General features: G+C 40.3%; 1 protein-coding gene across 1 annotated transcript; it reads left to right on the top strand.

Moving 5' to 3' along the window:
• Positions 1-31,083: 31,083 nt before the first annotated feature.
• LOC142378982 (vasorin-like) lies at positions 31,084-57,879 on the top strand. The gene is made up of 2 exons (XM_075464015.1): positions 31,084-31,316; positions 53,346-57,879. Exon 2 carries the CDS (start codon positions 53,367-53,369, stop codon positions 55,488-55,490), a length of 2,124 nt encoding a protein of 707 aa, XP_075320130.1. The 5' UTR covers positions 31,084-31,316; positions 53,346-53,366; the 3' UTR covers positions 55,491-57,879.
• Positions 57,880-72,089: the final 14,210 nt, after the last annotated feature.

The following is a 72,089-nucleotide window of genomic DNA, read 5'->3' as shown; positions in this document are numbered from 1 at the left end:
ATTTGTTGAGAGGGAAATGTACAATCATCTAAGGGGACATTTAAGAAAGAAGGAAACTGTGCCATGTCCATTTGAGGCCTGTGAGTTTAAAACAAATGTTTACTCCACATACAATGCACACAAATGCAGAGAACATCAGAATGCATCAGAGTATGATGTAGCAGTTGTAGTGAAAAACGTTCCAGATGTTTCCCAGGAAAGTGACATTGAACATGACTCAGTGGAGCTATCACATGAGGATGAAACTGCCCCAGTAGCAGGCACTAGCACTGAGGAATTAGCAGAGCAGTTACAGTACAATCTGGCTGCTTTCTTTCTGAAAATGCAAACTATTCTCCATGTATCACAGAGGGCAATACAGGAAATTATTGAACACATTGATCAGTTGTTTTCACTGTCTGAACCTTTTGTCAGAGAATCTGTTATCAATATACTGAAAAAACATGACTGTTCCTTCGCTGACACACTTGTAAGTGAGATTGTCAAGGCGGTTTCAGAGAGTAATGTTTTGCATAAGTCTGTTACCTCTGAGGGACCACTCTCAACAGCTAAGAGGAGAAAATCTTATTTTGAGGAGAAGTTTCCATATGTTAAGCCTGTGGAATACTTAATTGAGTCATCACAACGCACCTACATGTATGTGCCTATTCTCACATCTTTACAACAGTTGTTGCTAAAACCTGATGTACTTGAGAAAGTCAAAGAACCAACATCACATATGCCTGGACAGTATTTATCATATCGCGATGGCTCCTACTATCAGGAAAATTTGCTTCTTTCTGATGAGGGTGAGAAATTATCAATAATTCTTTATGTTGATGATTTTGAAATTGCAAATCCTCTAGGGACATCGAGAAAAATTCACAAAGTATGTGGAGTGTACTGGACATTAGCTAACATACCAGTTAAGTATCGCTCAGTCCTCCACTCTGCCCAGTTGGCCCTTTTATGCAACGCAAATGATGTACGACAGTTTGGATATGAGAAGGTTTTTGCACCTCTCTTGGCTGATCTTAAAATACTTGAAGAAGTTGGTGTCTACATTGAAACATTTGGTGAGTGTCTCAAAGGCACAGTCTACTCTGTTGTGGCAGATAACCTCGCAGCCCATGGGCTCGCTGGTTTCAGTGAGAGTTTCAGGGCTACATATTTCTGCAGATTCTGCCTTGCCACCCAGACAGAAATGCAGAAATCAGATGCTGTGACCGGTGGTTTTGAAATGAGAAAAAAAGATTCACATGATACCCTAGTTCAGGAGATACAGACAAATGAAACTGTGGAGAATTATGGTGTAAAACAGAGTTGTGCTCTATCTGATCATCTCTCCTATTTCCATCCCATTACAGGATTCCCGCCGGATGTCCTCCACGACCTGTTTGAGGGAGTGGTCCCTGTGGAGCTGGCACACTGTTTGAAAGGTTTGATATCAAAAAAATATTTCACGTTGGAGGAGCTGAATAAAGCAATCCTGTGTTTTCCCTACCAGCATTCTGACAAGGTTGACCGCCCTCACTCAGTTCCTCAAAACTTTTCTAGTCGAGGAACAATTGGTGGGAATGGGCACGAAAACCACACTCTTCTGAGACTGCTACCTCTTTTCATCGGGTCCAGAGTGCCCGAGGGGGACAAAATATGGGAGATCCTAATGGAATTGAAGGATATAGTTGAGCTTGCAGTTTCTCATAGTTTTACAGATAGTACCATTCAGTACATGGCGAGCAAGATTTTAGATCACAGGCAACTCCTTCAGGAAGTCTTCCCCAACTTAAGACTGCGACCAAAGCATCACTATATAGAACACTATCCGTTTCTCATCAAGTGCTTTGGTCCTCTGGTGCATCTCTGGACAATGAGATTTGAGGGGAAGCACAAGGTTTTTAAGAAGATTGTTCGTGACACTCACAACTACAAAAATGTATTGAAAACATTGGCCGAGAGACACCAAAACATGATGGCATTCTATCTGTCGTCACAAAGATTTTTCAAGCCACCAGTACAGACTTCAACTGTGGAGTCTGTCTTTGTTGAAACATTGCCTGTTGATACACATCCAGTAGTGTCAAGCATCACAAACAGCAGCAGTGTATATGGCACAAAACAGGCAACCATTCAAGGCACAACTTTTGCGGTAGGCATGTTTGTATGTACTGGGACACGTGCTGCCTTGCCTGAGTTTCAAGAGATCAGAAACATATTGCTCATTGGAAGAGATATCTTTTTTCTGTTAAAAGACTATGAGACCTGGTATCTTGAGCATTTGCGGTCATATGAGCTAACAGAACATACAAGCAAGAGCCATTCTGTGAAATCTCTGAGTCAACTAACTGACCAAATGCCACAGATTGCCTACAAAGTTTCAGGCAGGCTATTCTGACAACTAAACATTTCATTTCAGTGTCTGAATAAAGGATTGTTTAGTAAGCATCCTAATGTCTGAAAACTATTACCTGGACTACATGTGTGTTGAACCTGCTGCACACCAATAAAAAATAAAAATGTACATGTGAATATATTGAGTATATTGTGTTTAGAAGGAAAGGAGTTCATTGACGTGTTTCTTTCTGTCTTTCTCTTTTTGTATGTTTCAGGCTTCCCCAACACAACAGTAATGGCAACTGATGTCCTCAAATTAAGAGTCATCCTCGATGACATCAATGCAGAGAGGGTCATTCTGCCCTCTCGTCCTGAGACTGTGCAAGCCCTCATAACCAAAATGAAAGATAAGTTAAATCTGACATATGACTTCCGGCTTCAATTTGAAGACCCCGAGTTTAACAATGCCCTCAACAACTTGGTCAACATGGAAGACCTACCAGCTAAGGCAACCATTAAGGTAGTCAGAGTTATTGAGTCAGATCTCAGTTCCACAAGCACAGATGACACTGTGTTATTATCAGACAACACAGAGTCACCGGAACGATTGTGCCGATGGACAGCCATCTTTGTCATTCCGACGTTCTCATACGAGGTGGAGTATATGCTAAGAGAGAGCAACTCTGCCCTGGGAGAGGGAAAAACTGTCAGGTTGACCAGGGATCAAAAGCATAACATTTTAGATGTTATGGCTGCTGAAATATATAAGCACAAAGCATATCCAAGTACCAAACAGATTGGCTTAGCTGCAGAGGCTCTTGTGAGCAAGCACCCTTGTCTTAAAGAAAATGGATCCAAAAAAGGATATGAGGGCTGGCAGAACAGTTTGCGCTTCAAGATGGGCAACTACAGGACCAAACTTAGCAAGGCTGGCATTAAAGATGTGGCTGTTAATGCGGGAAAGCGTAGCAGGACCAATCCAGAGGGTGCAGCATCCAGAGCCAGCATCAAAAGACCCAGAAGAGGAGAAATTAATTTCCTTCCCAACTACCCTCATGGTGAAACAAGGCAGACACTGGAGATGCAGAGGCTTGCAATGGTCGAGCAGTTCAAGAGGACATCAATGGAAAGAGACATGATATCCATCCATCAACATATGCAACGTACCTTTGCACTCAGACGTGAAGAAATTGTGGATTTAGCCCCTCCAGTCGTTGAACTGAAGGACAGATGGCCTGCACTCTTTTGTGAAGCCCAGGTGAGTAAAAACTACAAATAATATTTAAAAATACTGTATGCATCCCTTGTGGCTGGTGCTGTACTCCACACTGTCTAAAATGTTCAAAAAGCTCTATGAATAATAATATATAAAAAAAAAAACAGAATGAAAATTCCGTTATGTATGTATCACCAAATTAATTTTGAGTGGTTTTATTTGTTATGTCTTATGTCTGAAAAGCCCACTTTCACAATAATATCACATTACTTAGGTTGTTTTTGTTTTTTTTCTTGTCTGTACACAACATCTATGGGCTCTATGCACAGCTTCACTACTTCTGAATTTAAGGCAGTTCTTTATTTCCTGTCTTACATTATTGGACAAATTGATTAATCCAGGTGTGTCTGAGTAGTCATTATGGTCAGACACACCTGGATTAATCAGTTAGTCCAATAATGTAAGACAGGAAATGAAGAAGTGCCTTAAATTCAGGAAGTAGTGAAGCTGTGCATAGAGCCCATTGAACATCTGTCTGTCCTGTGTGAAGGATCCCTCCTCTGTCTCACCCTGATGTTTCTCCTGTTTTTTCTTGTTTTTCCTCAGTAGATGGGTCAAAGGGCAGAGGATGAGACAAATTGTTTTTAAAGGAGCTACTAAACTTTCTTTTCTTTTGTCTTTTTCTCCCCATGCAGCTCTACAGTGAATTCCACAGGATCACAAATCTGAATCTGTCATCAACATTCTATGCTTCACTCGACAAGTACACACCTCGGCTGCTACAGCTCTACAAAAAGAGGAAGACGGGCCCTTTTGGACAGACGCTTGAAGCGATTATGATGGCATTTGAGGAACAGGTAATCTTTTATTTTTATTTCATGTGTTACATCATGAATGTGAACAGTGAACACTAACATCCCTTGCATATGCTCTTTGTGCAACAGGACAAAAATGATATCTGTGCAGCTCGAACAGCAGCCCTGGCCGGCCTACCACACTACTTGAAGGAGGATTCATCAGAAGTCTTCAGAACATGCAAGGTATTTGTGGGTTCTGCTTCTCAGTGCAATTAACATCTGAGCATGAGAGGATCACTTTTCTTTTTTAACATGTGGTTCAAATTAGGTCTCATCATGCACATGAAGATTAATTGAACAGATTATCTGCTTCCATATCTGGAAAAGAATTTTAGCGACTGCTAGTTTCACTTTCTTGGTGCTAAATTCTGATTTATTGCTCATCAAAATGTGAACATTATATTTTTAACCCTCACACCGGATTACAAAACAACTTAATGTCACCAATGTCATGCCCTCCACTTGGAGGCTTACATTCTGCTCCTTGGGCTGCTGATTCAGGCCATCTACAGAATCCATAATGTTATTGGTGTTCATCATCAGACAAATAAGCTTGATTTGTAGAATTATACTTAGACGTTCCTTTCTCTTTATTTTTTTTAGGATGACTCAGAAGCCGGCCAGGAGGGAATAGTGGCTCTGGTGGCAGTGGTGAATGAGGAGGAGGTGCTTCAGGTTCCCTTCGAAACACAGCATGTGTCCATTGTTCTTGAAGATATGGTTGTCATGTCACATAGATCATGGACTGATTCGCTGGTGATTTTGTTTGCATTGGTGTATGCACTGCATTTGAAGTACCCAGAAAAGCTCAGTGGCTTCTTCGAGTTCATTCAGGTTATCCTCCTTGACCTGGATGATGGGAGGAAGCAGCTTAGACCTAAACTACAGGCCTTAAAAAATGAGCTGGAGTAAAGTTCTAACATAAACTTGCATTTGTTGTCAGCAGTTTCTAAACAAAATACCATGTGGCTGGCCAGTTGATTTATTGAAAGTGTTAAGTGTAGTTATGGTTAATCATTTTACTGTACATATTTGTATGGTGTCACCAGTTCTATTGGGATGATACTGTACCGTGAGCCCCAGAGAGGCTTAATAATTTTATGCGTCACCATTTTCCACTGTTAAGATAAGGTGATTGATCTGAGCCCCAGAGGCATGTCTGTTTTTATTGTATTTTGGGTGTTAAGCATTCAATTTAATAAAACTTTTAAGTTACACATTTTGAGTTTGTTTTATGTTAATAGAACTCAGATTATTCAAGGCAATCGGTTTCCTCAAATGAAATGAGTTGTCAGAACTAGAATGTAGTAATACATGTAGTGAGTAGTTTCAACTTAAAGGGTAACATTTAATAAAAAAGAGCCATTTAAGTTACTAGTATTTAATTCTGATCAATTCAATTAACACATTTTAAATTACTTTGTAGAACTGTTACATATAAGTGAAATATAATAATTAGTTTTAAGTTCATTGAACTGAGTAAACTGGTAATTATAACTTAATTTACCCAAGGTAAAGTAACAATAAATACTTGAGTTACTTGAACTTAAAAAATTCAACTACAGAAAAATATTTCATTTAAGTTTGCCAACTTAAATGGTTCAAGGCAATCGGTTTCCTCAAATGGTTTGAGTTCAACTAACTCATCGGGTTTTACAGTGCATGTCCCATGCACACACGGATGTCACACAGATTCTCTAAATTGTCTTTAAATCGTCTTTAAATCTTTTGATGATACTGTGTACTATAGATGATGGAATAATTAATATTTTAACAATATATAATATAAAATATTACATTTTATGTAGAGGAACATTCTGATCATTGCTCCAGAATTTGTAGGTGCAGTTTTGTGGCAGATTGCTAAACCTTTGCCCATCTTTTTTTCTGAGAGACTCTACCTCTGCATGTTCCTCCTTTTAAACCAATCATATTGCTGACCTGTTGCCAATAAATTTAACTAGTTGCAACATGTCCCTCCAGCTTTTTCTCCCATCCCAACTTTTTTGAGACATGATGCTGCCATCAAATTCAAGGTGCACTTATAGTTTTCATGAAATAGAAAACATATGTTGAAAGTGAGGCTTTTAAACTGTGTTCTGTTGTACAAAAAACATTGGTTAGTGAGAATTGCAAATTTTTTTGTTTGTTTGTTTCACACAACGTTCCCACCTTTTTGGAATTGGGGGTGTAAAACTCGTCAAAGCTGCTTGAGAAAAATGACAAGAGCATGGCTCTTCATGGTTTTCGCTTCACACATCAGTCACAAAAATTCAGTTAATCACCAGGGTGAGATATGGCACAACTAATGAGGCTACACAGGAAAATCAGCCACTACAAATGCAGGTTGATTTTTCTCTGCAAACTGTGGTGATATGTGCAGTAATTATAGTAGCCTACTGTGACCTGGTTGAGAAATGCCTTCAAAAAAAAAAAAAAACGAGGGAAATGTTCCTTTTCAGTGTGAGTCCTGACCTTACAAACGTCAAGTCAAGTTTATTTGTATAGCACATTTCATGTAAAAAACAGTTCAAAGTGCTTTACATAAAATAAAAGCATTGCAGCGGGGAGTGTAAGTAGCATTAAAAATACATAAAAGAATATAAAGAGAAACAAATAAAATAATAAAATAATTTAAATTATTTAAAAACAAGCAACAGTCCAGATAAATTCAAAGATATTGTGCAGATTTCATGCATAGACACGTGTTGGCAGCATAACAGCTAAATGCTGCTTCTCCGTGTTTAGTCCGAACTCTGGACTGGACCAGCTGACCTGAGTCCTTGGACCTAAGAGCTCTGCTGGGTTTATATTCTCTGAACATATCACAGATGTATTTTGGGCCTAAACCGTTCTGGGATTTATAAGACATATTTATAGACACAGATTAGTTTTCTTGTTTGTCTGCGTTGTGTGAATGTTTTGTCTAATTGTTTTGATTTTTTTGGCTAAAAAAGTTGGCAAATTTGTTGCATTTCTCAGTGGAGAGGAGTATTTGTGAGTTTTTTCGATCATAGCAAACAGAGTTGGAGAGTTGTTGAGATTCTTATTAATCATTTCAGATAAATGCAGCTGTCTGGCCTTGCACAGCTCATTGTTATAACTACGCAGGCTTTCTTTGTATAGCTCATAGTGAATCTGAAGCTTTGTTTTCCTCCATTTACGTTCAGCTTTCCTGTATTCTCTTTTCAGGTTTTTGACCGTAGTGGTGTTTCTCCATGGTGAAACATGCTGTTTGCTCAAGGTGCTCTTGAATCTTATTACACAACAGCTTCCATTACATTCAAAATTTACAAGTTAAAATGATCCAGCAGTCCTTCAACCGACTCTGCGCTCATTGTTGGTAACATAGTTATGACCTCCCTAAATTGAGCACTTGTTTTCTCATTAATGTACCTCTTCTTAACTGAGAAGCTGGTTGTTTAAACATTCTGAGTGATCAATAAATCAAATAAAATACAAAAATGGTCAGACAAGGCCAAATCAATAACCACAACAGAAGAAATATCAACACCTTTTGTTAACATCTAGTCCACTCTAGGGTTTATAAAGGTACCAATGTGCGAGTTGCATCAGTTAATAAAGGTTAATAACAAAATGAAGGGGAGCTGTTTGGATACTGAGTTTGAGTATAGCTACAGAAGTGAATACTTCTCATTAAAGTAACACTAATGAATTTGCCCAATTTCTTTGCTCTTTGGCTCCCCTGTCAGTTGATGAATGTGACACAAAACAAAGCTCCACGTGAGCTCAGCAAAAATACAACCATACACATGAATATCTTAACTAGGCTCAAGGAAAAACAAATCAAGCGACTGCAAAGCAAAGTGGTGTGTTATGGGGCTGGAAACAAAGTTGGGAACTGCAGTATCTCAGCCCCCGGGTGCTCCTGGACAGTTTTAGGTAATAAGCATAAAAAAGCTCTATGTGCTTCAACACATAGCTTTAGGGTTCACAAACTTCTCTGGTGTTGCTTTAAATATTTTGTTTAAGTCCTCTCAACGACACGTTATAGTCTAGTGTGTATTTCATGGATATTTTGGAGTTTTGTGTCTTGTTCTTGTTGTATATAGTACCTGTCGTATGAAAGTATGTAATTTCCCATTCACTCTTTGCCCATTAGACCATTTTAATGGATGTGGATCAATAACTGTCTCTCACAGAGCCCTCACAGAGACGACTAGACGGACTTTCTCATTTGTGCACACACAACAGAGGAAATTGCTCATCTTGTCCCCTTCCTTTGATGCTTTTAGCCGGGATTGAGTTAATCCATTCCACTGTAACTCTTTGTGTGTGTGGCTTGTTAGGGTTGGGATATTATTCATTTTCTTTTCTATATGCTAACATAAAGACCTTTTTCACTTTTTTTTTTCCTTTGGCACAAGAAGATGAGATGTATGGATTAAAAGTCAGCGGCTGAAGTTAATGTTGGAAAATAAGACAATTATTTGTGTTATTTTTAAACTGGCAACTTCTTTTGCAAATAGAAATAGATTTTAAAATCAGTGCAAAGACACACACACACGCATACAAGATATTCTTGTTTCATTGTGTGACATTTCAGAGGTTTCTCTCTGTAATTCCATCAACCTTTACCTTGATTATAACCATGGCTCACATTAAAAACCAGGGATTAAACTTAATTTCAAGGACCAGCCAAAGTCACTTATAGGTTAATTTTCACACTTGCTCTAAAGCGTTTCAAAGCAGAAGACCTACACAGATATTACACAGTTTTGCTCACAAACCTAGGGCCTGGGGGGTGGACTACGAGGTGAGATTAGGGGCTTACTGAGCTCTGTTGAGCTCAGAGGTCTTTTAGGCTGAACTCCTAACCTGCTCCAGAGCACACTGAGTTTGCGTATTGAGATCTATCTTTAGCTCTTAAAACAGTGTTGTTACCATGGGAACCATGCATTCAGTTGATGAATCACAATGGGTCACACATGTTTCTATATCATGGCCTGATTTGCCAACAGATCCATTCTATAGCATATTCCAAATGTAATCAGACACTAGAAAATAAATTATCAGGGTCAAAGCTAAATTTACTTCTGATCAAGTTAAAAGTTTAAAAGCTTGCTGTCATGATATAAATGTCAGGCATATGTACATGCTAATTTGCACAACTAACAGTTTATACCTTCTTTTCCACACTTGTATATTCATACAACCCACTCCTCTCATAAATGAAGTGTCAGGTGGTTTTTTTTGGGCTTTTTTATGCAGAGAAATCATCAACCGATTTCATGCGCACAGATCCTGAAAAGTAAAGCCCAAGTTAATAAGGAAAGTTCATAACAACGTAGTCCCCACTATCTACCGAGAGGAGATAAAGAAAGGAAGAAATCCTCTAGAGGGCGGTATATATTGAGTCATTGTCGGCCGCGGGTTTGAGAAACATGGCGTCAATTGAGGAAGTTGCACACAAAGAAACCGGTGTTTAGGAAACATTAACTTGTGCGTTTTTTTTTTTTTTTACACCCTTTCCTTTCGTACACGGTTGTGGTAAATCTCCTACTCTTCGTTCTTCTTCTTCCTCCATAACTTCCGGAGCCAACACGCTCCTGACTCTCTACTGCCCCCACGAATTCCTCTGGTATTGCTCCGTTTCGCCCGGAGCTCACCGGATTGCTAAGCTCCTGACCTACGGACAAACTGACGGATGAAACGACCTCCGGAACCGGGTGAAAGCGTCCGTTTCCGTATTTACCGTAGGGCATAAATGGGCCTTTACCCTGCTGAGATTAATTACGCCTTCAGGAACTTTTACTCTCGATTGTACTCCTCTGAATTTGACGGAGATGAGTCTAGGATTAGCACCTTTCTCAACCCACTACACATCCCATCTATTCCGCCTGACCTAATTAAGAAACTAGAGGCTCCTATAACTCAAAGAGAGTACCTGGCGAGCACTCTGCAACGCTTCCTCGAGGAGCGAGGGTCTCCACGTGACTTGTGCTCCTCAGACAGGTTGGGTTGAGCTTGGGTGGTGAGGCCTGATCCACCTCTGTCACCATTGGAGAAACCCCTCCTCGACGTAGCGGGGTGACTGCTATTCGTGGGCGGCTGTGGCTCAGTGGTTAGACAGTCGTCCAATAACCGAAAGGTTGGCGGTTCGATTCCCACTCTCGCCACTCAAAAAAGATAGCTGGAGGGATGTTAGTCCACCTCCTTGTCACGGGTGAGGTGCCCTTGAGCAAAGCACTGTACCCCCATGCTCCCCGGGCGCTTCATGGCTGCCCACCGCTCCAGGTTGACATCTGTGTGTCATGGGTTAAAAGCGGAGGACAAATTTCGTGTGTATGCATGACCAATTAATCGGATCGGATCTCTGATCTCAAACAGAGGTAGCCCAAGCCATTTCCTCAATGCAGTCTGGGAAGACGCCGGGGCCAGACGGATTTCCGACTGAATTCTTCAAGCAGGTTTTTAAGCCCCTTTCATCACAATTTGCAGCTGTCCTACTCGAATCACACCAACGTGGCTCACTTCCACCATCGTTGACGGAGGCAGTGATAATGTTTATAGTGAAGAAAGGAAAAGACACAGTTGACTGTGCCTCCAATCGTGCTATCTCGCTGCTTAATACAGATGCTAAAATCTTAGCAAAAGTCCTAGCCCTCAGACTGGACGAGGCCATTCGTCATATAATATCCACTGATCAAACAGGTTTTATCAAAAAACGTCATTCGTTCTTTAATATCCGACGCCTTCTCGATGTGCTATACATGCCTTCTCACGACCAAATTCCAGAGTGTATGGCTATAGAGCCGCTTGCAATCGCGCTCAGAGACAACACTGGCATTGAAGGCATCCTTAGGGGTGGCATAAAACATAAGGGCTGTGTTCGAAACTGCATACTTCTCCTACTACTCCTACTAACTTTAACTTTTTTAAGTTCCCGGATGTATACTAGATGCATACTAGATTCGCCGAAATGTTATGTTGAGTATTCATCATGAGGTTACTTGTCATACTCAAACTACCCAAGATGCAACGTAACTTGACGTCGCCGATCGTCATTTCCTGTCAAAACGGCAGTTTCAAGCTAGCTACAATGAGGGTAGGTTCACTTCCTGTTTTCAAAACAAAAGCACCAATTGTATCGTAATGGCTTTCCCTATGATAAAAGGCAACGGGTTTATTGCCCGAGCCGAAATCAGCATTGTGTGTAAACGCTCTGCATACTGTCTGATCGATGAGTATGCCGTTTGCAAGTATTTAGTATGTAGTAGGCGGTTTCGAACACAGCCCTGGTCTCTCTCTACGCTGACGATATCTTGCTGTATGTCTCGGATCCAACAAATTCTTTACCTGCGGCGCTGTCTTTGTTTGGCATATTCGGACCCTTGTCAGGCTAAAAAATTTTACTTACACAAGACAAAGCTATTCCCGATAAACGCTGAGATAGATGCTGATTATAGTAACATCCCATTTATGATTGAGAGACGACAGTTCACCTACTTAGGAATCGAGATCATCCCTAAATTAAAAAAAATTTTCAAAGAAAACTTTACACCTCTGCAAAACCAGGTTATAACGTCTTTACAACAGTGGTCACCCCTCACACTGACTTTAGCTGGCCGTATAAACTCCGTAAAAATGAATGTACTGCCAAAGTTTACTTACTTATTTCAATGTTTGCCTGTATTTGTTCCCAAGTCCTTTTTCGTTTCCTTAGACTCGACTATTTCCACATAAATATGGCAGAACAAGAGACCCCGAATAAACAAAACGATACTCCAGCGCTCAAAGAAAGACGGAGGTATGGGACTCCCCAATAAGCGTTACTACTATTGGGCAGCGAACATCCGCTCTCTCACCTTCTGGCACCGGTACAATTTTCGATCTGATGGCCCGGAATGGACAACTGTGGAGCTGAATTCAGTACAAAACATGTCACTTTCTGCACTCCTCGGTTCCCCACTCAACCATCCGATACCCCAACAAATAAAAAACCCAGTCATACGTTCAACTCTGAGGGTGTGGACCCAATTTAGGAGAACATTTGGTTATACAGAATTTTCCATTCTCAGTCCTGTTGCCTCATACCATTTCTTTGCCTCGTCTCAATACGATACTTCCTTCATAGACTGGCATAAAAAAGGCATAATTTCATTCTCAGACCTATTCAAAGGTAGCAGTTTTTCCTCCTTTGAGGAACTTTCAAAGAAATTTAACTTGCCCAAAACTCAGTTTTTCCGTTACTTACAGGTCAGGAATGTCATGCGGCATGTTCTGCCAGGTGTCCCCAATAAACCTAGCCCCAATCCAATGGATAATTTTTTCTCATTTAATCCTGTGTCAAAGGGCGCCCTCTCAACATTGTGCCATAACATCACCATGCTGCAGACACTGGTGAAAAATAAAAATAACTTCCACTAATGGTCCACTGAGCGCCACGTGATCTCTTTTTCCTTGCTTCTGGCCAGGCGGGCCATTCTGCTTAGATGGAAGGGGACAGCCTCATTGACCCGACCCCCTCCAGGTCGGGTTCTACCTCAAGATTTCTGTAAATATTTTTTCTTCTTATATGTAAATGTTGTACTTTTACAAAACTTTGATACCATTTAGAATAACACGAGCCCAACCTTGGTTTTTTTTTGTGGAGGGTATTTTTGTTATTGTTGAGATACTCATCTTCAATGTATCATTGTTACTTGTATATTCATTGTGGAAATAATAATAAAAAAGATTTGAAACCAAAAACACTGCTGCCTGACTAATCAATTCTCTTAGAAAATGAAAACATAAAACATGACTTAACATCATTCTGAGACTTTGTCAGAAATCGACTCCACTGTTTGACTTTCACTCACAAGCATCATTATTAGAGACGTATTAGCAGAACTGAATGTTTTGTCGCCTAAAACAGAGACTGATTACTCTGAAGCTTGTTCATACTAACTTTGAACAATTTGAAACTTACATTAATTACTGAACTATAGAAGATTTTCTGCCATTTTATTCCACAATATATAAGTGTGCAGTGTATCACATTAGCAAAATTTCAACAATGTCTGTATTTTCATATCTTATGAAGTGTTTAACAAAAAATTAAATTTATTAATTAATAATCCCCAGACAACTAAAAACGTTTTTGCTCCGCATTTTGGAGCCTTGATGACAGAAAATTAGGGCTGTGCAACGATTAAAATTTTTAATCTAATTAATCACATGATTTCCCGGATTAATCGCGATTAATCGCATTTGTACGCAAAATCCAAAAATGAATTCAAAAGTAGTGAATAGCTTTTAGCATTTAGTTTATTTTAAATGTGCTGCCATATGAATGAAAGTGCCATAACATTTGTTGTGCAAACACATTTTTAACATCAGCATCTTTATGTAGTTTTTATGTAGAAGCCTTGCTACACTGTCTGTTTCCTTGAATGACTTGCTGGTATCATTTGTGTGTTTTGCCTTTAAGTGATATTTTAGACTGGAACTACTACGCTGAGAAGACAATTCAACTTGGCAGTGTTTACAGATGACTTTGGTTCTGTCGACTCCGTCGTCTGGAAGAACTTTAAAATGAAAATGGCCGAGTAAAAGTTCCGTACCCATCTCCATGTTTGGTGGATCCGCCAATTACTTTCTTTTTTGGTTCTGCAGCAGACAGCAACAGACTTTTCCAATAATAAAATAAAAAATAATCTTTTTTAATTATTATTATTATTTTTTAAAAACTGCGCTAATGTCCGATAAAATATTTATCAGCGTTAAATAATTAGCGAATTAACGTGATAATAACGAGTTAACTCGCCCAGCCCTACAGAAAATTACTTTTTTTTTTTTTTTCCCTTGTCCTGTCCAGCATTATGGCAGCAGAATTGTAATCTGAATACTGTTTACGCTAAAAACATTTGCTATGCCAAGGGAAGCTTTATGAATGTAAAGCTCCCCTTGATGCCCATCAACTCCTCATTTTTATTTATTTATTTTTGTTACAATATTTAACATGATATGATAATAACAGAAAATTAATTTAAACATTTATCATTAAGTCCTCTGACTTTTTTAATGGCTTTTGCTTGTTTGTTTGTTTGTTTTGGTGCAGAGAGCGTTTAAAACTGACATTCTTGCATCTGCCAGGATAAAACATTTTCACATACTTTAGGAATACACTTGCTGTACATTCATGTAGTAAAATTCACAATCAGAAATCAATCAGATCATCTCTTGTTTTAAAGGCGGGGTAGGGGATCTTTTTCTGGAACATTTTTTTACATATTGCTTGAAATACAATTCACACCCTCATTGCAACCAATTAATTAAAAGTTTTGACACAAATATGAAAAGTTTTAGTGGCCTCTAGAACGTACAATCTAGGAAAAACAGTATCCAATCATTGTGAACGGACCGTTCACAATGATTGGATACTGATGCCGTCTATCAAACTGCAATCTGCTCCTCCCTCCCCCTCCCCCTCCCCCTCCCCCTCCTTCCCCCTGTGCGCGTACCCTGCTCCGTGAACGAAGCTTGGCAGGAAGCTAAACAAGAGCCAGCTTGGCTAGCACCTAGCATTATTAAACGTATAGTTAGCATATACTAAATACTAAATACGGCAACGATCAATGCTTGCTGTCAGAACAGCGCTCATGCACCTTCATGCTCGTGCGCGTTCATGTACTCTAGAGGCGTGCCTTCGGGGGAAAAGTGAAGAAAAGGGTTGGGACTTTTTACCTGTGTATTTTCAAAATGCAGCTTCGCTGGACTCAAAATCCAGGATCTCCTACCCTACCTTTAATGAAATGGCAGTGAAATAGATCTGACTGTTAATTTAAACCTTCAAATTGTCGGGCCCCGTCACCCTGAATTGGATTGAGCGGGTGTGGAAAACGGATGGATGAATGTTGTTAGACTATGTGAAAAAGAATGCCAACTGCTATCATGCTGCGTTGCTTTTCAATCTGCTTGTTCAGACATCTAATGCCACCTGCCCCAGAGTCCTAAGATCTGGGTTGACTGTCTGAGTTGACGACTAGCATCTTAGCACAATCTCCCTTGTTAGGAATAGTTATACCAGAGCACCTGAAAATAACCTGGATATGCAGTTTTCATTGTTTCATTGTACAAGGCCCAGGTGTTAATGTAATGTAACTCCCATTCTTCTGCCCCCTGCAGATGGGCTGGCTTCTCTTTCACCCTGAGAAAACAGATTACACGGCAGGGCCGTAAACTGAAGCTGGTCCTCAGGAACACACAAACACACACACACAGACACATTTCACCTCATTTCAAAGACCCATTCTCATATGCTGTCTGTTGACAGGAACAACAGTCTTCTGCTGCATGATTTTATTTGGTTAAAATACCAGCACCATCATTACAACTACTCTATCGGCTGATGTTGTGTCCATGTCCATGTTGTGTTTACATGTGTTTGCAGGGCCACCATATGACTAAAATGATAACGTTTTACTTCAGATTGTACAGTTACATATTGATTTACATAAATGTGTTATAAGTTATTTCAAATATAAAGCATTTTGACTTTGACCAAAGTCGGCTGCACACCCAAGCAACAACTATGCTCTCTATGAAATCTCTCCAACAGAAACCTGGATCATGACGAAACAAGACTGAATCAAACTAAAACAGATTTATCAGACTTGATTAAGAAAATATCAAGTTTAGAGTCTTAATTGTGTTGCAAATCTGTGGTAAACCATGTTGAAAGTCTAAATGTAGGGTTTAAAAGCCACACTGTAAAATGGTCACATTGAGCCATAGCACAAAATGTAGCAGTTTTGCAGTGTAGGTTAAAAAATGTGTCAATTTAATTCCCTTTCTGGCCTGAGAAATCATTGAATGTCTACATCTGCCTTTCAAAGCTGTAATAAGCCCACCTTTTGCAATATGTGAAACTGCCACACATGCTCAATGATCGCACAATGACTGCATTTCCAAGGCTCCCCAGCATTACATGACTTTCTTTACCTTTGCACATTGACACATGTTCATCTTTTGCAATCAATTATATTGTCTCATGTGGGCAAACATATTTATCTCTCATTTTCATGTGAGGCGGGGGTGTTTAAAAGATGCAGAAATTATGTTTTATTTCCTCCGTCAGCATCTGTCACACACCGTTTTTGTCTCTCTCTGTCTCTCTCACTCACTCACTCACTCACTCACTCACACACACGCACAAACATCATGAACACCATGAAAGTAAGCCAGACTCAGGGGTGATTTACGGGTAGCAGACAGTGGGAGGGTAGAGGCCAAGCTCTGGGTCTCATCCTGTCTCTCTCCATTCACCAGCCTATAAATAATCACACAGACACTGACACTATAAGGAAGCTGCGGTTTGAAAAGCATGGGAGGAAGAAGGCAGAGAGGAGATGATGTTTTGTGATAAACAGAGAAAAAGAGCACCCCATAGAAGGAAGGCAGGTGTGGAAACTTAAGAGAAATTCAGGCGTCCTGCTGCTTCTTGTCCGGGGTCAGACAGAGAGGAGGGACGGGGAGCAATCGGATAGTTCAAAATCTTTGACTGAAAATATTGTCATAGTCAATTTCCTTTAGTTAATAGCTGAGTTGCATCATCGTTTTCATACACACAATCATTCAAAATCCAAAAACTATCCACGGTCACAAAGTTAATAAGGGACGTGTCAAGAAATGTGTTCATATTAGCTTCAGTAGCTTCGTCAAATATAATATATTCAATGAACGCAGCTGTTTTTCTTCTCTTTCCATTTTGTCAAATTCCTCTTCACCACGAGGACCCCTGCCACTCAGGTTCTCACGATCCCTGTCAGAGAGTCACTCTGTGGGCTGTGAGAACCGACGGCTGCCCCGGCTGCCGGAGGCCCCACGCTGTGAGCCGCTCCCCAAGTCCACGCACACAGACAAAAACAAAAACACACACAAGCATACCAGAAGTCAGTTTATGTTGTATATATACAGATCAAATATATGCTATATAAATGCACTCATCGCGTCGTTCTCCTGATTTTTCTCCAGCATCCTTTTTCCTCTTTCATTCATGGAACTATGTCCCATATATTGTCATTTACCATAACTCTGTTCAGGTTTCTCAGTTGATTTAAAAGGAAACGTAGGAGTAGTGATGAATCACTTGTAAAAAAAAAAAGTGGTGATAATGTTGTATTTAAAGCAAAAGCACAGAAAAAGAGATGACCAGAACAAGTACAAGGTTTAGTTTGGTTGCAATTGGAAGGAGCATCAGTAGTTAAGAAAATGGTGTATTCAAGCTTGCGCTTACTGGTGATCCCTGCATTAGCACTTCCAGTGTATGAGTTGATTAAGAGCTTGTTTAGAATAAGAAAACTTGCCTCTTGTGAACACTGCTTTTGAGAAGAGTTTTTTTTTTTTTTTAAATCGTGCTGCTAAAATGCAAAAGACTACGGAGTCTTCGTCAAGGGTCTCCTTCAATGTTCAGCATAGCTACAACAGCTACATTGTACGCTAAACGTAAAAAGAAAATGCACTAGAAAATCCAAAAATCGCAAGTCACATGACATAGACTTAAATCCATTCAGTGACACCAGTTTCTTAAATTATAATTTATTTTTGGAGCAGTTTTGAGGCTAATTCCAGATCCACATCTTGGATCAAATAGCAAGACTAAATCTTGTGTTTAAAGACAATAACTTCCCAAGATTCTTTGAAAAATATAAGTCTGATAGAGGAAGCAGACCAAGATTGGCTTTGTAAATAAGAACATACCAGTGACTGTGTCATGATTCTGGCCCGTCTGCCTGCTGTCTCCCTTTCTTTCTCACCATGTCTGCAATCAAGTTCATCTGCTTCACCTGTCCCCTGCTACTCCACACTCAATCAGCGTCATGCCACTCACCTGTTTCTCTGTCCTCAGTGGTTCCTGACCTTGCTGCTGGAGATTCCTGTCCAGAACTCTGTTTTATAATAAACTGATTAACACTTCGACTGTTGTCTGGCAGAAATTCTGGGTCCTCCGTCCCGATCATTACAGAAAAATCTGGCCAAAAATGGACCCCTCGCCAGCACAACAGTGGCGCAGCAGCGTTGATAATTCTATTGCCCGATTGAACTCTGGAATGAGTGAGATTATTTCCATGCTTCGTACCATGACACCTGTTCCTGCGTCAGCGTCATCACAGCCGGTTGTTCCCAGTTCTCCAGTTGCTCCCATAATCTTAAAGGAACCTTGCTTAACTCCACCAGAGTTTTTTAGTGGGGATTCTGATCAGTGCCGGGCCTTTTTGACTCAGTGTGAAATTCACTTTGAATTGCAGCCTTCGTCTTTTCTGTCTGAACAATCACGAGTGGCATTTGTAATCTCTCTTCTGTTGGGCAAAGCCAAACAGTGGGGCAAGATTTCTATGGAAGACCGTTCCCATCGAAAACAGTTTAGACTGTGTTTTTACTGTGGAGGCAAGGCTCACATTGCTGCCATGTGTCCATCTAACGGGTAAGACTCATCAGAAGGAGAGAGTTCTGTTGAGCCATGTTTTGACGTCCGCCTCCTCATCACTTTATTTTCCCCCTAACGTTATGGTTTCTTCTGTCTCTCACCAGGTATCAGTCCTCATTGATTCAGGAGCTGATACTGAATTTAGATTCAAGATTCAAGATTCTGTCATTGTCATTGTCAAAAAAGCCAACAAAATTTAGTTTGGAGTACAAACACAGTAATAGTAGATCCAAAGTGACAAAGTGCATCAAAGACAAAAGTAACACCAGTGCTTGATTCCCTCCTTCCCCCATCCCGCTTACAACAAAGTGCAACAGAATTTTAGGTGCTTGCTACCCGCCCCCCTCACACACACATACCCATACATCTAAATAAATAAACAACAACCTTCCAGCCCCAGAATAAATAAAGAATTAAACGTTAACGTTTAGACAGTAGGGATTGGTTCCAAAGGAAAATGAGGCCGAGGACGGTGGTGTCGTCTGCGAACTTAACGATGAGGTTGGAGGGGGAAGAGGCAGAGCAGTCATGAGTGAACAGGGTGTAGAGCAGAGGACTTAACACACACCCCTGGGGCGCACCGGTGTTAATGGAAAGAGTGGAGGAGATGTTGTTGCCCACTCTGACCCTCTGTGTATGATTGGTAAGGAAGTCCACAGTCCAGTTGCACAGGGTGGTGTTAAGTCCTAGTTGGTGGAGTTTGTGGCGGAGTTTGTAGGGCCGGATGGTGTTGAATGCCGAACTGTAGTCCACAAAGAGGAGACGAGTGTAGGTGTAGATTTATGGACAAATCCTTTGCCAAGAATCTTGGAATTAAACTCCACTCGACTCAGTCCACCCTTAATGTCCTTGCTTTGGATGGTCATTCCCTCAACCATTCCCACTGAGAAGGTTACTTTAACTCTTGGTGGAAATCATCAGGAGGATATTTCATTTATTGTTATCCACTCCCCTCAGGTACCCATTGTTTTGGGAGCTTCTTGGCTTAGAAGACATAATCCCCACATCGACTGGCAAGCCAAGGAGATCCTGGGATGGTCCAGATAATGCTCAGCTTCCTGCCTGTTTTCGGCTGAGACTTTTTCTGCCCCTTGTAATGCCATTGAAGACACTTACCCTGACTTATCCAAGGTGCCACAGGAACACCATGACCTGATGAATGAGGTTTTTAACAAATCTCGGGCAACAGCACTTCCACCCCACAGACCTTATGATTATGCCATCGAACTCCTTCCAGGTACGTCACCTCCTAGGAGTAGACTCTATTCTCTGTCTGCCCCTGAATACCAGGCCATGGAGAAGTATGTGGAGGACTCCCTCAAGGCTGGGATAATCCGTTCGTCCTCCTCTCCAGCTGGAGCAGGGTTCTTCTTCGTGGGCAAGAAGGATGGGTCCCTGAGACCTTGCATTGATTATAGGGGCCTGAGCGATATCACTGTCAAGAATCGGTATCCCCTGCCTCTCATGAACTCTACTTTTGACCAGATTCAGGGTGCTAAGATTTTCACAAAGTTGGATTTACGTAATGCTTATCACCTCGTCCGCATCAGGGAGGGTGATGAGTGGAAGACCGCTTTCAACACCCCTACTGGTCACTACGAGTACTTAGTCATGCCTTTTGGTTTGACCAATGCCCCGGCTGTGTTTCAAGCCATGGTCAATGATGTCCTGAGGGACATGGTGGGGCACTGTGTCTTTGTTTACCTTGACGACATCTTAATTTATTCCCAAGATCTTGAAACCCATAAGAGTCATGTCCATTCGGTTCTCCTTCGTTTGCTCCAGAATCAGCTTTTTGTCAAGGCTGAGAAGTGTGAATTTCATACTACCTCCACTTCTTTCCTGGGGTTCATAATTTCACCTGACCAAGTTATTGTTGATCCCTCCAAAGTTTCTGCAGTCCTGAAGTGGCCCACACCTACTGATCGGAAGCAGTTACAGAGGTTCTTGGGTTTTGCTAATTTTTACCGTCGCTTTATTCGGAATTATAGCCAGGTTGCAGCCTCCCTTCATGCACTCACTTCTTCTAAGATGAGGTTTGTCTGGAACAAGCAAGCGGTGGAGGCCTTTTCCAAGCTCAAGGCTTTATTTACCAAGGCTCTAGTTCTTCGATCCCCAGACCCTGAAAGACAATTTATTGTAGAGGTCGATGCCTCTAACACTGGAGTGGGGGCCGTTCTCAGTCAAAAGACCCCAGAGGGTTGGATTCACCCGTGTGCTTTCCTCTCCAGAACGTTGTCCCCGGCTGAACATAACTACGATGTGAGGAACCGGTAGTTATTAGCGGTTAAAGTCGCCCTGGAGGAATGGAGACACTGGTTGGAGGGGGCCAAGGAACCATTTATTGTGTGGACTGACCATAAGAATTTAGAGTATCTGAAGTCAGCTAAATGCCTTAATCCCAGGCAAGCCAGGTGGGCACTGTTTTTGGACGATTTAACTTTGTGCTCTCTTTCAGGCCTGGAACTAAGAATATGAAACCGGACGCCCTTTCCAGAATTCACGAACCCTCTGAATCAGTAACCTGCGGGGCTGACAAGTTTATTCTACCGGAGTCTGTCAAATTATCAGTCACCAGATTAGAGTTGGAAGTAGAGATCAGGGACGCCACTAAGGATCTCCCTGTACCTGCTTCATGCCCCCCAGACCGAGTGTTTGTTCCTGATCGCCTGGTTCCTAAGGTACTTGATTTTTGCCATAACTCTCGTTTCTTCTGTCATCCCGGGATCAGCAGAACCCTACAGATTGTCCAGATCCAGTTTTGGTGGTCATCCCTGACCAAGGATGTAAAGGATTTTGTCACGTCATGTCACCAATGTTGCCGGGCCAAGTCGTCCCGCTGTCCGCCTTCTGGGTTACTGCGACCACTCCCCATCCCGTCCCGCCCGTGGTCTCATATCGCCATGGACTTTGTCACGGGTCTACCCTCGTCCAATGGTTTCACTGTCCTCCTGACTATCATCGACAGGTTCTCCAAAATGGTCCATTTAGTCTCCCTCAAGAAATTGCCATCTGCTAAGGAGATGGGGGAGGTTCTGGCTCAAGAAGTTTTTCGTCTCCACGGACTCCCTACGGACATTGTCTCTGACAGAGGGCCACAGTTTGTTTCCCGGTTCTGGAAGAAGTTTTGCTCCATGCTGGGCATCTCCATCAGTCTGTCATCAGGCTTCCATCCACAATCAGATGGGCAGACGGAGCGGGCTAACCAGGAAATTGAGATCAAGCTTCGCATCCTGTGTGAGTCTGATCCAACTAAGTGGGATAATAACTTACCTTGGGTGGAGCATGCTATCAACATCCTGTCTTCTAGTACCACTGGTCTTTCCCCCTTCTATGTCGTTTACGGTTTCCAGCCTCCGGTGTTCACGGTTCAAGAGAGGGAGGCTAAATTCCCATCTGCCCATGCTGCTGCCATGAGGTGCTAACAGTCCAGGGCTGCCAACCGCCGTCATACCCCTGCACCTGACTACCAGGTGGGCCAGAAGGTCTGGCTGTCTGCAAAGGACCTTCCCCTACGGGTGGACACGCACAAGCTGGCGCCTCGCTTTATTGGACCTTTCCCCATTTCAAAAGTCGTTAACCCGGTGGCTGTTCGCCTGCAATTGCCCCATTCCATGAGTATCCACTCCACGTTTCATGTTTCCCGGGTTAAGCCCTATATCCTACCTCGCCTTACTCGTCGAGTAAGAAATGCAGAATTTGTGATAAAACAAATAACTTCATGGTGGACTATATCCAGTGCATGAAAGCATTTCAAAGATGCAAGCATGTAAATAGCGTCACTGTTGCACCATTGATAATGCATAATACATACACTGGAAGACAACACTAATATCTTAAATAAAAACTTTGAATATAAGTATTCTTTTTCTCTACTTGATTTTGGATATGACTTATAACTCCAAGATATTTATAAAAATACTCAATAACAGAGCCATGAAAAGTGGTAATAAATGGAGGATGACCTTGATTTCCCATTTCAGAACATCATGAGTTTAATTTTGTTGGCATCAAAAATGTCAATTACACACATCACGCTGAGCTGTATTGAATGCAAGTTGCAGCTCAGTGAGAGCCTGGATTAGTGTAAACGCAGGGTAGCATATCACAGTACCATCAGCATTAAAGTGTAGAATAAGATTAGAAACACTTTGCCCTATTGGCACCCATCCCAGTTGCCCCATGTAAGCCTTTCTGAAATGACGCTGGTGTTCATTTCTAACATCAAAAACAGCCACTGTGTCTGTATAAGGGGGATGGAAGGCCGGTAGAGGGAGGAGATAAAATGCAGGAGACTTGATATTAACACCACTTTGTGGTCACTATAGTTCATTCTATTTTTGGACCTTGCTTAGGGTGTGAAAAGATCATTTTCATAATGTTTACTTCAGGTTAGACACTATTTTTCAGATTGGCTCCTTTAAGAGAATCGGTGTCCAGAGCTCTGAAGTTAGAGTAGCTCCTTGTAATAACCCGACACATTACTAAGTCCCTTCTCTCTTTTTCACCTATCTATAATTGTAATTCGTGGGACTATTTCAGGACTATGTCTTTTGTGGGATAACCGTTACCATAGACAGTCTGAGTGAAACATATCCCCACCTGTTACCATGCTGTTATCAGCTGAGACTTACATAGATGTGTGTGAACTGGTTGGTGTGCAGGCTTTACTCTGACTTGTATACTAATTCTTTTAGCCATTTCATTAAAATGAAATTATCTTTTGAATAGCATTTTAAATTAAACTTTTCTGGATTTTCTTTTCCATGTTCTCGTATCTTCAGTTGTCCATCCTCACACAGTCTCTCACCACAGCTCATTACATGTAGTAGAACTGATGACTCTGAGCAGAGACTGCAGTGCGAAACGTCATTAACATCTGTTTGTGGTCCACAAAGCAAGGTTAAAGGCTATGTGAAAACAAAACAACACGGACAAGGCTAACAACTGCAGAGTCTGGAGCAGGGAGCAAACATGGGTTCCCATGACTGTGTGATACCCCTCCCTCTTCTCGGTGTCAGCCTCCTTCTCCCCCATAGTTTTCCTTCCTCCCAACTTCCCACTCGTTGTCCATCATTAAATCTCACTGTTTCTTCCCTTTATCTTTCTTCTCTTGTCTGTTACCTTCCAAATGCCTGTCAGAAAATGTTTGCCTCCCTCTCTTTCTCACCCAGTCTGCTTCTTTTCTCTCATGATCCTTTCCCTTCTTTCCTCTGTCATAGCATCAGTTCTCTGATAAGTAGAGGGTTACTCAAGGAGCTCAGTGGTGACAAAAGGAAGAGCAGGACTTGATATTAAGTGGCTGATATTCCCTGAAAAGTTTAATCCTGATGTTGTACTACCTTGTTGCCAAACTTACTTCACTGAAATGGAAAATGACTTACAGAGTTGCTACAATCTGGTATCTTTGTCAAGAATGTTGATATGAAACTGTTCTTTGACAAAGTTAGTTACTTTTCTGTGACTTTTCTAGCTTATGCAGGGTATATCTTCTATTTAATTTACACTATAATATGAAAAGAAAAAGGTTCTACCTGCTGAGCAAGAACACTGTTACAGATGTCAGTTACATGGAGAGCACTGATGAATACTTGACAAAATTAATATTGCACGACAGACCCATCTGTTCTTTTTTGTTACTGTGAAACTTCAGACTTGTAGAACTTTTTCTGTGCGGACACAGAAAGGCACACTTTAATGCACACTATCATAACATCAACTTCACAATCATCATTCAACTGATAAGCCCCCAAATAAGTTGGAAACTTAATTTTATTCAGACTTACATGTTTTCTTCCGGAGCTCTTGACTCAAGACTGAAAATATCTCAGCACGAGACCAACAGAGACCGATTGGTCCATAAGCCACAAATGCAGTCTGTGATTGGTAGACACACTGAACAAAAAGCATCATGAATGGCTAGTTGATGACAAAAACAAAAACACACAAGTTTTGAAAATGAAAAACCTAACACAAATAACGATGATACTGTTTTTTGTAACTGTATGAGACTTTCTGCATGTCTAAACAAAGAGTTCAGTTGCCCAGCTTTTAGTTGGCAAGCGGGCAACTCTTAATGTCAAACCCTGAGGAGGTTTCCAAGACTTCCTACATCAGAGAGGATATGTTCTGCCAGAGTGCTTAAAAGCAAGATAATAAGATCATACAACCTTTATTACCTTTTTTTCCCACTAGTTAGCTCAGACATTTAGGCGTCTGATGAAGGAGGGAAGAAAAGGAGGATGAATGAATGTCTGCTGTTTAGCTTACAATACAGTGTAGGATGTAAGAGGTGACTTCTGGACAGTGTGCATAAGAGTTTGCATATATGTAACCTGTTGTCAGTGCAATCAGGGTTTTGTGGTGTTTCTTGAACTTGGCCGAAGATTTTTCCATTTTCATTTCTCCCAACCCATTCTCATAGAAAAAACTGAAATCGTCACACGACAAAAAACTCTGTTTTTGTGCTTTTGAACACGAATTCTGTCATTTTTTGTGCTTCTCTGGATGACCTCTAAAGTTTTGCATATCAGTAAACATCTGGAAGTCAATTCTCTGTAGACCTCTGTAGACTGAACTTTGGTTCAGTCAGACATCACAACGCCTCATACCTAGAGAGCTGGTAGTGTAAAGTCTGCTGTCCAGAGCCACTGATTCACATGTCTAGGTTCTGACATGCAGCTCTTTCAGATGCGTCTTCAGGTTTTTCAGTGCTGCAGCACATGTGTCTCAGCTGCTAGTCACAGCACAAACAAACCTTATTTTGTTAACAGCAGAGTTTTCTATGCATTTGTGCCTGTCATTCACATGCAAACAGAGTTTGGGTTTTTGGAAAAAACTTTTCGAGATGCACTTTGCATGCCCAACGTCCTAAGAGGTACATAGAATATTAAAAACTATGATCTCTGGAAGGAAAGGTTGTTTTTTGCACATGCAGTGTCTTGACGGTTATCTTTATTTGCCCGGTGTGTAGCTTGTTTTCTTTATTTAACCCAAAGAGCTTTCTGTCTACTTGTGCACCAATGTGAGTGTGTTTTTTATATATCAAGACCTTTGAGAAGTTACGCATATTCCATGTCAAATTTCATGAATTGAAATTAAGGAAGAATCTAACAAGTTTTTAAGAGAAGGTGTGTCTTCTAAGGACTGTCTCAAAGATATACAGAATTTACTGGCACTGTCATGGAATACCATTAAGGTAATATTACTGGAGAGCTGCCCCCTCATACAGTACACAGACAGAAACACACACAAGTGTGCATGTGTATAGTGTGACAGGGTAAAGATTGCAGCTTCATCTGCTATTAATATACCACGAGAGAAGTACACACACTCACACATACACACACAGGAGAAATTATATGTCAATAAATAAGAAATCTATGGTGATATTATTATCCATTATACTAGATTCTCACAGAATCAGAGGGAGGCGGTCCCTCAGAGTAGCTCAGAGACAGAGAATCAGGAATTTTAAAAAACACTGATGCTGTTTTCTTCCTCCTTTAGTGTTCCTGGCTCAGACCCAAACACCGAATCTGACCGCCTCCCATGGGGAGAGTAACTCCAGGCTTGAATTCTTGTGTGTTATTTCATGTTTTCCTTTCTGCCGCAACATTTTTTTTCCCCGAGACACAGTCTGTGCACAAGCCCTCATTAAAGGTATTTAACCAAACTCTACAATGTTGTAAAAAACAAAAAGTACAGGCAGCTAATGTGCGGCATGAAAGCACACGCAGACTAGCTTCCGTGCACACAAATCAGCACAAGTAAGCATGCTGCAAACTGATGCACCCATCAACATTCCCTCTGCTTCTTCCACTTTGTTTTTTCTTATTTACATGCCTTTTAAATATACAAATTGGGAGGGAAGGAAGGGGAGAAGAGAAGGCTGTACATAGGAAAAATTCATTTCCGCTGTGTTGGGGAGGTCTGTGAAGGGTCAAGCCTTCCACAGCTCCGGCTGTGTGAATCACATAAACACTGACTGAAACACTCCCACTCTCCCCAGCTCTCCTCTGCTGCTCTCACAGCAGGAGCCACACTTAGCCAATTACACACCACTTTGTACTGAAGTAAGATTGTTTTGTAGTTGTTGCATTGTATCTTATGCTCATTAAAAGTTAAATCTGGCCACACGTATGCATTTTGTGAAATGAAATGTGAAAAAGGAATTTGAAAAGCCATGATATATGAAATATTCAAGATAACAACATTACGTTAAAGAAAGCTCCATCAAAACCATAGAAGATCACATTCAACATTTTTCATATGCAAAATCATATTTACCAGAATGACCAAAGTGACGTTTATAGATAGCTCTTAATGTTTTTGTGAATCTTATCTCTGAATATAGATTCAAACCCTTTTCACACAGCTAAGTGAAGCCTTTCTTCTTGTATTTGATCTGGAAGAGCATTAGAAATAAGTTCTTCATTTAGGTGTATCGATTTCTTCCCATGAGAAAATTCCACTTTTGCGTTTCACTGTCGAACGGCAGATCAAACATAGCTGTGAAGGATCAGGATGGCTGTGTTTGTTTTCTCGTACCCCTGTTAAAATCTCTTCCTCTTTCTCACACACACACAGACAAACACATGCACACAATGCAATGTTGATTTGATCACAAAGCCCAGCTGACCTTGATGACAAGGTTGAGGCCACTGATTGCAGCTACAGACAGTAGATCAAGTGTGGAGGTTGAATTAGTGAATATGTGCATGCCTCCTTCCTCGAATGAAATAATTCTTGATTTTATTAGTGCGCTGCCCAACGAAACATTTCTTTGCAGCTCACTGTTTATCTCTACTCTGTACTGGAAATCATCAATTCAATTTGGAGCAATCAGATTGCTTCTTGCATTTGTTTTATCATTTAAAAAGAATAAAAACGCAAAATCATTGGCCGTTTTCTGGAATTCAGTTAAATTACATTCAATTCAATATTACTTTATCAATCATCACAAATATCATTGTCTTCCTGATATTGCCGTTCCACTCCAGGGCATTAAGTGTTATGTGCCAGTGATCTCACATTTCTCTTGATGATCAAGGGAAGAAGTGGTTTAAACTTTCTCTTCTTCTTCAGTTTTGTTCCTCCTCTTTCCTTGACATTTCCAAAGCGGCTGCTCCCAGATGCAGAAAACTTTCCAGTTAGCATGGTTACACATCATAATAGATGTAAAAAGAGCCAGAATACTTGTAGAATCCATTCCGAACCAGCACATAGAAGGTTTGAAAGAATTTCACAGAAAAAGAAAATGTCATTAGAAAAATCTGAAGACACATAGAAACACACGTCGGCAGGCTTGCCAATTATGCAATAGCATTCCATCCCAGAGCAAATTCAAACTGTTACACAAAACGCACTACCGACAACATTTAATACCTTTAGGTTTAGAATAAGCGCTGCATGGTGGTGTGGTGGTTAGCACCGTCGCCTCCAGGTTCAACTCCCGACTGGGGCCTTTCTGTGTGGAGTTTGCATGTTATTCCCGTGTATGCGTGGGTTCTCACCGGGTACTCTGGCTTCCAGCCCCCCACCTGTTTTGACGGATTGAGCGGGTATAGAAAATGGATGTGTGGTGGAAATTTTAGTAAGGCACAGAGTCATTTATTTTCTGAGGAGATAAGATGCTTTTAATAATATCTTGCAAGAGAGAACCACACAGTACAGAGTACAGAGCTGCTCCGACCACTTGGGCAAAAAAAATTCAGTTATGATACAGATTATTACGTAATCGCTCCTTTGATATATTCAAGCGCTTTTTTCTATTTTCGACAGTGATGCTGTTGAATCCATGTTGTCAGACTAAGGGTAGGTGCAAATGATGAGGGTTTCAGGCTTTCACTGCGTTACTGCACACACAGCACGGACTGACGCTTGAATTAAGCGTATCCATCTGCAGCACATTTACAGCTTAGATAAAAGAGGAAAGCATTTGGTTAGTGGTGCACCTGCAGCAACTTTCCCATCACTGCGTATAAATAAACGTGCTGAAAATGGAAATGAGAACTCGCAGACTGTTCTGCAAATAAAATGAAATGCGACAGGTGGGAGAGCTTTCATAACACAGCTGGCATGGGAATGTTCAAAAGAGCAAAGCATGATTGGTCTGTGGTATGGATATGTTGGGAATCTCTGTGGTTGTAGAGCTGCGAGTGAGTGAGCAGGTTCACTGTTTCACACGTATGACAGTGAAGTCTCACAAAGTATTATAGCTGCTTGTCTGCAGTGCAAAATGTATTACTTTTGAAAATCGAGGTGTAAAATTATGACCATGCAGTACATGGTTTAATTTGGATTTAGAGAAGTAGACATAGAGCTTTTTGTTACATATGTTAAACAGGTCTACATGAATCACCCTCATCTGACGAATACATGAAAAAAAAAGGAAAACGCATGATGGCACTTAATGTGTTATAATCACCGGTACCACAGAAACAAAGACCCTTTTGCCTTATTACAGCCCATGCCTGTGGAAAACGTGTAAGTTTGTCCAGATGCCCATCCATGGTTGCATATCATGAAAAAGCAACGTATTCTCAGGCTTTCGTTTCATGCGCACATGACATGACGAAAATCATGTAACCAGGCAGATTTTTTTCAAATGTCTAAAAATATATTTTGCAACATGTAGACATAACAAAGTACAATAATTGTAACCCTAACCACCCACACGTAAGAGCACAGTGAAAATGTAAGTAATTGTGAGTGGGAGGCAAGTGGAAAATTTCAGTGACTGTGGAAAAGGTTGTTCAGGACTGGTGTTGGTCCGTGGTGTCCCTCTGCAATCCTCTCCTTCCTTCCCTTAAGCCTTCAGGGCCAAATTAAGTCAAGTGAGATGTGGAAAGTGGATGTCATTACATAGGAACTCATCTGGGGACATGGGACGTTGACATGCTGATGAATCAAAACTCAATCTGTGCAAAACTGCATCTGTGGAGCAGCGAGTGAGTGAGGAAAATTTCTGCCTTAGTTGTGAATCTGCACCGAGGACCAATGGCACCATTTCAAGATCTGGCATGAGATTGGGCTTCTTATCATTATAAATACTGCCAATTTTGTTTTCACTCTCCTGTTTTGTTTTTGGTTGGGTGAGGACAGGCTTCTCAGGTATAACTCCATAGCATTTCCACTCTCTGCTCCCTTTCCATTCCACCATTGGTGCCAAATGTAATTACTGTTTTTTCTTTCTTTTCTTTTTATAATATTTCTATTTCTGTATTATGTGACGAAGTGGAGCTGCAAAAAATTAGGACAAGCTAATTTTCAGCAAAAAATGTTGGCACACTCAGCCTATTGTAAACCTTGATAAAACACACAGCATGATTCTTGAGACTGGGTTCCTCACCCACAAGACAAATATTGACTCTGCATTTATTCTTTTCAATCACTTGAACATGATGTAGACAAACAGTTATACGAACCTTGAGCGCAGTCACTTTGTTTAATTAGTGGGGAAAGATTTTTAAACTCAGTTTATGTGGATTCATGGTGACTAACAATCAAGTTATTTTATTGGAAAACCAGCAAAACTTGTAAGTCCGGTCAAACATGACAGAACATGTTGGAAACGATCTTAAACGTGTACATCCATCTTCTTATGCCCATAAACTCTTCTGAAAATGATTTTTTTAACGTTGTTGATTAACAACCACATTTTCACTTCCATCAAATCTTTCTACATTTAGAGGAAGAGATTTTTTACCACATCATTTCCACTTAAATTTGAATGATAGTGTTCAATTCCATCAAGTTTAAAGAGAAAGTTCAGAAACGTCCCAAATACCAGCTCAGTTCAGTCCAATTATATTGCATTTGAATTCAATTATCATCCAATTCAGTCCAATTTGTTCTGATTTTATTCATGTAATGCAAGCCTTGTAAAATAAATAATCATTAAAGCTACTCTCAACAATGCTTCAGTATTAAGAGACCCAGAGAACTATTTGTAGGCTGACAGCCTGGCATATCCTTTAGAAACCTTTATAAAACAAAGGAAAACTTGACACACCAAATGCTATGAATGTGTACCATGACAGCTATAACGTTTTAAAAAAATGTTTAGTGACACAAAGCTACAGATATGTCCGATAGGAAAGATAAGTTAACTTTAGAAGGGATAGTTTTTGCAGGTGCAGTCTGTGTCGGGAACGCGCTTGGCTGCGCGCCCTTGCTTCGCACTGAACCTCCCACTTCCACACTCATGTGCCTGCCTTCTTAAGTTGAATGAGCGCTATTGTTGAAGTTGTGCGCCCTGAACGCTGGCGGACTGGGGACTCCAAGCAGAGCGAGTGCGCTGCTGTACACCTTTTGGGTTTTTAACTTTGCGTGAACGTTTTCTCTGCTCTTTGTTACAAGAGGACACTTTTTTTCTGTTTGCTTTTATTTTTTATCATTGACGTTTTGCATCAATAGTCGCGCTGAAAAAGCTCAACGTTTGGACAGTGGCTGGTCTAACGCATTTCCGCGGACCCTGGATTACTTTGCTAAGGTAAGCATGTCGTGCGCTTGCATTTGTATTTTTTTAAACTTTCAGAGCGCGTTTTGTGGAGTTGAAGAGCAGGGTAACTCCTTTACTACGACAGTTTAATGAATGCTGTTTTATAAACTTTTATAGCCATAAATATATTCAGCTAATATTTTGAATCTCAGTTGCTGTGATATGAATCAGAATGAGAGTTATCAGTTCCTCTGCACACATGCACTTCTCTAAGTGGGTCTGAAAGCTGATCCAGGGTCGACTCCTTGTGCCTTCACCCAGCCGGCTCCACATGTCAAAGCCTTCTCTCTGGGCAGTAATTTTGTCAGCGTATCTTTGCATTCCTATCCCGGTGCACGGTTCAGTATCTCGGGTCAGGATCTGCCGAGCAGTTGCGCCCAGCGGGGCGCGCGAACAGGGCACAGACTGTGTTTCCTGCAGAGATGTATGGAAACAGGCTTATATCTTATCTTTGTCACTTTCAGGACAATGTTCAGGATTTGATGTCATCACATGCCTCCTCCAAGGCTTTTTATCTCACCTCTGACTGTTATCACCTCAAATGGGAAACTTTTATTTACGTGGTTAGTTTGTGATCCCAAAGAAGCAATTACTGTAGCGCGTCTGCTTGTTCAGAGTGTTGACTTGATGCCTCCTTTGCTTTCAGCTTCTCAGACTATTTATTAGCAGTTATTAGCAATATTTCTATGCGTTGAGTTCAAATCAGTGCAACTTTGAAACAGTAGCAGTAAGTTTGAGCGGTGGTGGGCTGATTGATACCACATTGCATTGGTTTCGGAAATATGTGATGGGCATTTCTCACTCTGGAAATATTCAAGAATAAAGAATTAGACTCATCTGAGTTTTTCTGAGTGTTTTTATGATTTTCCTTTTTATTCATAACGCCACTAATAAAATAAACATTACTCTCAACTGTTTATCACACGATTAGAAGATGTCATGGTAAGTTTTGGAAAATGTTACGGGCATTTTACTGATCAATAAGATTTTTAGTGAGATATACTAGTTTTAGTGGCGCTTTTTGCATGTACTGTCCTTATTTGAAAATCGAATAAGTTTTGAGGATTGTGGTGAAATGAACAGTTATAGCTTAGGAAGAATACAGAATAATGAGATCATCTTATGAGATGATGATCATCTTATGGAAACATATGAATCATATGATTATATGAACCTTCAAGAATCATAAATCTGCACCCCAAGATGATTTTATGGCAATATGTTAGAAATGTTATCAAAGGAATGTTTGAGCTTTCTATATCTATTAAATCTAGACAGGGATGTGCTGGTCATGACCTCCTGCCTTTTACCTTATATTACAACTTAACCACTGTCTGCTTTGTGAGGAGTTTGAAGTACTAAAACAAACCCAGCGTGGGGCATGAGTATGGGAAAAGTAAAGAACGGTGGAGACAGAGGGATGGTCCAGGGTACGTACGGCCGAGAGGGAGAGCAAAGCAAACATTCCTGCCTTGGTGTCTCAGCAATTTAATTAAGGTTTTTGTGAGATGCTGCAGCGAGCACCTCGAAGTGAAGGCTTAACCCCCCCCCCCCCCTCTTTTCAAAGTTGGACTAATCCCAAGGGTCAGCTAATAAGTGTTCGGGTCATGCCACCATGACAACTAAACAGGACAAAACCTGAAGGAAAGTTCACCAATACGGGAGTTAATAACCCCATGAGGGAAGTTAAGAGGTACAAGGTGAAGAGGATGGAGTTTTGGACTGGATGGTGTGTGTGTGTGTGTGTGTGTGTGATTTCATTTGTTATCAGCCACACCAACTTAAAGCCCCTCATCTTTGCAGAATTTAAGTGTGCCCTGCGGTGCTCTGTTGTAACACACCAATCCACACACACACACACACACACACACACACACACACACACACACACACACACACACACACACACACACACGCATAAACTCACTCCTCCCCTCAGGTCAGATTTCGGTCACTGTACCACTAAGTAGAATTTTTAAATGCATTTTCATAAGGAAATGACATTAGTGGTAGCTGATCTTGTTTTTTTTTTTAACTTGGAACTAAAATCTGCCTTTCTTAAAAATCTTTCAGTTTATATTTATGTGACTTCTCAAGCACTGATTTACCATCTGCAAAGTCTTTCTTGGCTTTTAAAGGTAAAAAAATGTCTTCCTGCTCTATCTGTCTTGGCTACGTTTGCCTCTCTGCCATTGCTGTTTTTTGCACTCAGCATCAATTATATTTGATGTGACATGTTTCTCTTCCAGACTCAACCTTTTTTCAATCTTTTTCTTTTTTCCCTTTTCTTCTCTGCTGTTCAATATTTTCCCTGGAGTTTTTCTTGTATTTGGAACAGAATGTCACAGAAATTGTCAGAAAAACCCCCTAAAAGGGGGTTATCATCAGATCATAAACAGTCTTTGTGATTGCATCACTTTTTTTTAACCCTCTCCTGCTTTCTGCAGGTTCTTACCCAGGTGCACTTCTCTGCTGACACTAAACTGAGTATTTCCTGTTGTGAAGAAGCATCTGACATGTTGTGTGCTACACGTGTAAAGAGACAGTTCCAGAAAATGTCTGTATCTGATTCTTTAGACACTCTCCAGAGATCATTTGAAGATATGGTTTTACTGCAGAGAAAAACGCGTCTCCTCCTGAATTGGCTCTTGATGTAGGCACTGGGTGTAAATTTGGTGCTTTAGACATATCTAACATGAACTTTCTTTTTCCATTAAGCAGTCTTTTGTCCTCGCCGTCCACATAAATTTGTTTGGAAATCGTGCTCAGATATATGTCAAGCTTAAAAAAAAAGTTGGAAAGAAAAAGGTAAATCTCAGTATTTCCGTTGTAGGTTTAGTTAACTCTACATAAATCATATCTTTTTGGGAACTCTCTGGTGAAGTAGAAAATGTTTAGGAGTACATTTTCCAATGCTGTGCTTACAAAGTTGGACAAGGCAGACCCAATAATGAGATTAGAATTTAGATGTGAGGGTTTTAGAAATCCCTCACTTTTTTCAGGCAATTGCTCATAAACATATTGCCAGTTAATTACATATAAGCTATTTGCTCAGTAGCTTTAAATGAAGAGGAATTGTGTTTCTTTTTTTTAGTATTTTTTTTAGTTTATTTTCAATATTTTTAAACCCATCCACACTTTTAAAAAAATGTCCCATTTGTTTATAGAATTTTTTTCTTTCATTTCTGGAGTCTCAATTTCTCTTTTTGGGCTCAAGCTGTTCGTACAAAAATGTGGAATAGATCACAATTTCTCCCTCTTTCTGCTGCACAGATGCAAAGTGGGGGTGGGTGGAGCTGTGTGTCAGCTCATTTGGGAATATTTAAGGAAGCAGAACCTTGCAGATGGAGCAGACATCCAGCATCAGACCTCAGACTGCTGATAAATCATCCTGCTCAATTTAGTCATTACACTGCACAGATTTTTTCCTTTAGTTTCCTCAGCAGTTGACAAATGTGTCTATCCAGCACAATTACCGGTAATCGGAATCTTGGAAGTGGGAGAGGTGCAACTAGAATCCCTTTGATTTTTGAATAATCCCTTGTTGCCTTATAAATGGCAATCACAGTTTCCAAGACTGAAAAGTAACATCTTTGATTTCTTTGTTTAGTCTAACTCACTGGTAGTAAACTGTGACTTAGAAAAGCTGTTAATCTGGAAAGACTTGAACCAAGACTGTTGATGTTGCACAATGTCCTCTGCTGATTATTCTGTCTTACTCGAGCAAATTTTAACATGGATATGTTGAACATTGTGTCATTTAAATAAGTTTGGATATAGCTAAATTTGGGTTCTGTTTTCTACTATAAAACAGCTCAGATTATATCTTTACAAGCTTCCTTGACACTAGAGGAATTCTAGACTTAAAAATCACACAGCAGGTTGAGACTTAACATGTTCACCCAAGGGGAACCTCTACTTTCCTTGAGCTCCCACCCTGCCTCCTCCCCTCTACCCCACAAGCTGGTTTAGGGGTTGTTACTCCTTTACTAACCTATGACGCGTGTCCGTAAGTGCCTTCCCCCTCACAGCGTGTTGTATAAACACAGTGGTTCAGTAAGGAGATAAAAAGTGTGGCACACATATATTCCTCGTAACATTCCTTTGTGGTACCAGGAGGCACCAGGAGAGAAAGATGCCACCAATGGCTGGTTTGTGGTCAGATTGCCCAGTACATAAATTCATCTTGAATCTGAACTCAGCAGTGTCTCTCGCACTTCATATCCCTTAATTTAGTGTTAAGAGGAATATAGACATCAACACAATTACCTCTGAAGTCTGACCCTTAATAAGATCATCTGTTTCTAGGAATATGAAAATCAAACTTTCAAGTCCTTAAGATAACTTAGCACACTCCAAACCACAGACAGCAGCCATACTACTACCTGGGGGCATGTGGGTCTGTGTGCTTGGGGATGGGGCGTAGTGAAGCAAATTCATGTAACTCCACCTTACAGCCTCCTTTTCCTGAGTCCCACTCTATCTTTTTGTCCTGAGGGCACATAGTCAGGCTGCACACACATCCATCCTTTTATCCCCATTCAACAGCCCTCATTCCCCTGCACACACACCAACACACACATGCACTCAAGTTGCAAGCAGACAGCGGCCTAAGGCCTGGGCTTCACAAAGCACATCAAAGAACAGAGATCTGAACCTGTGATATTCTGAACAACTCAAAGGCACAGCAGGTAAGGAGAGATGCATTTTGACTAACGGAAGGCAGTCAGCAGCATTGGTAACCTTGGACAGGTGTACCGAAAGCAACACTGATATGGAAGACTTTGTGTTGGAACATGTTACCGTGACCTGTTGTTTTGGAACTCAATACGGAATGTGGTGCCATAGAAACATTCACCAGGAGAAAGAAAGTAAACAACTGTTTGATGTGTAAAATTCCACAACATAGCATGCTCTCAAACTGCTACGATCTCAGTTGTAATAGAGGGGGAAAAGTTAGCTTTGCAAGGGCCTGGATCTAAGCAGCTTTTAGCTTCAGCTCTCAGGGTACCTATTTAGTGTCCTTTCTTGGTGACATGAAATGAAAAAAATACTTTATTTATCCCAAGGGGAAATGATATTGTTGCAGTCATTTCTATTTTTTTTTCCTTTTTTTTTTAAAGCAATCATTACAAGCTTTCATTATAAACAATTATTACCTCTGACAGAAAGGACCTCCTGTATCTTTCTGTTTTGCAGCTGCGTCAGAGAAGCCTTAAACTGATCACACTCACAGGTCTAAGATACTATGCAATCAGTTTCAAATTTAGGGGTAGCAGCCACAGAATGCAGTGACAGATGAATCCATAGTTTTTGGCAGCAATGCACGGCACAATCTTCCACTGTCTTGAAATGTCGCATCGCAATTATTTTTCCTGGTTTCAACATAACAATAACCAAAGAAGTTGACCATTTATTAGGTTGTCAGCCTGGGCATGCTCGTTGCTAACCTTGCCATACTAATGCTCAACCAAGTAACGAGCTAATGTTTTGTTGAGGCAGAAAATTATCTATTGGGTAGCTAAGACGCATGAGTTACCACCCAAGTCGAATGACTAGTAGCACTCTCTTTCGTAACTGCCTGTTACTCTGTTATCAGTGCTGGTTTATCGTAGCTTCAGCAGGGATATTGCCTTCAACTATACGAGTATAGCTTTTGCTAACTGCTTATTAGTGCGAATTTTGTCTTATTCACTGTGCCATAGATCTTAGTTGGTTTGCAAAGAAACAAAGAACCAGTACTGAACTAGTTGTAATCTAGAACTAATATCTGGCTCAATGTGGTCAAAAAGGGATAAAAAGTTTCCGTTTTCCTCAGGTGAAGACTATGAATTATTTTCTGATGTTCTTATGATTGAACATTTTATTCAGTAAAGAATTGCTTAAGTTATAATGATAATGATATCACACGCTGCCTTGTCAGGCTGTATGGTATAGATTTTTTCAGAGTGTTATATTCATGGCTTGTTGAGACTGTGTGTAAGAGAACACACAGCATGGACCAACAGGTTGTGCAAGAGAACAAGTGTGGATCAACAACAGTTAATGTTGTTTCAGCTGAATCCCAACTTTGAAAGTGTGACACTTTGCCTGTTCCTCAGCAAATTCTACAGCCAGATAAATGAGGTTCATGCAAAACAAGTTTAGGCGCAATTATCTGTTCTTTGTTAAAGTGTAAATATTTCAGGTTTTGCCTTTGCTCAGCCTTGCCACACTGTGTTATGTTTTAACCCCATGCTGCTCATTATTTAACTGACACATTGCCTCACATTCTTCTATTGAACTGCTGCAGGCAGGATCAGTGTCATGCACGCTGACCTATCCGCACTAACTCATGATGTGTCAATAAAAAAAAAAAACCTCTCCTGGATTATAGTGACTTTCAAAAAGTGTATAGATGTACTGTAACTGTACCCTAGCACACATCAATGTTTTGCAATCTCTTCTTCTCTCCCAATCCTGCTCAAGCACATGCACACACATCCACATAGTCCTCCTTTGAGGCCTCGCTGCAGCTTGCTGTGGATTAAGAGGTCAGGAGTCAAAGGGTGAACCAGTCAACCTGCAGACCAGGACAAGAACCCGACGAAGCAGAAGAAACACAGGCACAAACACATACAGACACAGTTTTGAATCAGAGTTAAATTTTTAATCCAGATGATCCAAATAAGGAGAAATTGACCCTACTAAGTGAGTAACATGCTGTCAAGTACGCTTTGATTCACCATATTCACATTTGGCCTGAAGCCCAGTGGCTGATGATTCCAAAAAAAAAAGATATTGGAGGAAACCAGCAAGATGAGGCTTGTACAGTATTTTCAACTGTTGCTTGCTTGTTTTTTATCTTAATGAAAGCAGGTTGTGTGATTTATAGCTCAGTCATTTGTTGACTGACTTGTAAGTCACAGATTTTGTAAAGTGTGAGGCATTTTAAAAGGAGAACAGTATTGAGAATGAACTGCAGTAAATCACTGCCAAAGTATTAAAATCAGAGTGCAAATCTTAGTTTTTTCTTACCTCACACTAATTTGGTATTAAGTGTATGTAGGTATGAATCATTAAGCTTTTTATTAGATTATTCCTCTCCCAAGGCAAGAGCCAAGATGAGGGTATGGCATTGTTGCGGTTTGTTTGTGTTTTTGGTCACATAATTGACCTTATTGTAGGGAGACAACTGGTTTCCCATGCCCATGAGTATTTACCACTTACGGAGCATCTGCCTCTCTGATTCAGGGTTAATGATGAATTTGGGCAGGCCTAAAATGTTGATGGAGTACTGAGTGTCACCATTTGCTGTACTGGATCCAGGTCCATATAGTGCGTTCCTTTGTGGGTGTTATTTCCTTTACATTTGGCCAATTCTTGTTGACATGATAGCATAGCCACAACATTCTCACATACAACATTTTCTTTAGACCTCTCTCAGTTTTTCTCTTTCACACAGCCTATGTAACTTTTTCCACTTTTTCCTTGTTTTGTTTCGGGTTAGAGACCTCTGTGTTAATTATTGCAAGAAAAGTACCCTGTAACTCCAACTCCTGACGACACAACGCAGCCCTGTCTTTTTGCTTCAGAGTAGTTGATGGAAACAAGCCTGATGCACAATTTCTATAACGTGACATTTCAATGTTACTTTAATTAGTGTTTGTAATGTGTCTCCTTTGAGGATGGCAGTTTATATCAGTAACTACAGGCAAAACTACAGCTGTCTCTCAGAAGCCAAAGGTTTTTTTCAGGAGTCACATACCTACGAGCCTCTGTTTTAAAGTTCCAAATCTGAGGCAGTGTTTATTATTTTCTGTCTGTCATGTGCATGGTATCAGCAAATTGGCAATTGCCGCTGTATAAAGCAAGACACTCCATAAACACAGACAGACCATTGCAATCCAAAACAAGCAGTCAACAGGTCAGTCAGCTACAGGGAAGTTACTCCATACCTCTGATGTGGCCAAGACACACCAGACGGCTCTCAGTACAACAGATGAGACATATTAGACAAATGGAGGTAGCAGGGACTGATGGAGCAAATTTACAAGCTTAATCAGAAAATTTACTTGATATATTAGTGCTGAGTTTTGATTGGGTTGACTCCATGGTCCATAACTCTGCGGTCATTAAAATGTGTCTGCTTTGACTGTGCGTCAGCACAGTAGAACACCTCATCAGGGTTGGCATGCAAACAGTTGAGTGAGCAAACAACAGTAGGCATGGAATAAAAGACGGTAAGATGAATCAGTGCTGGTGCTGAACTGGAAACAAATGTTCATTTCTTTAATAATTAGCAGCTAGAAAAACAAGTGGACATACAGAGACACTCCACAGTTCTTTGTTCCGACCATGCTCAGGCACTGTGTGGTTATAATAATGGCATGTTCTTGACACACCAGACTTGTAGCAGATGAAGTCCTGATGTGATCGGAAATTATACAACAATGTGGTCTTAGTGTTTGCTCAGTGCTTCCAGTTGGATTTAGCAAGAACATTTGGAATCCAGGCTAAAGTGAAAAGTTGAACTATGCTAAAGTCAAGTAGCTGAACTTACTATAGTTTAATAACAAAAGACTAAGGGTTGTGCAGGTTGTGTTTTTTAGTGGACTGCTTGTGACTTAGCTGTGACTGATCCATAGGAAAGCATGTTTTGAGTGAATATAAGTCTGCATAAGTTTCCTGTTCTCTACATACATACCTGTCTGCTCACTCAGGTATTTTGATCAAAGCTAATGTGAGGAAATTGGCCAAACCACAAATGCATAGTGACATACCCCATGTTTGGTAGTCATGTTAGGTGTTCAGCAGAGCCTCATGGTCCATGCTCTGTTTAAAAAACCAACGCGTATCTAACCCTGAAATCAAACCGACAAAGATGCTATCTTTAAGGGAATCTCAAATGAGCCTAGCATCATATTCACTGGCCAAATTTAGCTGCTGTGAAAGTGCTGTGTTCAGTTTAGAGTTTCAAATGAAAAATGGCTCAAAAATATAACATACAGCCAAGTCACCCTATGTTTTGAAACCACATTATTTTCCCTTTCAGGGAGCTCTCCACTTGCATTCCTGGGGGTTTGTGTGAGTGTATATAAGTATGTGTGTGTATACATGCACTCCTTCTATTAACATAAACACAACACAGTTTTTCTCCCCATTCCCCCTCCAAACATCCCTGCAAACCCCCGAGGCTTTTTTTCAGAGTCGCGTGTCAGCGCCTGGTCTGCAGTGAAGCATGTCGTCGCCATTCCTTCACGTGTCTCTACCTCGGAGTCCAGTTTCACCACACAGTGTGCAGCGAACCTTGTGATTATACTGCAAGCATACGTTTGTGATCAAAGTAAGCGTTCGTCAGGCTTTGTCACAGACTGGGCAGCGTTCTAAGGGGCCTAAAAGTTTTGAAATATAATTTACAGCCCTCCAGAAGCTACTCTGCTGCCTGTTGTTTCTCAGCTGTGTCATGTGATTAACTGCACTGTCTTTATTTTTAGCTCACACTAATGACTTTAAAGTGTAATCATTTTTTTTTTCTTTTGGCTTTGCGTGATTTCCATCAGAAATGGCCCTTCTGGATGTCCATACAGTCATAATTTCAATCCTGGCTGATTTTGGCAAGAGCTGTAGTAACACTCATTGAATAAATTACCAGAAATACACACTGGTGTAGTTTACATTACATTACAATGAATAATTATCATTAATAATGATGATTGATAGATCTATCAATAAATGAGTCAGTTAAGAATAGCTATAATCGTTGTAACAAGTATTTTTCTACACAGCAGTCTCTGTGGCTGCTCTTTTTGCCTTTACTCCCTTCTGAGTTTAAAATTTGGACTTTGATGAAATTTATTTTGTTTAGTCTGACTTCTTCACATTAACAGCCACTCTGCACTTTGAATAGTTTGCAGTTGAACATTCCTTCCAAGATAAAAAGACAGTGTCAGCAAGACAGAGTGTTAACATGATCTTTAACCTTAAGCAACTAAATCATTTATCGGGCAATCTGAGTTGTTTTTTCCCTGCAGCAAAACGGCGTAAATTACAATCCCTGTGACATTACTCTGGACTCTGAAGAAGTTTTTTATTTTATTTAGTTATTTTTCATTATTCAAGTGAGTGGGTTTGATTTCCGTAATGCAGATAGTAAAGCAAGGGCCAAACAGGGGCAGAGCCTGGGTTCTGTCATGATTAATGGTATATTGGAGAGATAGGCTGACTGAAGTGTGTGTGTGTGTTTATGTATGATGTCATCAGTGGTCTGAATTTAACCCACTTTGTGAGTTTCGGTAATAATTAGCTGTGCTGAAATTGGAAATTTTTTAATTTGTCGTGAGGCTGGCTTCTGCTATTCTGAAAGTTTTGCCTTTTTTTTTTTATGACAGTCACATGTCTCTCAACTACAGCAGGATAAACTTTGCTTCAACTCAAATGAGTTCCATATTTTCCCTTTTCTCCAGACACAAAGGGTTCTCAGCAGAGTCGCCCTCCCGAGACGCATTTTACGTGTCTGTAGCTGCTTTCACACTGTGAAAATAATGTCAGGGAACAGGTCTGTTCTTGTAAACTTGGCAGAGCAGACGGCGTGTTGCGGCACCACAAAGAGTTAAAAATCAGATTTTCTGTTCCTGTGAATAATACAGCCTTTGTTTCTGGGTCATGAACCAGTCAAGGTCAGTGGCTTTAACCGAGCCAAACAAACACACAAGCAGTTCAGTTTGCACTAATTGATTCCCCTTCCAGCAAAGACAAGAATGAGCGTGTGTGTGTGTGTGTGTGTGCGTGTGTGTGTGTGTGTGTGTGTGTGTGTGTGATTGTGTGTGTTTACTTTAAAGGATCTGTCAGGAGTTAAAGTAAATAGATAAGTGACAAAGTAAACAGCTATCCCACACACATGCCAAAACAACATCCTTCCACAGGGAAGTATTTTTACACCCGCTCTTTAACAGTTTTCACTGATGTCAGAAGGTGAACTCATTTTTCAATTTTAATCCAATCATAATTATGTGTGAATGTGTACTTCCTGGCAGTTCCTATGAGGTCCCTCAACAGTAAATCCATCCACACATTGGGTTAATGAGGTGTTCCAGCTGCAGGAGATGGTTGGTACAAGTCTTTGGGCCTGCTTCAGTTTCTGTGTGTGTGTGTGTGTGTGTGTGTGTGTATGTGTGTGTGTGGGGGGGGGGGGTTTGTTTGTGTATACAGGCAAGGGATTAAGTTGGTGTTGCAGGCGCAGTATTAATTTCGGTGTAAAGTTGAGTTTGCATGGGACAAACTGAATCTGGAGACGTGTGATTGTGAATAACAGTGTCGATTGTTGCTAATTTTGCGTGTAAATTTCCAGCGCAAATTACTTAGTGAGTTCAAGTGAACACGAAAGTCCCGTGATGATACCAAGCCCCATGTCTGTAGCTCGGGGATGAGGTTGAGGTGAAATCTTGAAAAAGAAAAAGTTCGGAGCACATTCATAGCTCACATTGCATGTACTGCTTTACTCAGCAAGAAAAAAAGAGGAACTACAATACAAGTGTTGCTATTTTATCATGTTTTATCATCATTGTCAGCCCCACACACAACCCAATGCAATACACTATAAACATCCACCAAAGAGAATGATAAAACAACTGTAATGTAGGATACTTTCTGACTAAAAATCAAAACTTTAAAAAAGTCTCTATGAATGCTTTGCCCAGCCACAAGAATAATAATACAGTCATTTTGATACTGGACTGAATGCTCTTACTCTAATAATCTGATCAAATAATGATACAAGTATGTAAATGGGGTCACTTTCTCTAAAGTCATCAATTTGAAATTGAAAGTATGTTAACGCACTTTGGACTCACATTAGAGACTTACAACTAGGGCTGGGCAACGATTACAATTTTTAATCTAATGCGCGATAAAATATTTATCGGCGTTAAATAATTAGCGAGTTAACACGATGATAACGAGTTAACTCGCCCAGCCCTACTTACAATATAGGTCAGCTGCTGTTATTGTCTGATAATGGTCTACCAGGTATATATTGGTGTTGCTGTTTAGGTTTGCAAATATTTAAGCTATTCAATTCAGAACATTCACTTTAGTAATTAAGTCATTTAGAAATGATGTCATCAAGTTGAAGTTAGTCCAGCGAAGTGGCTTCAACTATTCACAACCTCTCTTATAATCCTCACAGCACTGTGTGGGGTACATGGAACTGAATTCATATCACAGATGTGCAGATTTTTGACTGGCACTTTGTGTTTCTATAGACTTACTTACCAATGTATCTATCATCATCACATCGCCACAGAATTCAGTGTCACTTGAGCTTTATTGCACAAGTGTGACAACTACTACTGTACAACTTCCAAGGTAGTCATTCGGGTAAATGAGAAGTGTGGTTACTGACCTGCTACGTGCAGTGAAGGGCTTATAGTAAATCCAGTCAGCGGTGTGTGTATAAGCAGTCTCTGATTACTGCTGTGACCTGACGCCTGTGAGCACATGCATGGGTCTCGTCCAAAATTGGACGCAGACATTTACGCCTTGCTTACTTGACAAACACTGTCTGCTCGCAGATAGCTCATGTGGGACGGTAAGGGGGCAGTAAAGATGAGATTTGGTGTTGAGCTCTGTTTTCCTGCGATGTGTGTGTGCGGTGATGGACAGAAAGTAAAACTTTTTCTTGTTAAAATACAGACAAGCTGTTATGGTGCAGTATCTGTCTGGGCTCGCGCAGTTCCAGAGGGGACACATCGAGCACCCACACTCACCCCAGACAGTCCAGCCCAATCGGTATGTTGCTAGAGGCCAGAATTTGGAAACTGACAGCTGGGTTTAACAGGAGTGAAAGGGTCCCTGTTGAGTAAGATTTCCCCCGGTAGTCATCAGTCAGTAATCAGACCTGGACGTGGAGGAGTGGACAATGGATAAATGTTAGTATACAGGAGATAAATCAAGAGCTGTGACAAGTGTGATGTCTTTGATATTAAAGTTGTAAAGTGTATTAGTACATAAATGACACCACAGGGAAGTTTATTGCATGAAAACAATGCCAAAAGTGAATTCCTGTGTCGTTCTTCCTGTGGCTTCAGTCAGTGTCTTAGCTTCCCGTTGAGATTAGCAGCGAGTGATGATAGGCCAGAATCTGACAGACCTATGGATGATAAATGAAAACTAATAACTGACTTTACAGCCTCAGGGTGAACAAGTCACAACATTGTAGATTCATGGCTTACACCCAAGTAAAACAAATGAATTCAAACAGACTTGTTTACTATGTACTCAACACCAGATTTGGAAATAAAAAGCTTAACTGAAGTTGTCTTAGTTTTGGTCTCTACTGACTGCACTAATTTCAAGAGAGTAATGGCAGTACTCTGAAGAAGTTAATGCAACTGAAGAACTAGTTACTTCCCTGGAATGGTTTGACAAATTTGTACAAGCAGTAGGAGGAAGTGAAAAAGTAGGATACGTGTTTGACAGGATTTTGTCTCTTGCCAGTTGCCTGCTGGCGCACCTGAGCTAAGCTGACAGGCTGAAATGGCTCAAAAACATTGAAAGGTTGACACATACACACGCAAGCACACACATGGAACAATCATATTGATTACTGGCTTGCTGCTACAGTTGTTAATGCAGAATGTTCCACTGTGCTGGCGATGCGTCACTGTAGGCAATTATACCTTTATTATCTCAGTGGAAAAACCGGTATCACCAAAAGTCAGCCTGAATCCAGGGCTGGGAGCATCCAGAGCACAAGTAAACACAGACGGCTTAATTCTTCTCGAGTGCATGTATAATAATTTAGTAATGCAAATTAAATTTTTTCCCCAAATGCAGATACCGCCACTAAAACAAGCCAATTGAATGATTTTATAGTAATGGATTTATCTTCTGTGCACTCTTCTGTGAACTTACCTGTCCATAATACCACTACCACCCAGGCGGCAAGTCTGTTAAGTAAGACAAGATCAAAGGATGACTTCACATTGTATCTTGCAGGCTTTGTTTGGCTATAGTTTCCAGTGAGCACAACTCTGAGATAATTAGACATTATTATCGGTGATGGCACAGCAGATCTCAGCTCTGCACAGCAGGACAGAGAGTGGTTGTACCAGATGTCTTGCAGACAGGTAAAATTGGAAATTAGCATGTGTTACCCTGGTATTATGTTCCTCATCAGTGCAGTGCTGAACTGGAACCTGTGAAAACCCCTTGAGTACTGCAGAATCATTTTGGGACTGAATAGAGATTAAACACTGTCCCATTGCACTCCGAAGCCATGCGTTAATGTTTTTTTTGAACAGTGTAAAAAGGGCTTACAGACTTAGGGCTTAAGACAAGTCCTTGAGAAGCTGTTGCTGTGCCATTTTGGTATTTTAAACAAGTGCAACCAAAATGGAAATAGGACTAGACTATGCTTACAAACCGTAAGCTGGCATCCTGGAAATTAGAGTGACGACAACGTTGTTGGTAAGTTCAGCTTGCTACCCTTTGCCGCCTCCCAGGTTACACATATATGCCAATTTGGCCCTGTGGCTACCTATGTTTCTGGTTCAGAGACACGTCAACCTTGACTCACTATTCCACCTCTGTGCCTTATAAACAAAAGGGGCGATGCACAACGAAGGCACATAATTTCCACCTTTCGAAAAGGCTAGTTTTTCCATCCTCCATTCCCTGATTACTCTTTGTACTCAAATAGAGTGTCTGTGTTTTAAATATTTACAGATTTTTTTCACAAACATAGCAAAGAATACACTTTTCAGGGTGAGTGATGAAATATTTCTCTACTAAAAATGTAATAATCTAAATATTTTATGCTTTATGTATATTCTATTGTGGTGACAAATGCAGCTTTATAGTATATATTTAAAGAGTAGACAAATCAACCTTGAGTGAGAAAAGATGCAGCAAAAGCACATTTTTCCACCAAGTACTCACATACTCCCACAATGCCATAACCACTCTTTGCACGTGGAAAAGTTTTATGTCCTGTCAGCACTCGAATGCAGCATATCCTGCCCATATTGAACGGATGCTTTCTGCATTAGTACTGACTGATTAGTAGAAAGCAATCCAGTCTGTCAGTGGCCTCAATATAATTATCTGATCTTATATCTTTTATAATTAACACTTAATCAGAGTCAACTTGTACAGATGAAAAAAGGCCTGTCTGATGATAAGTTGCAGGCAGCACTTAGATATTCCTATTGCATCAACAGCAGGCAGGTAGCTGAGACAGAGTGTCAGAGTGAAAGTTTGCAGGTGGCACATGGTAGGGATGGGTGGAGGAGAAGATTTAAGAAAAAGTCCTAATTTTAATCAGATCAAAACATCAAAAACTTCATATTATATTTGAAACCACAGCCTTGACATCAGTTGTAAACACCCATTTGTTAACAGTAAACCAATTCTCACTCCTAACTCATCACAGACTGATGCTTGGTCGGAACATAGAACCAGGTTATATTCTGTGTTGGCTGTGGAAAATCAAAGATAGTCTTTGCCATATTCTTTTTAGAACTATCCCAAAACTAGCTCCAGCACAAGATGTGAACCAGCACTGGGACTGCTTTGATCCAACATTTTGAGGGACATTTTATTGTTTTTCTAAGTGAGTGGGGAGAAAGAAGAAATAAACTGTTGGATGGAGACCAAAAGTGTTGAACAACAATGCAGAGACCGCACCTTTGAATATCTGAACTGTATTTTGTTATGCTATTGTAAGCGTGCACAGGGCAAATTGAGCCACAGAACTTGTTCATCAACAAATAATCACGGACAAAGAAGGTGCTGTGAATTAATACTGTGTCCTCATCTATTCAAATGAGAACACTGGCCAGTCATATGAGTTCAAACATGCAATGCATTGATTACTTTTTGTCATTTACAATGTTATTCCTGGCATTAGTAAAGCTGGAGGGTGAAATTATTGTTCCCATGATGCATTTCAAATTCAGCAAGTTCAGATCAACCACTTCGTTCTGATCTGAAATATCTTAACAACTGTTGGATGAATTGCCACACGTTTTTTCACAGATTGTCAAGTTTTCACTTGGGATATCTGAACACCAACATGTTGGAAGTATTCTCAAGATGATTTTGTGTAATGACTCTCTGACTTTTCCTATTGCTTTAACCAGAGTCCGACATCTTTTATCTAAAATGAAATATCAGAACAACTATTGGGTGAAGATATTCACAATATCCAGAAAACAAATTGTAAATCCTTTTACCTCATTGGGATTGATGTGTTATTGTGATACTTGTACACATAGTTGTTTATGCACGTGTGTACACATCCCGAGCAGCAACACACATACGCTGCATATACTTGGGGGGGTGGCAAATAGTTTTTAGAAAGATTGGAGTTGTTAAACGGATTTTGCTGTAAGCTTTTAAGGCATGAAGTAACAGGATATTCCATTTTGAGGAGTTGTTACCAATAACTCACGTTCCCTTTTTTTCCTGAAGGAAAATGAAGTTAACTCCCCCTGCACAGGCTCTCTAACACAATTTATGATTCCTGCGGTGCTTCTTTGTACTTTGATTTCCGACTCTTCCTCTTTCACATCTGGCTTAATCAGTGCTATAAGTGGTCATTTTGAAAATGTTTGTTGGTTGATTATTTATTTATTTTCCTTAGATGCTAAAGAGGTCAATGAAATTTAACCTGAATAATTTTGTATCCAACATGTCAAGGCAGACTCTACTGAGCACTGCACAAGGCTAGTGACTATGGATCCTGACTAAGAGGGACTGCACTTAACTAAAAATGGCACATAGGGGCTCACCTAACCTCACCTGGACAAAGAAGAAAGCTTTTAATCATCAATTCTGTGGTTAGATGAGACAATAATTGGTTTTCTTGGATAAAGGGACATGGCAGTCATTTTTATTTGTAGGAAAGTGAAAACATACAACCCAAAAAACACCATCCCAGCAGTGAAGCATGGTGAAGGAAACGTCTGGCTTTGTGTTCTTTTTCAGCTGGTTGGCCAGGCAGTCGAACAAAAGCAAACACCGTCATTAGCAAATCACATTATAATTCTGTAAAAACGGCTTACATTTAAGCCCCTAACCCCTCCTTCACTGGAAGAACAGAAAAACAAAAAGCACACGTCCCCTTTAAGTAATAGTAAAGTAGCAGTAGTTATGCTTGTGTAGGATTTTCTGTGACTCCCCTGAGCGCACTTTGAGAGAATATGCAACACTGTTATATCCAGGTTCTGTCATGCACTTTGGGTTTAAAAGAGTCAGACTGTGATTACAGCAGATTGTGGATGAATAGGGCAGTTGTCTACTATCAGCCACAAAAAACACAAATTTGTACTTTGTGTCTTTCTCTTTTTGTCCTTTCCCTCCTTCCCTTTAGCTCTCACACTCTTCTCTCAGTCATCCTCCCTTGTCTCCTGCTACCTTTTTCTTATCACAGGGGAGGACAAAGGTTTACATGGGCCTCTCATTCTGTCTCACAGTGAGGGATGGCTGCAGTGTATTGTGGGTAACAGAATCCAGCTGTGTTGTAGATTCTATGTTTGTGTGTGTCTGCTGGTGCGAACATTTGCAGGAATGTGTGTGTGTGTTCATGGCTGTGTGCTGTGCTGCTATGCAGGTTGTTGGTGTGTGTTGATCTGTTTCATGTCATTTTGACAGTGACATTTCTCTTTCATCCTGCTGCTGTATCTTACACAAACAGCTATGGATATTCAATGGCGCAAAGGCCAACTGTAGCAGAAGAAGACTCACAGTTAATTACCAATCTATAAAACAACAAAAATAACTTGTTTTTGCAGCTCCCAGTTAGGGGATTGCAGTATAATGCGGGAGTGATGGCATGCAGAGTGTAAGTGCACCCTGTGTTTTCATGGCTGTGGTTAATATGGTACATGGCAGTTTCTTCCCTGAGTGATGTGGGCACCCGGTCATTATCAAGCATCACAGGAGGGTCCCAATGTTTAAAGAAGAGAGACATACAGTTGTTGAAACAGTCATGTGCAGATTACGCTGTAAGCTTTCCTCATTTCACACCCATTTATCCTGAAATTCCTTTGAAAAGCTCCACCAGTTTTGAAATAAAGGAGGTGTTTATGAAGCCAGTTGTGAGCAAACTTAAAAACGGATGTACTTCCCTGCAAGTTCTCTAAAAATGTTCACTTAGGGTATTTCTGTCATGCCAGTGTGTTGTTTTATACTTGTCAAAAGCACTTGACTTCAAGCTTGTGTATGTGTGTGTTTGTTGCTGAACTGAGTTGACAGTGGTACCCATAAGTTACTTGTTATATAAGTTATATAAGTTACTATGATTTTAAAAGGCTTAGTTGGAAATATATATAGACAAAGCAGAACACAAACAGTAAACAACTGCTTTGACAGTTACAGATTTCCACATGTGACTATAAAATATATCAGTAATGAGTAACACCATGTAAGGGAATCATGCAGATCCATAATTGAACATGAAAACACTGCCACCATACATTTATAAAGGATGCTATGACAGTGTAGCGACCTAAATTACTGCATAAACCTCAGCCAGTTGGCTTGGAAGTAGATTGTTTGTATGATGGAAATTTTTCCTTTGGCTTTACTTCACACGGACAAAGGGAACTGCTCAGAAAATGCTACAATAAAACAAAGTGTAGAGAAATGCAAGCACATAAAGTAAATAATCCTGCAGCAAAGCTGCAAATGCAGTGTACAGAGCCACACTGCTCACAAGCTGTCAAGATTGAAATTAAATGTAAGAAATTAGAAGATGCATTCTGACTCTGGAAGGGTGGCTGATTTCTGAGGTCAGAGGTCAGGCTCAGCCACAGGGCAGCCTCCCTGATGCAGTCAGTTTCTCAAATGAAGGATGTTTCAGCAGGGCAGATGGTTAAAAGCTATTTTTTTCAGCCACTGTCAGACTGGTATCAAAGGACTTCCCCCACCCCAAACGCACCATGGACACTTAACACCTCGCAAAAACTTGCACACCTTACACACTGTGTTTTCTATTTAACCACGTCATCTTTTTGACTATCTGGGTTTGTCTGAGTCTCAGTCTTCCTCCAGTACTCCAATACTCAGTGAGTGTAATGTGTGTTCCTATGCATGTACTGTATAGTATTATTTTCATGTATACATTGTAATGCTGCTCTTAATTTCTGCTCTACCCTCTGCTTGTGCAAATAGCAAATAAATCTGATCTAAATTTGAAGGTTTAGCATCCAGCAGTGGTTTTGCTTTTATAAAACTAGCAAAGTCTGTAAATATCACATCCTGCGAGATGGGGTTTACCCACAGTTTGTGTCTTGACCGTGGTCATTCTGCATCAGCAAGGCTTAAAGACCACACATTTGAGTATTGAAAATACAGACCTGTTTTATACTGTAAAATTTGTTAAATGACAAGCCTTTTGGCATCGCCACTGTCTGAGCATGTAAAGCGTAATATTTTACGGTCCTGAATGACATGCAGAGTGATTCGGTTCGGGGTTAAGGTCAGGGCTGGGTCTCCTTCATAAAAACTAGATGGTGTGAAATGACATGAGGAGCAAAACACGTGTTCTTTTCACACAAGTATTCACACGCCATCTCATGGTATCACACTGTCTGATATGAATGATTAGTTTCCTTACTTGCTCTTTCTGTTTTGACTGTAGCACACGATTATCATCCGTCTCTTCTCCTGTCATCAAATCACTGATAGCACCAGCAGGTCTGTAGCACTCTTACTTCTCTATAAGAAGTAAGTGACCGCAGACAAAGAAAGTTCTGGATTCCAGTGTGTCTTTAAACCTGAGGCATCTATCTGAAACAAAAGCAATCGTTTTCATAGCAGAAATATTTTGTCATTGGTGGAGTGTGATGTCATTTTTCCTTTTTTTTTTTCTGTAGCTTTATGTCTAAGAATAATGCTGATGACAGCAGCTCTTTTTCTCCTGGATGTTGTGACAGAGTTGTTGTTGTCTGGTTGGTCTCCATGAAGTAGTTGCGTTGTACTACCGTTACGCGCCCTGGGACCCGGCTCAGTATATCCGCTTTCGGCATTGGTTTTCATGTCCGAGTTTTCCCTCATAAGCAAACAAAATAGATTTTCCTGCCATTGTACTTATTTTGCCCAAGCAGACATAGAGTACTAACAGGACTCAAACAGAAACAAAGTCTTATTGTTTTTTATATTTATGACAGATTTAAACTATATTCCTTTCAGAAACCATCAGTCTGTGATTTAGAACAAGACTAAGACAGACTGGAGGCCATCTAATTCTTTCCTGCTTCCACTCACTTGTTACTGTCTTTTTTTTTTTATTGTTGTTGTCACATTTTATAAAGCATTTAAAAAAGCATTTGAAACATACTTACAGCTGCTACTCACAGCCCAGTTTTGCTTGAAATGTTTGAGGTTGTAGTTTTGATCCTACCACAAGACTGTCAGCTTTGGTCTCTTGTGGTTGAAATTTACAGCATTTTTATGTTGATGACTAGGATATGTGTTATTCCATAAACACTCACTTCTTTAACCTTCAAGTTTCCCCTCCAGATTTTCAGTGGTTATTACAAATATGCTGACGGGCTCTGACCTTGTATGTCATGAAAAGAAGGGCATGAAAGGAACATAGGAATGGGGCCACAAATATGTTCCTGAATTTGACAAAACAGCTTGGGTCTCTGCTCAATTTCCACTTCAGGACTCTTGAAAAGAGCAAGAGTGCACGTGTTAAATAAAGCAAACCAGGTCAGAGGGGAGAAAAGGGAGGGATGAGAGATATGACTTATAATTATATAATTATAATTAACTTCTTCGATGTCACTATAAATGGCTAAATGGTAAATTAGAAATTGTTGCATTATTTATTCAGTTTCCAAGTGTTTAAAAATGCTGCCAGCTTGTTATTTAGCCTTTTACTCATCCTTATTAAATTTATTTATCTTTAGTTTGTTTTCTTCGATTAAAACTCTTCTTCTTTGACAAGTTCACTTAAGGTCCTGTGTTTGTGGCATTGTCATATGTGAATTTAGGACTATGTCCACATAATCAGCTCTGGACAGTGTCTGGAGTTTCCCTTTCCCAATCATGAGGGGACTGTCTGTGTGAGACGTTATATCTCTACGGCAATGTAAGTGGTGCCTGGGTTTAGCACACATGAGGCAAGACATGATGCAAAAACATTCATACAGTTGCTATACCCTGTGTTTATAGCACATCAAGAATGGCTGATGAGGCTGCCAACATATCAATTCTGAGATCTGTTTTTGTGTAGATACCAAAACTACATGCATTTGGATGTGTCCACAATTTGATAGTATAAATATGAGTGGAAAGCAGTATTTAGGCAAGCAGATAAAATATGAAGCAGCAAACCTCAGAAGCACCCATAATTGTTTTCTGTGAAGTCTTGGGACAGTGACCTGCTCAATATATGGGCTCATCTGGACAGTTTCTGGACTTCTTACATAAGAGCTGGCAGAGTAAAGTCAGCGCAGACTCTGATGTGATGACATTAGTGACAAGCAATCCTCCAGGTTAATGACAAGATTCAAGAGCTGACAAGAGCTCCAATGGATTTTTTAGACAATCTGACAATGAACAAATCAAATCAAATATGGTGAAAAAGGAGTTGTAGCTCATAGTGTCTATACTCAATTTAAGCTCTCATTTATCTGTGCTAACTACACAGCAGTGTTGCAGGCTTCTTGCTTACCCAGAAAGGGTTATCCTAGATGGGCTGTATTAACCATTTGCTTGGCCTGTGGGGCATATTATTAAGGGTGTCAAATCTGTGTATGTATCTATGTAATATACTATGCTGAGAGTGTTTGTGTATGCTTCCTTGACTGTGATCATGTGGACATGTTCTATAAAAAGATAACGAAAAAAATCTGGCATTTGAGCGTGTAAAAGACTTTAAGCATTATGGCACAAAAGATATCTTACATAACTGAAATTCATTTTAAACTGTTCATCTATATTTCAATTTGAGTTTTGAATATTACCAGATCAACAAACAAATTGTGATTAACACCAACCCATTTCTTTCTCCCTTATGTTTTTCAGAGTTGCAAGGCAGTCATCAACATGCTGCTGTGCTTCATGCTCTTCTTCCTTGCCTCCGGTACGGTCTTGTCCTTTGACTGCCAAGCAGACTGTGACTGCCGGTCCCAGAATTCAATGTTCTGCATTCGTAGAAGCTTCAGCACTGTACCCCGTGTCCCTATTACCACTCAATATCTCTACATCTTCGAGAATGTTATTACCACGTTGTCCAAAGATGACTTCAAAGGCTTAGTTGAGTTGGAGATGCTAGATGTGAGCCAGAATGAGTTGTCAGAAATTCCAGACAGGGTATTTGAGATGCTGTCAAAACTGAAGAATTTGGACCTATCCTCAAACCGTATTACCTACATTTCAAAAGACAGTTTCTCTGGGTTGGTCCAATTAGAGAGGCTGTACCTCCATGCAAACCGTATTCAGAGCATTCATTTGGAGGCCTTTGAAAATTTAGAGATGCTACTAGAACTCAAGCTGCAGGGGAACCAACTTATCTCCCTACCATCCCTTAATTTCCCCAGGCTTCTTCTTTTAGATCTTAGCAACAATAACATCCCGACCCTAAAACCATCTGATCTCCAGACTCCTCATCTCGAGACCCTTAAGATGGCCTCTTTAGGTCTTACCTCATTGGATGAGGATCTTATAGCCTCTTTGAAGAACCTCCATGAGCTTGACATATCGATAAACAAGTTACATGAAGTGTCTCTGGCTCTTAAGCACAACTCTCTCAAAGAGCTTATGAGACTAAGTCTGGCAGGCAATCCACTGCCGGAGCTAAGGGTGACAGACTTCGAGAAACTGATTGGACTTCAAGAGTTGGATCTCAGTGGACTTAATCTCCAAGGATTTCCTGAGAAATTTTTCGAAACCTTCCCAAAGCTGATGCAATTGACCGCCGCTGAAAACCCATTTAACTGCCTTTGTCCGTTAGCCTGGTTTCCCATCTGGCTGGAAGAGAAGGGAGTGACTCTTAGGAGGCCTGAGGAAACCAGATGCCACTTCCCGCTAGTTAATGCTGGGAAGAAGCTTTCAGCACTGGAGCACAAAGATTTTGGATGTCCACCAACCACAACAGAATCAACTGGCTCCCCCATCGCAAATACTCATGTTCCCCAGATGCCAACTACATCTCCCAAAACCACTTATACCAATGCTATTCTTCCACATCCACCACCAAGTAAAGAAACCATCTACTCAAAAACAGACAATTACCCCCTTCCACCAGAACCTCCGGTCTCCCCTAGTTCTACCAGTGGGGAGTATGTGCGACATTTCTGCCCAGCAAACATTTGTCTCAATGGGGGAACCTGTTATTTTGACCCATTGGGACAACTCAGTTGTTGGTGTCCGTCAGGAACATCTGGACTCTACTGTGAAAATGTGAATGAGGTTCCTGAACCACCACATCCCTCAGTGACAGATGTCTCTGTAGTCGCCCCTGTGATGCCTGATAAACTTGACACCATCAGCTCACGGCAGGTGACCTCCACATCAATTCTTCTTGACCTGCACCGCTTCATTGAGACACAGCCACATATTCGTGGCATCAGGCTGACCTACCGTAACCTCTCAGGACCTGACCGCCGCCCCATGATACTGAGTTTGCCGATAACCTACCCCAAATACACACTACGTGGTTTAATACCTAACTGTACCTATTCTGTCTGTGCCAGCCCACTTGGAGAAAGAATCCAGTCTCGAAGTAACAGCTCCATAGAAATGGGGTCATGTACAGAGGCTCGCACTGAGGGGGTTCCTGCAGCATCCTCAGGGCCTGGCATGGAGACAGAGAACTCAATGACATACATTCTCATGTCAGCTCTGGCTGCCCTAGTACTAGTTCTGGGGTTGGCTGCGGTGGCTGGAACAATCATCTGTCTGCGGAAGAGGAGGCAGGAAAATGCTGGAATGGAGCTAGAGCTGGGCCCTGCTGATCCTGAGTTGGAGTTGGAGGGTATTAAAGCTTGTTTGGAGAATGGGTTAAATGGTATACTACCTATCAAGCAGCCCGAGACTGATCTTTGTCTGACCTCTCTGCCGCCACTATTGTTGCAACAAAATGGTGGTGTGGACTATGAAGCACCCTTGATGCAAAGTCATTGCCCATCAAATAATAATCTAGCATCCCTAAAGCCATCATATTTCTGACCCCAAGTAGTTCCCATCAGGATTTCTTGATTCTGCTATAACTCACTTAGTGGTTTAGTTCTAATTTTCATTCCAATATCAGATGTCCGCAATTTGAGAAAGGGCGCTTACTTATTCTGTTTTTTCCCACATGATGACAGAACAGAATGGAGGATCTATTTAAGAGACACTGTATGGTGGATGTAAGATGATAGTTTATTGGAAAAGAGCTTAACCACTGTGGGACATTGAAGGGGATGTGGTTTGAATCCATCAAGCAAAGTTTGATGGTGGTAAAACCTAACAAGTTAAGTGCAATCAATGATAAAGGGTCTTATTAGTGGACAAAACAGAAGTGCCCTCCTGCAGTGACCTACCTGTAATGGACAGCTCTTTTTTTATTATTTTTTTTAAAGATGCGTTCTTTATATCAAATCAACAATATAAAAGAGCTCTAATCCTGTTGCTGTATTTGGAAGATGTGAAAAGGAAAAAGTGCTGCAGCTTTTGGATCACAGAACTGGAGAACTCACAGTGGTCCAAATGATGACTAGTTTTTGCAAACGCAGTTTCAACCAACTCAGATGTCCCAATGGAAATTACAAAACGCTACAAACTTGCACTGAACAGAATTATTCTTTTTCCTTTTCGATGATCCACTCATAGACTGGCACAAGACGGATGGTCACATGGAGATATGATTAAAAAAAAAAGATCTTTAGGAATTTTTAGGAATGGGTTCGCGACCATAAAAGTTGTATAAATTCTATCTTTTGCTGTTGACGTCATCTAATCTGAAGCAACTTTCCAGGTTTCTTTAAATACAGATATTGAGTCTTCAGTCTTAACATATCTACCACAGTTCCCCCACATCCCATCGCCTTTTGGAATGATATTTGCTGTGAAAAAGATGAATAAGAATGGACTTAAACTGCATTATTCCGTGTCATGATGAACAGACTGTTTTAGTAGTTGATGCCATGATATTCTGCTTTTCTCATGTATTTTTGTATTTTTCATGTTTTCTCTTTAAATATGTTGCAAATGATCATTCAGTATTGCCATTGTTGTGTTTATAACAGTTCCTGCTTAAAGAAACTACATTCATCATCATGAGTTTTTTTAAATGGATTTTCTCTTATATTAAGATTACACAGCTAAATTGTTCCTGTGTTACAGTATGTACTCAATGCCGAAGTAAATACCAACTTCATTTCTCGCAAGACCAAATCTACAAACAGCAATAAAATATCTACTAAAAACTTGTTCATGTTAGGATTACATTAAAACTCAGTCACATCTGTATACGAAGCAGACATCTTATATCTGTGTATATTTGAGGAACTCACCAAGTGAATGTAACTTTCAGACACTTTATTCTCTCTGCCAGGTCTACCGAGGCCCCATAAAGTCATGGTTAAGATAGGCCTCCAGAACACCACTTCTACAAAAAATGTGCTCAAATACCTTTAGCTGTAGACCTCAGTCCTTTTAAACAACACACACTTGCCAAGAAAGCAATGGAGTTAAAAGAGATTCAGAGCAGGAGTCTTTGCCACTAGTTGGTCTGTCATTCTCTTGTTGGTTCTCTTTAACCACTCAATGTGTTTTTGTTCAACAGTGATTATTAGCCATTTTTACTGCCAACCAGACTGTGGACAGTACGGGCTAAATGCAACAGTCTGATGTCTTCTTCCTGCCTGCGACTGTGGCAAGCTTTTATTGTTTCTATTTCTATGTTTCCGATAAAATTTGGTGAGTAGAATACATTATGCAGAAACATACTTTAGCAACATTGCATTTTGTTGTGTTACATCCAGACATACAGCATTTCAAGAAGAAAAAGACCCTTTATTTTGCCTCACAACACTCAGCATTTTATCACATCACAAAATATAAATGAAGAAACATGGAAAGTATTTCAGCCATTTTTGCATGATTTTACGGAAAATAATTTTGTCTACTCTTGGTCAGCCAAAAGCTCAGATGATATATTTTTCATTTTGTACGTGTGTCTGTGTTGGCTTGTGTCTTCTGTGTGTGTGTGCGCGCGCATTACAGAACGTGTGTGCTTGTTGTTTTTTTCGTACTTCATTTTATTTTTATCTTTAAGTTACAATTTACTTTCCTCTGTGGATCCCCTGTAAACACAGTCACAGATGCTCATTCAGTATATATGCTTTCCCTCCATCGTATCTGTAACTGGAAAATGGAACTTTTTTGGCCAGTGAGAACGGCAGGAAATGTTTGAAATATTTTCGACATGCTTGGTACACTACCTTCCCTGTTTATTTAGGGAAACTTGTCTTTTTTTTCTATTGTTGTCTGTCTGTCAGATAGTTTGTTAATAACATTTCTGTGTGCATTTTGCCAGAAGAGCAATGCTGAGAAAAGAACAGTATTAAAATGCCTTGATGATAATACGTGTGTGGTTTTGTCTTTGATTCACTTTTTTGTTTTAAATGCTGACGTATAGTTAAATCGCTCACTAGTAAGGGCAGTTTTTCCTTCCCTGAGGATTTTATAAATTTTGGGCCACTTGAGACTGAGTTTTAAATGTAGAGCAAAGTTAAACAACTGAGAGTCTGCATCTCCTCATTCCCTCATTATTCACACACATTTCACTAACCTCAACCACAATGTGATTACTTTGTGATGTATTGGTTTGTGGGTAAAGGTCATTTTCAGTATTTTCCGCTAATAACCAAGAACAGATGCCAGTGGAAAAAATGTACAATAACACACCGGTTCCAAATGAACTATATAACATGGCTCCACTATAATTTGCCTCTGGTTCAGAATTGGAATTTTTCATGCATTTTCCACAAAAAAATTGGAACATAGTCATAGTTCATTTATAGAGCACATTTAAAACAACCTCAGTCGACCAAAGTGCTGTACAGAAGCAAAAGCATAATAAAAATAATCATAAATAACAACAAATACAACACAAGGTATACTAATCATTAAATATGAAACCAATTAAGATTAAAAGTGAAAATAAAAGAGAGTAAGAGGGATAAAGAGAAAGCGAGAGAGCCAAGATTCCTAGCTCAGCTGGGAGTGAATGCCAAGGAGAAGAGATGCGTTTTGAGGAGTGTTTTCAAATGCTCAACAGACTGTGCAGCTCTAACATGGAGAGGTAGGCTGTTCCAAACAAAAGAAAACAATAAACTAAAAGTTCAACTTTACATTGAAGAATATTACAGTTAAGATAACAATGCAGTCTCACACCAGAATGTGTACATTGGCACACAGCACATAAGGTAGCGGTTTCACAATAATGGGTTATTATGGGTTAATAATGGCTCCAACGAGTGCCCAGTGTACTCCTGGGCATTGCGTGCCAATTTGTACCTCTTAAAATTGTAACATACTTAAGTTATATGTGAAATTGTGATATTTTACGAGTAAAACATGTTTAAAAACACTTGTGGAGTTGTGATAGAACCACATTTTGACCCAATATTGCACAACAACTTTGGTTGTCTAAATAGTATGCCTAAAAAGGCATAAAAACCACGCAGTTAGGCTTTAGTATGGATGAATGTATCATTATAAGTTTGCGTCACACCAACATAAATGTTACCTTATACTAAGCAATGGGCAGTGAAAAATACCATCTCACAATTTCTACACCTTTACTGTCACATTACAACAGTTTTTAAAGAGTTGAGACTTATCTGTTGTATGTTTTTCTTGAGAATGGGTTTGAAAATGGATTGTCTTTCTTTAGCCTATCTCAGCTGCCATCAGGAAAGAGGCAGTGCTCTCTGCACAGGTTGCCAGTACATCACAGGACCAACAACCATGTACACTCACACTTTTCAATTTTCAGTTTAGAATCACTGATTAACAAAACACATTTCTGGATGGTGGGAGGTTGCTGGAGTACCCGGAGAGAACCCACACATGCCTGGGTTGAACAGCAAACTCCATACACTCTGGCCCCTGTTGAGATTTTAACCAGGAAGCATCTAGCTGTGAAGAATCAGTGCCTCATCAATACATGACTGATCCAGAATGTTTCTTGGAAGGTTCACATATGAACTGATTAGACCAGGCCATTTGAAATGGCTGATAAAAACAGAGACTAGATGAATTCAGGGGTTAGATGAGTTATGCATAACTCGATACTTGGACCTGCAATAGTCAATGTTTGCCTTCCTCTTTAAAAGATAGTCTATTTAGAAATACAAACATTTTGAAAAATTGTTTAATTATTCACATTATATCTACGGAACAGATATACCTGAGCTGCTACAAAATAAAAGGGCAAACTTGGTTTCAAATACGTTTGAGAAATGACCAAAGATTTACTGGTGCTGACACGTGTTGTAATTACATGCTGTTGCCATAGAAATGGCTCAAATGGATGTCAGTTAGCAATGTTTATGTGGTGAACATTTAAGGGCCTGAAGTAGTGTAAAGACCAATATATGGTATTGGTCTTTACACTAAGAGTGGAAATACTGATACTTTTTAGAAGTTACTCTTTGGAATTCAATAAAATGTGCAGAAGGTAACATTGACCTATTAAAATGCCAGATTAGCACAGACTAATAAATGATCAAATCACCATTAATGGCAGCATGTTAGCCTTGAGTCGTAATGTCGCTGTATTCCTGGGATGACATTCAGTTTTATGGTATCTGAACTGGTGAAAGACATGTATACATACATGGTTACAAGGAATACGAGGAATTAGACCACCTGGTAGCCAAGCAGCAGCTAGCAAGTATATGTTTAAGCAGTTTCTATCGTAAACCTCTCATCTGTTGCCTTTTGGAGATTGATTAATTTCACCCACTGGTTAACCTAAAAGTGACCCACGTAATGACAACAAATTTGTTTGTAAGGCAAATCTTGCATGCAACCTTGCCTGCTACAGTTTGTTTTTGAAGAACATCTTTTCTCCAACAATGCGAGTTAACACAAGAACTGTTTGCTCATGTAGCTAAATAACATATCAACTTAAACTTTGCTGACATTTTCCTCATTTTAATTTACTGCTGCCTAGACATAAGTGAAATAATGCTGCATTTGCTGCATATGGATATTTTTGACACCATCAACAATTTGGATAAACAAATTAGGTGAGTTGTTGGTGAAAATTCTACCTTAATACTCCCTAAAAACATTCAGCAGACATGGAAAAGGAATTTTTCAAAGTTTTTAATAAGTATGCAACATAAATACAAGACAGTACTTTCTTAAAACCCAACCAACGTTAACTCAACATCGAACTACAAACAGCAAGAGTGGTGAACTCCCCTTCAAGCCACACCAGGGGCCTCATGTACAAAGACTTGCGTGAATTTCCTACTGAAACATGGCGTACGCTCGAACCCGAATGCCCTCCAATGTCGGATGTATGAATCTGTGCGCACGCATTAATCCAAGCACATTTCGTTAGTACATCCCAATCAACGTGGAATTGAGCGCACATGTCCGACTCCTCCCTGTCCACGCCCCTACTTAAATACGCAAATCATATTTAAATGAGTCCTGCACCTGCGATTCCCCTCTGTGTACGATGAGAAAATAAAGAAAAAAGAATCAATAAGTCGGGAAAAAAGAACTTCACGGAAAGCGAGATGTCGATGCTACTTTCTGAAGTGGAGGCCCGCAAAAATGTGTTCTTTGGCAGCAAACGCAAGAGGAGTGGGTGGGAGAGCCTGTGCCAGGCTGTCAATGCTGTGGGGTCAGAGAAGCGCACACAAGCAGAGGTGAAGAAGAAGTGGTCCGACATTAAGGTGGATGTGAAGCGGAGACTGGCTGCCCACCGCCGAAGTGTGGCCAAAAAAGGCGGGTGGGGGGGTGACCGACTCTGTTTGAACAGAGAGTTGGCGCAACTATGGGTGACACTGCTCTCTCTGGGGTGGTGGGAGCTCATGTGGGTGACTCTTATTACCCCCAAGGTAAATACTGATGTTTTTGTGTAACTCACAACAACGTGTTCATACAGTAACGTGCAGAAGTGCGCCGGGGAAAAGGTGAGGCTGATTAAGACATTTCACACTTTACGCATGGGGTTATTAACATATGCCCACAGAGATGATCAGGGGCTTGCTAGAAAGATCTTGAGCTGAAGTTTAACCAGTAAAAAACAGCAAGAAACTAACTTTAACCACCGACTATGATGCTGTGAAGACGGGACAATTACACAATAAAGTTACTCACCAAGAAGCCACCCATCGCGCACAGTGCCACCTTGTAGTCTGTTCCCAACAATGCTGTTACTCAGAATGTATGAATCGTGCGTTGAACCAGGCCACCTCGCCACAATGTCGGTTAATTGCATTTACGCATCACATATGATCTGTACATCGATCAAATGAAAATGTTTCCTGTTAACATACAAATTCATCATGTGATTACGCTTTTATAGCAATGTGTGTGCAATCGATTGCTCCGATTACTAAACCGGCTCTTGCTTCAAATTGAGCTTTAATGTTGGCCTGTTCAACTGCAATGTAGGACTTTGATATACGTGGCTGAGATGCGGATAATTCTGTCCCATGTGGCTGGCATGGCTCGGCTCAGAGTAGACTGGCAGAGTCCCAATCGGTTGGCCAGCTCCCTCTGGAATGCACCGGTTGAAACCCCAGTGTGCACATCACCTGTGAGCACAGGCAGCGCATTCCTCCTCGCTGTGTTGCGCTCCAACGCCGGCCGCAGTTTTGCGCACAGTTCTATGAGGATTTCCCTCAAAACGGCTAATGAGTCGCCATCATGTGCCAGCAAATCCTCTCTGTCTAGTGAACACACGCTCTCTTCGAATTGCACCATTTGCATTTCTAATACCGCTAAAGCAGCCATTGTTTTTAATGGTATGCATTGCACCACTTTGCGCTGCTTTTATATCCGCTTGTGTAATTGCAGACACTTGGGTGCGTTAATTGTTTATCTGTATTAATTGTTCATGTATCTCAAATGTGAACATCACTGTCTGAGGGCTAATTGTTTTCACATTTATTTATTATAACAGTTTCCCAACATCACCTTAGGTGTCGCCAAAGAATCAACAGCTGTAGAAAAGTGGGTACGCCAACCCTGAAGTTGGCGTGAGGCACCGCACATTTCCACGGTCTTTTCGTTCTTGACACATCTGATCGTTGACGTGAAAAGGTGCGTACGCCACTATTTTGTGCGTACGCACGCTTTGTACATGAGGCCCCAGGTCTGCTTTATGCACACCGTCACAGGTGCAGTCAGTAAAGCCAATTAGAGCAATTAAACCCACGCACCACCCAAAGACTCCTACACTGCCACTGCAAGAACAGTGAGAATGCAGAGAGGCCTAACACCATCAAAACATGTTCTAATTTGTGATTTAGTTTCAAAGTAACTAAAGGAGTTACCCGATGGCTATCAGAATGAAATAAAATATCCGCCATATCCTTTGAAATGTTATTGAAAATTCTGACACAATAGTTTCTTAAACTTATTAACTCAATGTCAGGAAATATCTTATTCTTATTTTCTCATCATCATTGTCATTTGCAGCCAATTAAGAGTACTCCTGGACTCTTGAGATATACATTGGAAAAAAAAAATTCCTGACAGGGTGCTACTGAACCCTGCTGGGAAGAATTATGGTGTTGGTGGCCAAAAGCTTAGGTGAGTTTCACTAAAAATAGCTTCTAGTTTTCAGTGGTAGCACAGAGCTTTCTGTTATCCACCAGCTTTTGAATAGCCAAATAAGTTATTTTTTATTTCTTTACTCACACCTGGTTTTGAGAAACAGCTGGATAATGACTTGAGCTGGGTCTGTGCTGAACGCACACTGAGTCCGGGGTACACCCAACCCTTTCAGGGGTTGTATACTGCCTTTAAAAGACTTTTAAAGTCTTACATTAAAGGGATAGTTTGCCTCTTTTGACATGAAGCTGTATGACATCCCATACTAGCAATATTATTTATGAACATTTTCTTACCCCCTGCTGCGTCCTGTGAGCCAAGTTCCGGCCTCGTTTTGGCGTTGACAAAAGTAGTCCGGCTAGTTGGCTGGGGTTTAAAAAAGTTCAAAAGAGTAATATATTTGCTAGAATAGTGGTACAAAGGTAGAAAGAAAATAGCGCCAAGCGATTGTGAGGTCTGACTTTTTTTCTGGAGAACGATTTTGTGATGCAAATGTGCGTTCAAACTCGTTTGAACGCATATTGTCCATCACCCTCATAAGCCCCTAATGTGCTTCTTTTTCAGAACCTTCCTTCACATTGGCAGCTGCAGGGTGCTAAGAGAAAAGAGAAAGACAGAGAACAATGTGGTTGTATAGAAAGCAGTCAAAACTTTCTGGGGGTGGATGGATGGATGAGTAGAGAAAAGAGTGGGGCTGAAAGAGTGAATGGGTTGAAATCCAGCTGCAGACAGATTTCTGGACTTGATCATGCTTTAAATTGATCCTACATGTCAGTTTCTCTGGTTCTGATTTTGTGTGTGTAGGTGCAAGGGAGGTGGGGTTGATTTTTTATGTCATTATGTGGACAAAAACGTGACACCAACTCATGTGAACCCCCAATTTGTGGTCCTTGTGAGTCAAAAGGAATTTTCAAGGTTAAGACTTTGTTTAATGGTTAAGGTTAGATTAGGTTTAGTATCTGGGTAAGTTGTTCCATTGTGAAGGTTGTGGGCAAATGTGGACAAATGTGGGTGTGTGTATTCTGTTTGTAACTTACCCTAATACAACCACAAATTCCATGTGCAATAAATGTGTGGTGCAATTCAACAGTTTACGAAAGCTGTGCACCCACTGAAAGCACGTTGAAGTCTTGGAACCTGTAGCTATATTTTTGTCAACTAAAATAATGAATCTCAAATTCAGTCAGTTCCACAATTTCAAGGCAAAACTGAACTAAATGAATGGAAAATAAACTGACATTTGACTTCTACCTCATCAAGACTGTAAAATAGATATTATCCTTGTAACTATGAGTCAGTGATACAAAGCATGTTGACTCTCTGCTGCAACTGAAATAAAGCACAAATCCTAAATCCAGTGAAGGACAGTTATATAGGCAGCCTCTGTTATATTAATGTTCCATGCTTGGAAATCTTGTGTTGCATCTTAGTTGCATTTGTGTAAAAACAATATGATTTCCAACACAGCAGGCTCTGGAGAAGAGGAGATTAATGTCTTTTGGCTACTGATACTTTTTGATTTGAAAAAAAATTCTGGCACAGAAGAGGCTCAGACGTCTCTGTTAAAAGGAATTTCCTACTCAACAGTTTTCAGAATCAAATGAATGTACAAAACCTTTTGACTCTAAACCATAACAAAGATCTAACTAACAATCTTGGAATGCATTTCTAATCTTTAAAGAGATTTTCTCAACTGAGCTCAACAAAGCTCAGTTGAGAAAATCCTTTTTTCTTATCCACTCTCTGATGGCTGCCATTTGCTGGAGTTATGCATCCATTCAGTGACGATGGACAAGTTGAGTTTACTTACTACACCCACAACATATTTGAATTTACTTTACCAACTCTTTCTTGAGTTGAAAATGTTTCTTGTTGTAATTGGTATCATTGGCTATTTTTGGTGGCAGATCATCATAGTGTTCATATAAAGTTGCCATGTGGTGAGCAAAATTGTTTATCTTATTAGATTTGATGTCTGCCATAAATTGAAAAAAAATATGGCCCTATACCCCCATGTTCTTGAGCTTTAGACAGGACATTTCTGAAATAATCCCTTGCTTATCAAACAATATTCCACAGATGAGAATGATCACCAACAAGTCTACTCAAATACAGCTTAAATGAATAAGGGTTGAGCTATGAGCACAGCTATGCTTTAATGGCAATTCATCACATAATTGTGGAGACATTTCAATCAAAACCCACACATACAGTATAAGACCCGTCTGTTAAACTCCTGAAGTTTGCAGATGACACAACAGTCATCGGCCTCATCCGGGACGGTGATGAGTCTGCATACAGACGGGAGGTTGAACGGCTGGTCTGCTGGTGTGGTCAGAACAATCTGGAGCTGAACACGCTAAAAACAGTGGAGATGACAGTGGACTTTAGGAGAAGCCCCCCCACTCTGCCACCCATCACCATCACCAACAACGCAGTGTCTGCTGTGGAATCCTTCAGGTTTCTGGGCCCCACAATCTCTCAGGACCTGAAGTGGGAGACCAACACAGTCACTACCATCAAAAAGGCCCAGCAGAGGTTGTACTTCCTGCGGCAGCTCAGGAAGCTCAACCTACCTAAGGAGCTGCTGATCCAGTTTTACACCGCCATTGTTCAGTCTGTTCTCTGTTCATCCATCACCGTTTGGTTCGGATCAAGCACCAAACAGGAAAAAAACAGACTGCAACGGATAATAAGGTCTGCAGAGAAGATTATTGGTGTCAGCCTGCCCTCCATCCAGGATCTGTACCTGTCCAGAGTCAGGAAACGGGCAGGTTACATCTCTGCAGACCCATCACACCCTGGACACAAACTGTTTAAACTCCTCCCTTCTGCAAGGCGCTACAGAACTCTGTACGCCAAAACAACAAGACACAGGAACAGTTTCTTCCCTCAGGCTGTCTCTGTGTTAAACAGCTAAAACCGGATTTCAGTGTTTCATCCTTGCACCATGCACCAATTTGCACTTCTGATTTAATCTTGTTCTACGTCTATTTTTTTGTAATTGTTGCACTAAAGAGAGTGAGGTGTAACCGGAGTCAAATTCCTCGTGTGTGTCCACATACCTGGCAATAAAAAGCGATTCTGATTCTGATTCTGATTCTGATTCTGATAAGCAAAAAATGCAGATCACACCTTCTTGGGTGTCTGACCAGAAACTTGCATTATATTCTCTCGAAAGCAATGAAACATTATTCACAAGTGTAAACATTTGCTTGCCTTTTGCACACGAGGGAAATTCAAAGTATCAACTTAGTTATGAGGATTTCTCTGGAATCATACATGTGTGAGACAAACAATCCAACTGATTGTAATTGAGATAATCCACTCTTAGTCACAAATGTAAAAAATAACAGAAATCCCCTTTCAGGGCTGTCAACACATGACTTGCACAGCTCATGTTAAAAGGCTGTGTGACTTAATGGTTAGCACACCGGACTTGCCCTGACTCTTAATTTGGACTTGTCTTGAACCGTGTCAAACAACTCTGAAATTAAATTAAAACACCCAAAGAAAAGGATTGCTGAAAAAAGTATCCTTATTTAACTGCTTTTTACACCAACTGAATGACTGACTTAACGAGACACAGCTTTGTAGTTCTCTCCAAAATGGCTTCACACACTGGGCTGAGAGCTCTTGTTTCTTACTCTCATGAGAAAAACTCAAGGATAAATCAGCAAATGGCTTTTTTTTGCTTTCTGAAAAGCAGTACAAGGTTTAATTGAATTAGCTTTAACTGCAATTCATCTGCCTTTAGAACCCAAAGTCTCCTCTTACCCGAAGCCCTTAATGATTTCCATGTTCTCTGAGACAGAAGTTGAAACTGAAGTCCTTAACACAGCAAATTCAGCCCACCCGAGATTCACTCATCTGTGATGTATTATCTAATTACTTTTTATAAAAGTATGCAAACTGGAGCTTTTGGAAATCTTTGTTGTAATAAATAGATTACAAAAAAAAAATTGGGATGCCAAACGAAGATGGGATAAAAAAAAAAGGAAAGAGAATTTTAACAGTTCTGTGCTTAAAACCGTCACTTTCTGGAAAGTCCAAATTATCAGAACAAAACTTCAAAGTGCTCAGTTTTCTGCAAAAATGGAGTCAAAAGATTGATTGCAGCAAAAGTGAAACAAGCAAACTGAATTTGACACCAAAGAAAGTTCAGAGGAGTGAGCAGAGGTAACTTGCAGGTAATGAGAATAGGAGTTGAGTTTAGACCTTGGAGCAGTAGCTGAGAGCTTACAGAGCTCTGGCATTCTTGTGGCTCAACAATAAACCCTCAGGGCCAAGCACGGTCCCGTTGTGATTGGAAATGGCATGTCTGCACAGAGCGGGGATTACTAATGGCTTACACTTTTTTAGGCCTTCACTGAAGAGCATAACAGACAGGATTAACACTACACCACGCTTAGGCATCCGTGCCTGTAAACCACATGCTCACAAATATGCATATGATGTGCAAAAGGCCTAAATCATGCATGAGCGTAGAGGGGGCCCATTCATGCATGCATGCTTATCTGAAGCACACATGAGGAAAGCATTTTCAGAGCTGATGAAAGTTGTTAAATATTGTGTTAAATCTCAGATTTCTTGTTTACAGAACACATTGATGTTGACAGGTAAAGGTAAGACAATATCGGATTTATTTGAAGCCAGGAAGAGGACAAGATGGTCAAGTCCTTTTAATTGAACACTTTTACTAAAATTGTTATTGTTCTGAGGCCTAAAGATATTTTTGAGTTTCGGGGTAACAATTACAAGTTGTCTAAAACAACTGACATACACAACTTGCTATGGTTCAGTATTAATTGAGAAGCATAACTAAATTCTTCAAATTTTTTATGTAACGGAGATTGTTGGTATCAATGTACATCAATAGTGGAGCACATTTATTGCCCTAATTACAGGTATGTAACACCAATAACATTTATACTTACAATGGGACAAGTGGGAATTGTTTTGACTGGTTATAAAATGATCTCAAAAATCCGATCTGATCTAAAGAAAGATATAATTGTATGAATATACAGATAGATGAAAGGAAAACCTCAACCCTTGACTCCAACTGTGAGGGGATCTAGTGGTTATATAATGCTTTGGCAGGCCATTCTTGAGGCATGCTTTGGGTCCACAAGGTCAAAGTTGACCTGAGTGAGTGCACACCACTACCCTGATGGCAGTAATCTCTTTCAGGATGGGAAAGCTTCCATCCGTAGTGCATGAAGGGTCACTGAATGGTTTGAGAAGCTTGATTGTAAGGTAAACCCTATTCTATGGAATTCAAAGGTATTAAATTTTATTTTTATTTTATTTTATTTTATTAAAGGACCCCCATTAGCTTGTGCCATAGCAGTTCGCTAGTCTTCCTGGGGTCCTAATTCAAAATACATCACATAATTTCAATTAAAAACCATACAGATACACATGCATTAAAAGTTCAAAAAGTCCTAGTAAAGTAAAATACATTCACAAAACAATTATAGCAAATAGTTCTAACATGCTGTGCTGCCACATTGCTTAAGTCCAGCTTTGAACACTTAATAAAATAATATAAAAATACAGACTATACAACTTGAGCCAACACCTATATTAACCATTCAAAAGATGCGCTCTTAATCTCTTTTTAAAGGATTTTTTGCATTTGTCTTGACGGTTATCCAGTGGCAATTCATTCCATGTCTTAATAGCTCTATAAAGCACAGTTCGTTTCAGTGATTTAGTTTTTGGATTTGGTTGTACAATGTCACCCTTGCCCGCTTTCCTGGTGTCATATTTGTGAGCTGTATTACAAAATACTACTTGATGTATCAAAAACTCAGGTCTATGTGTTTTCATTATTTCATTAAGAAATGTTGCTGTGCTTAGGGCCAGCCTCTTCTCAACGCTGAGCCATGACAGTGTAGTGTGCATCTCATGAATTCTGTTTCTAGCAGAACATCCTAGGACAAGCCTAGCAGCTCTGTTTTGAACAACTTGTAGTTTTGCCAGATCCTTTTTTGAGGCTGAGGCCCACACCACTGAGCAGTAATCCAGATGAGATAAAATTAAAGATTTGCAGACTTGCTCCAGGATTTTAAATGGCACATATGGTGCACATTGTCTTGTGAAGTGAATACCACTGCCCATTTTATGAATGATTCCATCTATATGTTCAGACCATGACAGATGGTTGTCAATGATCATGCCCAGCAATTTCACCTTTTCCACTTGTTTTATGGGCTCTTTGGCCACATATAGTTCTAACTTTGGCTTAGTAGCCAGTTTGTGTCTAGACCCAAATAAAATCTCTTAGTTTTGGATATATTCAAGACAAGCTTATTCAATGTAATCCATGCATACACGGTTTCCAGTTCTCGGGATATTACTTCACCAAGTTCATCATAAGTGTTTGCAGCACAATACAATGTAGAATCATCAGCATACATTACCAGAGTAGCATTTTTTACTGTAGAGGGCAAATCATTTGTAAATATAGAGTAGAGTAACAGTCCAAGACAACTTCCTTGAGGCACACCACAAGTGATATTATTGATATTAGATAAGCTGCCATTGTAGCAAACTCTTTGTGTTCTAGCACATAGATAGGTTCTAATCAATGAAATGGCATGTTGTGTGAAGCCATAGGATATAAGCTTTCCAATCAGCAACTCATGATCAATAACATCAAAAGCAGCACTGAAGTCTAACATGACAGCAGCCACTACCTTAGAGTTATCGATCTCCCTTAACCAGTCATCTGTCATCTGTGTTAGAGCAGTACAAGTTACGAGTATCCTTTCCTATATGCATGCTGGTGTTTGGTGGTTAATCTATTAGAATCAAAGTAATTCTGTATCTGAACATAAATGATCTTTTCCATAATTTTACTCAGTACAGGAAGTATACTTATAGGGCGACTGTTAGATCCACTAAACGTTGATCTGCTGTCCTTAGGCAGTGGAATAATCTTACCCTCCTTCCACTGCCCAGGATACTTTCCAGTTAAAAAACATCTATTTAATATATGACATATGGGCCCTGAAATGTGATAAGCAGCCAGCTTCAGCAACTTACTATCTAAGTTGTCAGTGCCTGCTGACCCATAGGCAGGGAAGGACTCTAACAGCCTCTTGACCTCCTCTACTTTAACACATTGAACACATTTAAACTACATTTCTTATCCTTCATAATTTCATTGGTAATTAAGTCAAAAGTGTTGTAATTAGTGGAGTGCATATTCTGTCTCAATTTGTGAACTTTACTTGAAAAAAAGTTGTTAAAATAATTTGCAATGTCTACAGGCTTTGTTATAAACTCACCATTGGCCTCTACAAAAGGGGCACACCCATTTTTGTTTCTTCCCATGATTTCATTTAAAGTGTTCCAAAGCTGTTTACCATCATGTTTTGCATCACTTATTCGCTGTTTGTAATAGTCCTTTTTCTTAGCTTTGTTCAACTTAGTCACTCTGTTTCTCAGTGTAGAGTATGTCAGCCTGTCTTCAGCAGAGCGAGATGTAACCCACACTCTTTTAGCTTCGTCCCTATCTTTCATGAACCGTTTCATCTCCTCATCGATCCAGGGGGCGGCTCTGCACTTAACTGTAAATTTCTTTATGGGAGTATGTAGGTTCACAATATTCATAAAAACGTTCATAAATTCCTTTAAAGAGGTGTCTGGATCATCAGCTGCGTACACACCTTTCCAATCAATTCTTCCAACATCAACTAAAAAGTTATTTACAATGAACCCCTTATATGACCTTTTGTGTATAACCTTAGGGCCTGTTTTTTGTACCTTTAGTTTTCTTGCTGTGGCTATAATATTGTGATCACTGAAGCCTACAGGTAGAGAAATCGGCTTTGAGCACAACTCCAGAGAGTTGGTGTAAATATGATCTATGCAAGTTGATGACGTATGTCCCACACAATTAGTGACTTCTCTGGTTGGAATGGTAACAATTTGTGACAAGTTACATGCATTAGCCAGTGATGATAACCTTTTCTTTAAAGAACAATTACTATCTAGCCAGTCAATATTCATGTCGCCAAGCAGGTAGATTTCAGTCTTTGCGTCAGCAACTCTGTCAATCATGTCACACATATCATTAAAATACTGAGAATTTGCACTGGGAGGCCTGTAACAGCAACCAACTAAAACTGGTTTCAAGTGAGGTATATGTATTTGTACCCACAGTCCTTCTACATTACTAGACATAAATTCCTGACACACCTTTGAAGGAAGATGATTTTGTATGTAAATGGCCACTCCCCCTCCATACCTGTCTCTATCCTTTCTAAATACAGAGTATCCATCCAATGCAACCATTGGATCAAGGATAAAAGAGTCCAGATGAGTCTCAGTTACTGCAAGTATATGGATGTTGTTTGCCTGTATTAGGCTATACAATTCCTGAATTTTGTTCCTTATACTACACACATTTATGTGAGCAAATACCAAGCCTTTGTTAGGCAGTTTTAAAAGGTTTGTGTCCATATTCCTTCCTCAGATGCAAATGTCCAATTCCGTTCAACCATGGTTAGTCAATGGTCATGCTCAATGCTCTTCACCACTGTCATCAAACACCACTGTAATTGTAATGTCATTTGAAAGATTGATGATCCAGTCCAACAGTAGAGCTCAAGATTCTTATAGAATCAACACGAAGGAACGATAAAACTATCCGGGTTTACATTACCATCTTTGAGTTGGATTTAGAAAATGTGAATAAGAAAAGCTGAACGGAAATGGTAAAAATGGAAAACAAAATAATAAATACCACTAATGCACAAACATTTTTTATGCTTGCGTGAGGTGATTTTTGCCTGTTTCAAAGAAGATTTGATGTGCATTATTTAGTGTCAAAAATTTCGACCTGGCTCATCAGCTGTTTCCCGTCTGTTTTGGCAAAAAATAAACTCATGTGAGTGGCGTCTTCCAAAATGTATATTATCCCAGATATGAACAGAACTCCTGAAGAACTTTTGTGGATAACCT

Source organism: Odontesthes bonariensis, chromosome 4 (assembly GCF_027942865.1).
Source record: "Odontesthes bonariensis isolate fOdoBon6 chromosome 4, fOdoBon6.hap1, whole genome shotgun sequence".
Lineage (NCBI taxonomy): Eukaryota > Metazoa > Chordata > Actinopteri > Atheriniformes > Atherinopsidae > Odontesthes > Odontesthes bonariensis.
Note: the sequence above shows the minus strand (reverse complement) of the source record. Positions and strands in the feature narration are given on the sequence as shown.

Bases quoted from the DNA above. Each gene is read 5' to 3' on its own strand.
- LOC142378982 (XM_075464015.1), top strand. From the start codon at position 53,367: ATGCTGCTGTGCTTCATGCTCTTCTTCCTTGCCTCCGGTACGGTCTTG.